This window comes from Athene noctua, chromosome 16, assembly GCF_965140245.1.
Source record: "Athene noctua chromosome 16, bAthNoc1.hap1.1, whole genome shotgun sequence".
NCBI classification, from domain to species: Eukaryota; Metazoa; Chordata; class Aves; order Strigiformes; family Strigidae; genus Athene; species Athene noctua.
Window position 1 is genome coordinate 8,150,737 of NC_134052.1, and position 69,470 is coordinate 8,220,206.

Sequence of the window (69,470 nt, forward strand, 5' to 3'; positions counted from 1 at the left end):
TTGTGCTCACCTGTATCTGAACAAGCTACAAAAAAATCCGTATCTTGTTGCTGAAAACTCTGTGAAAAGACACAAGAACTTGCATCAACCCCTCCTGTGTGTTTCCCAGCTCTGCATGTTTCCTGGCCGCGAGCAGCACCGCTGGGAAGGGCTGTGCGCCCAGAGCCCTGGCACAGAAGCAGCCACCCAGCCCCACACCAGGCAGCAGTGCAGACAGGCTATTTCACACTCTGAATTCCTTTAATTTTTATTTTCTTCTTTTCTAATGTTCGAAGTCTACTTTGAACACATGCAGACTGAGTATCTTATCACATTGTTTTATTTCAGGAAAGCACATGATGGATTAATTTCCATTAGAAATACATCAATTTAAATAGATTTTGAACTGGACTTTCAAGTTGTTACTAATTAACATTCAATTTGAAATCTATCAACTTCCTTTGCTACCACCTAGCTTTTCTGCATTAGAATTAGAGACTTGGCCAGGCTGGAGCGATGGGCTAAGGGCAACTGTATGAGCTTCAGTAAGGCCAAATGCCAGGTTCTGCACTTGGGCCACAACAACCCCCAGCAGCGCTACAGGCCTGGGGAGGAGTGGCTGGAGAGCTGCCAGTCAGAGAGGGACCTGGGGGTGTTGATTGACAGCCGGCTGAACAGGAGCCAGCAGTGTGCCCAGGGGGCCAAGAAGGCCAATGGCATCCTGGCTTGTGTCAGCAGTAGCGTGGCCAGCAGGGACAGGGAAGGGATCTGACCCCTGGACTCGGCACTGGTGAGGCCACACCTCAATTAACTGGGTTCAGTTTTGGGCCCCTCACTACAAAAAGGACATTGAGTGACTCGAGCGTGTCCAGAGAAGGGCAACGGAGCTGGGACAGGGTCTGGAGCACAGGTCATACGAGGAGCGGCTGCGGGAACTGGGGGGGTTTAGTCTGGAGAGGAGGAGGCTGAGGGGAGACCTCATGGCCCTCTACAGCTCCCTGAAAGGAGGGTGCAGAGAGCTGGGGATGAGTCTCTTTAAACAAGTAACAAGCAATAGGACAAGAGGGAATGGCCTCAAGTTGTGCCAGGGAAGGTTTACACTGGATATTAGGAAGCATTTATTTACAGAAGGGGTTGTTGGGTGTTGGAATGGGCTGCCCAGGGAGGTGGTGGCGTCCCCATCCCTGGAGGGGTTTAAGAGTCAAGTTGACATAGTGCTGAGGGATCTGGTGTAGTTGGGAACTGTCAGTGTCAGGTTAATGTTTGGACTAGATGATCTTCATGATCTTTTCCAACCTAGATGATTCTGTGATTCTGTTTTTGAACTGTGGAAAGGCTCCTCACCATCCCACTCTGTCTGTTATGTGTGGGTTTTGCTAGTGTTTGAATTAAAGTGATGTTTTTTTCGTTTCTTCCCCTAATGGACCCATCTTTTGTCCATGACCATAATAGGCAAGCCACCCCTCTCTGTCCTCCTCTCGAGCCTTTTGATTGCTTTTCTCCTTCCCAGCCCTGCGGGGAAGAGGGGAGCGAAGGGCTGCATGGCGCTCAGTTGCCCTCTGGGCTCAAAGCACGAGAGCTGGCTGGCAGCAGGGTGCCAGAAAGAGCAGGACTCCCTGCGAGGGAGTGGGGTTTCCCTTGGGGGTGAGAAGCAGAAACAGCCCCAGCTTAGTCCTGCAGCCACCCTGGGCTGGGAGCGCTCAGGGACAACCTTCGGGCAGCAGAGCTGGGCTGGGGATGGACCCACGGCCGGGCTGAGGCCCCGCCACCCAACCGCTCAGGGATGGGCGCTGGGGCAAGGGGGCACAAGGGATCTGCTCGTGACGCAGCTCTGAGACTCCTCGAAGAACCCGTGATGGCGGCAGGGCTGCGCCCAACGCCCTCTTCAGTCAGTCCTATAGTTCAGCCATTCGCTTCTATATTTCAGCACAGAAGTGTGTCTAATTCATCTCGAGGGCTCACGTAAAAATCCCCCCACATTGCCCGTGAAGCTGCAGCCCCTTAAGGTGTTCTCACCCCCCTGCACAGCTGGCCCTGCAGCTCTGATGTCAGAGCCGTGGGATGTCACGGCCCGTGTTCCAGCTGCGGGTTCCAGTGCCTGGCAACGGGCACAACCCAAGCAGCCCTCTGCCCTGCCAGCAGCCCCTCTGCCCTGCTCCTTGTCCCCTCATCCCAACGCCTCACAGCCACAACCCAGCCCCTGTCCCCTGCTCCCAGAGCCTCATCCCCGCCCGGGTGCTGCCATCTTGGTGGCACCCGAAGAAGAGAAGGAACCTGTGCTGCCGGAGCTGCGGGCGCGCTCCACAGAGGTGGGCACCTTGCCACTGCCCGGGCAGTGCGGGGATGGTGCGGGGTGGGGACCCCTCTCTGGGGAGATCGGGGGGCCGGGAGCTTGGCTCACACTCTGCAGCCAACCCTGCAAGGACCCGGCATGGGAGAAGCCCTTCAGGGCTGCTCATCCCCTGTGGAAATCGAGCCTCCCTGCCTGGGGGGACACATCCTTGGCGCAGTCCAGGGCGCCCGCCCGGGGCTTGTGCCGGAGGGATGCTCGCCAGGCCCAGCTGGGCTCTGCCTGGAGCCTGAGCCGGTGCCTCCTCTGCCCCTTTCCAGGCTACACCATGAGAGCTGTGCCCTGCCCAGAGAGCAGCACAGAGAGCGAGACCTGCATACACAGAGTAAGGAGCTTCTGGGTGCTGAGAGAGGCACGGGGATGGGGTCTGTGCATGGTGGGGACGGGGTCTGTGCCCAGCCCCCCACGGGGCAGGGAGCAGGACCGCTCACCCCTGCCCTCTCTCTTCCTGCAGATCCTCAAGCCACTGCCGCTTCCCAAGCTGCTGAAGCACCAGCAGCACAAGTTCCGCCGGCTGCAGGCACTCATTCATCTAGACATGTGAGTGCTGGTGGCCAAGGAGCCACCCAGCCTCCAGCCAGCTCCTCTGGGGCTGTACCCTGTGCCCCATCGCCCCACGGCTCTCCCCGGGCGGCGAGAGGGGGCAGGAGTGCTGAGCCCCCTGTCCCACAGCTCCGCTGGGCTGGCCGGGGCACCACCAATGGACTTTTCTGCTTGGCTTTCGACTTAGGGTCTGGAACCTTGTGCTGGAGGCTGTGGGAACACCAGCCAGCAGCGGGGAAGCGGAGGAGGAGATGGAGGTGGACTAGAAGACAGGGAGCAAGGAATGGAGATCGACCCTCCAGCAGCAGCCCAGGCACGTGCTCCCCATTCCCTGCTCGCAGTGGGGGGGGGGCTGCCTGCTGCCGGGCTGGGGCGCTCGGTCCCCTCGTTCTGGTGGCACAACCGCTACCGCCGCGCTGCCCTGAGCACCCGTCCGCTTTGGGAAGCGAGCGATTCCTTAGGGCCGGGCAACCCAAGTCTAACCCTAAGCCCAGCCGGGGCTGAGCGCTGGTGGCAGAGTCCCGCTCTCCCCAGCGTGTCCCAGGGCTGTGGCAAATACTATGACCATCAGCAGTCTGCCTGAAATGACCGTGCCGCTTTCTTTTCTTGCAGGGCACTTGGACAGAGTGGCGGGGCTGAAGAGAGCCTGTATATAAGTTTTGTAGTTTTGTTGGTTTTTTCTTGTTCTTCTGTAAATATGTTGTTGTTGTGTTCTTCTGTAAATATGTTGTGTTGTTAGGTTTGTCTTTTCCAACCTAGATGATTCTGTGAATATAAAACTAGTATTTCAAGGAAAAGTCACTTTTGCATGCAGAGTCATTAGATACCACTTCGTTATCGGGTTTAATTTTTAAGCCAATTTTTTCTCCTCCTCTCTGAAGGACTGTCAGGCCAATAACTTTCTACCCTTATCTTCCTACTCATACTGCTCTTTGGTACTGGTATAATTTCTTTCCCACATTTCTTTACTCCATGTCTTGATAGTTTTTAATGAGCCTTTCACACCTGTAGTTTTATCTACTATTAGTTCTGTACATTCACTTCCTTACCCTGTTGTACATATCAGGCTTAACCACATTGTAATCACTGGTCCTCCACTAGCATAAAACTGGCACACAGATTATGGTGCCAGGCTTTGTTTTCAATATAAAACTGTGTCAGTCATGATTAAAAGACAGTACCTTGGCGACTGGTGCATAAGCTAGTTCAGTGTCTCTTGTAGACAATTTTCCCTAATCACAAACCCACTTAAAAACCTCTTTATTTGCTGGCGATGAGAGAGCTGTTGACTGAACAGAGCTGGAAAACAGGCTCCCCTTCATGAAGCTGCTTCTGGAGAAAAGCTGCTGGGTGTCATGACATCAGTGCATGAGGGAAAAAACTCTTCAGCTCTGGCCCACTGGGGAGGTGGGTAAAGGTCAGACTTCCCCAGCAGCCAAGCTGGTGCTTTTCATAAGCACCACATTCCAAGGAGTACAAAATGAGAAACTGGGACATTACTTTCAGTTTGACAGAGAAGGTGTCTGCTGACAATGAATGAACCTCCCTGTGACTTCAAGCTTTGTTGGGGAAAAAAAGACAAATTTTAAGTACCATTGAAATAAAAATACCCCATCACTTCATTTTATCCTGTCACTCTGAACAAATGCAGTGTTTGTTTTTAAGACTACTTTTCAGAAGGCCATATGATTTCTGAACAGAAAATCCACAGCGCCAAGCATTGACAGAAAAATCACTGCCTTTAGCTACTATCTAGTCATGTGGAAATTATTTGTCTGAGGAAATAAAGTCCTTCACTAGAGAGCTTGAGTGATAAGCTGCAGGCAGAAAAAGCAGAATCAAATCAGTGTGAAACCTACATTCACTCCTAAGACATGTGAGCATCCTACTTGAGCTCAGTAAAAGTCATCTTGCCAACAGGCTTTGAGCCTGTTGAAAAGAAGTATGAAGTACAATGAAAAAGAGGACTTTTAAATCAAGCACTGAAAAATACCAGGATACCTACAACCTGCCCTAAGACTACAAACTCAGGAACAGCCAAGAAGCAAAATCCAGTAATTATACCCTAGGCTTGTACTACAACAAGAAACATTTGACATTGATCATTCCTAGCAGGTAGAGTTCTCAGTGGCAAAGTCCTGTAGGATTTGCACTTCTGCAGCTATACGCTGCTTCCTGAGATCTCTCATCTTTCTTTTCCCCAAATCACGTTTATAGACCTCACAGTGTTTTAAGACGCCTCAAAAATGACTTTACAGGAAACAAATTGTTTTCTTACTCAGCTTTCCACTGTACTGCAGCCAAACGCAAGTAGAATGATGGTTACACACATCTTTGTGTCTCAATCCTCCTTCTGTTTACCAAATTCCCTGCAGAGCAAGATCAGGCAGACACTTGGTTTCAAAGGTACTTACACCATTGCAAATTTACCAGGCTGTATGTCAAGCAGTGAGTTCTGAACCAGGAAGAAAGAATTAACTCCAGCTGCAGGCAGTAGAACTAAAGACAAATTTGTGCCAAAAGTTTTAGGTGTGAGTTACTAGTATCTGAATACTGCACCTTCCCTCTCCCATTATGAAAACAAGTTCTTGGACAGGAACATCATTTTATTAAGCAACACATAACGCTTACTGTAGTACATACAGCAGCACAAATATCATGCTCTATTTCACAGCATTAACTACTCTTCAAGAAGGAGAAATCTTCATATCGAAGAATCAAACACCATAGGCTTCGATGCTGGCAGAAGATATTCTTTTAATTTTTGATATGCCTCTAAATAGTCCAAGACTTTCCACATCACAATGGAAAGTGAATCAGACTGATTCCTGAAACAGGCAGAAGTCACTGAAATGGTCCAAGCAAAAGGTAGTTTTGAAAACCTAAACATGGCAGACTTTTCATAAAGCCTGGCAGTGATCTGTGGAGTAGAGTGCATTTCAAATGAATCAATGCTTCTCTACTTGAATATTGAAATGCAGGTGTAAGAAAAGGGAAGAAAGGGATCCCTGAGACTGACTGTGCACATAAAGCACCTTTCAAGTTTGAACAAACTCAGAAGATCTAAGACCCTCTGCAGCAGGACAAGGGCCACACACAGAGCAAACACTCCCTTCTACCCTCAAGTACTCACCCATTCTAAATCTTATTTCTATTACTGATTTACACAAAGAGGTTTTGTGCTCTTAGGCTGAAATTCTCCACTGGAGACCTAGGAGCAGGAGATGGAGCGTAACAGCATCCTCTGCTCAACTAACGTCTCCCCACTTCTGTCCTGGAGCAGCACCAGGACAGTCAAACCCCCTGAGCATCACAGGCACTGCATCCCATCCCTTTGGTACTGCATGGCACCAGGTTCTTAGGGCATGGAAAGTTTGGTCAAACACTGAAAAAAACATCCCCTTAAGCCAGGCACAAAGTTTCCTTAAATCCTTATCAAGGATCAAGACCCAAAATGCCAGATCACCTACATGGAAGCAGTCTATAAAAATCTGTATGGCAGGAAACAGTATTCCTATAATATGATGCTGTTCTGCCACTAGGCTTCATCTTATCCCTTAAACTTAATTTCTAGCCTTCCTATCCGTAACTACCCTTGCTCGCACTGCACGTTTGCTGCAGAAGCTATACATAGATCTTCTCTCAGAAGCTTGCCAAATTGATATTACTCTCTCCCAAGACAGAGTCTCATTGTGCTCTGTCCTCTCAGCACGAAAACAGCTAGGCACAATCAGTAACCAATACCAGAGTGCCATCTATAGCTATTTCATATGACTTCACAGTAGAGTAGAAAATGCACACGCATGCTCATTTCCCTTCCTGGCATTAGGAATGCCTCTCTGAGAAACTTCTGTCATTAAGGTCTGAAGAATAAGATAATTAATAATAGAAATAGATGTAACAGTAGCTGCTGTAAGAGGGGCTTCACTTCTCCCAGAGTGAGATGCGGAGCATGGGGAATAAAGCCCCTCTCCCCACTCTCCCCTAAAAAGGAGAGGCAGAGCATATGCATACAGCCCACTGATTTCTGCTGAGGTGGCCCAAAGCCAGCTTATAGAACAGGCTTGTTACAGCTATAAGAATACATCTTCTCATTTAATACTGTGCGAAAAGATGCTAGAACAGGTTTGTATTTTTAGGGCCAGGAACCAAGCATAAAGCAAAAAGATATGGAAATGGCATTCTCCCTTCAGTGCACATCCCAGGACTGATAAATGAGACACCTCCACCAGCTCTTTCCAAGGGAAAGTGAGTTCCTGGAGGAACACAGCAGTGCTGAGCTGACCCCTCCAGACAGAAAGGCTTATTGCTAACCCCAGCAACGCACCCTGAGGAAACACGTTTTGAACAGGTGATGTCGCAGATGGCATCCTTGTCCCCTTCTGCTTCTGCCACCAAATCAGCCTGTGCTAGCCATGGCCAGTAAATCCATACAGCCACCCTCCTCCCTGGGCACACACCCAAGTACTGGTGCTGCCAGGCACAGAGAGAGCCGTCAGTGGCACCCTGCCGATCCCCTCCACCATCCCTTTGGGGTCATAACACAACCCTCTTCATGCGAGTAATTACTGGCTCCAATGCATGCTTGGCTGTAATGGAGAATATGTCCCCAAAACCTAGCCAGACAAAAACACCATCACTTCAGAGCTAGACAACGCCACCTACATGTCCCAGCCAAGCCAGCAAAGCGCTGTCAGGTGTCTGCTGGCTTCTAGTGTCAGAAACTGCCAAGGAAGAGTTATGCAGCTATTTCCAGGGGTTGCATTCAGTACTGACACCCAGCCATGCTCCGCCTAGGAACGCGGAGGGCATCTTCATGCCAGGACTCAGCTCTTCAGGAGATCCTCTGACCCTGTGCTAATGTGGGTATCTAACAGGGTTCCTCTGTACCATTTAAGGGACCACACAGACTCTTGTTATCATCCAGCGAGCTTCTACCAGCCTTTAGCCTTGCTGTGGGACCACACGCACACCCACTGCTGCCGGTGGCACGAGGGACACACACAGACCACACAGGAGAGGAAGAGGCCTCTCCTCTCCATCACAGAGCTGCCTTGTGGGAAGGCTCACCATGAATATACTAGTTCACATAAACGCACTAAGACATGTAAACAGGCTGCTCCTTTTTAGACTTGCTGGTTGGTAGCATCTATTTTGATTAACAGTTCATTTGGTTTGGGGTTTACACATGCCACTGGCAAAGATCCACAACTGGGTCACTACAGGAGCTCAGTCTTGCTTAACTGGAAGGTAAAGTGCAGAGCAGAGTTCACACGTGTGCAATGATGGAGACACATACAGAGACCCCTAACTCTGGTGAAGACAGTTCACCAGTACTGGATATGCTTTAGAAAGTTGGTCTGTGAAAATTTCAGGTAAGGCAGTTAAATTAGAGCATGTTGCACATAAGGCTACAGAAGAGATTTCACTTACTCTGGGGGAAAGCAACATTTTTCACTAAGGAGATGATAAGCAGTTGTGGGTTGATTTTTCTTTTTCTTTTTTTAAAGCAGGTTGATGATGAAAAAAATCTCAGAACAGTATGACTATCATGAGAACGATTTCTAAAGCAGGAAGCATGACAGCCCCACACCCACAACAGCAGAAGCAGCTGCCACATGCAAGTTGTCAGCCACACACTGCAGGTCTGATCCTGCACTACTTAAAAGCTACTTGGAGCTTTGACATGGTCTTCAACACAGTGAACTGCATGATGCAGAACTAACTAAAAGCCCAGTATAAGAGAGGAAAAAAAATGAGTGATATTACCCAAGTCAGAAGGTATTTCACATCCTCATCTCAAAGCAGGATCTGCTATGACAGAGCCCAGCCTGAACAGATGTACCAGGACCACCACCACTTACACTCGGGATCTGCAGCACTGAAAGGATCCCATCAGTAAGAAATACCAGTAATTAAAACAATCTGTAACCTCATCTGAAGTCCCCTGCAACGTGACTTCAGTGCCTCCCAGATTCTGAATGCTGGAAGAAAAATTTCTTCTTGATGCTAAGTAAAAAAAAAAAAAAAAAAGAAAAAAAAACAGAGCAGGTTGTTTCATTTTTATCTGGAACATTTCCACCTGCCCACCTCTTTTCTGCACAAAAGCCCTTCCAAGTTCAGTGGAAGTCCATGCTTGGCTTTAAGTATGAGCAACATAGGAAGCTGCTGGGTGTCAGGAAGACTTCCATAGACCCTTTGCCTCTCTTACCACAGTGGAAAGCCAGACCTGCTGCTGCCAGAGAGGATCAGGAGTAGGGGCAGCTGATTGTAACAACGGACCAACAGCAACCATAGCCTCTGACCCTGCTGCTCCTCAAGGGAAGGAAACTGCAAAACCAGCTCTGTGGGAAGGCATCCACGGCAGCAGGGCCCACACAGGGGAAGCATTTTGCCTGCACTTGAAAAAGCTTGGAGCACCTCTGCCTTCCAAAATGGCAGAAACGATCTGGCATCACCCCACTGTCCCTGAGCAAGGCAGTGTCTCCCCTTCCTGCAGGGACTCCTAAGGAGACAAGATCCTTTTTGCAGAGGTCAGGGCAGCAAAGCAGCTGGTCCCAAAACCACAACTCAGAGCAATGCCAGAGCTCCCATACCCTGTCTCACACTGTGAAAGCAGCAAAAGCAGTACAGGATGGGAAAAAAGGGAATTAAGGATTGCTCCACTTTTGGCACTGCCACATACCCATGAATTCCTGGTTACAGGTCAATCATCCCCACAGCTCTACACAGACAGCCAGGTATTACAACTGCCTCTTCTGACTTTGGCACAGAGTGTGGCTGCAGGCAGCTGCCCACCTCTAGTGTCACACGTGTTACGCTGTCACAGGGCTCCAAATTCCAGTCTGAACCAAGGACTCACTGCACAGTATAAAATATGCTAAGATATTTTCAATGCAGAGAGCTTTCAATGCTGTAAGGAACAGCCTTGCTTTCCACACGTTAGCACATTGAAATCTGTACAGCAAGCCTGTCAAACAAAGCAGCTGCTCTCTGGCTCTCCTACACCTCTCCTCAGATAGAAGAGCTTCAATTATGTGGCACGTCTGCAGCATTTTAGAATTACGAGCTGCTGCCATATCACATACTTTAACCTTTTGCCTTCCCCTAGGCACTGCATAAGAAGATCTGATACACTAGTCTGTTCATTTCCATATGGTGGCTCAATGCAAAAGGTTGCCCTCAGAGTTTGTTTTTCACAGCAGGGGTGTAGGAGTACAAAACCAGAAAGCTACTTAATTACCCGTTCTCTGCCCCTACATTTTCAGGCTGGCAAGACACGTTATAGAAAATACTTTCTAGTGAAGTATCATCAACCCTAGAAAAAAAGTAAAAGTAACTGCAATGTCCAATTTTACTTAATTTTATACAAGAGCTCTAAAACATTTACATACTTACAATCTTTAGACAAACATGACCACATCCCATGATTTTCAGAAGGAAGCATGGTGGAATATCCTTCACAAATAAGAGTCAGGAATATTTGTAGCCCAACTTAGTTGCTACTTAGATACCACAGTAACAGCCATGCTAAAAGGCCTAATAAACTCCCATAGATTTCAGAGAAGTAACTAAATTAGAGCCAAAACAGGTACATTAACATGTTACCTTAAACTGCAGTCACCTCCTGCTTTTCTCTCAGACACTCTGGCAACGTATCATTTATCACCATGCTCAGGTTAGCTCCTGTTTCTAAACAAATACTGGAAAGGTGAATCTTTTACCCTCAAAAGATTCTACAGCATAATTAACAACATGTATTAAATGCTTCTAATCCACAGTCATCTTCCAGAAAAAAATATATTTAAAGAGCTGTCAGTTCAAACCATCAGATCTAAACTACTTGATAGCGTACTGAACCTTTAAACTTCTGTTGAGAGCAAAAGACACAGCAGACACACATATAGGCCTGTAATCAGAAATGTCAGACAGTAAAACTGCATAAAGTCTTGCTTTATATGCAGAAATACATCCGTACAAGAAGCACAGTGGTGTAAAATAAGATTTCCTGAAAGAATATTTTAGTTACCTTGGGCGTGATTTTTATAATCACCCCTGATACTTCCAGTAAGCTCAACAGATCGTAAGATTAGAGGACTTGTAGAAATGGCACTTCAGGCATTTAAGCATTCACTTGACATGCTTTAACACAAAGAACAAACGGAAAAAAAAAATCTAGTTTGGAACTTGAGAAATTATCCTGCTCCAGAGCTAGCAGGATGAAAAAGGAGCCAGAAGGCCTAACTCAAGTGCCAAAAAGTACATCAGTAGTATCACACATCTTCTGCGAGATGCAGCGTACATCAGGAAGCTAGTTAGAGAAAGTGCGTATAACATCGAGAGTCAAGGCTGGAAATCAACGTAGGTTAGCTTCCCATCGCACATGAAACCTGCTCTCTACCCCACGTTAGTCTGTCTGCTGCAGACTGCTGACATATTGGCTTACATGCTCTTATGGAACAAACTGAGTCATGCTGCTAAGACTTGAAAATAAACGTTTTTTTAAAAGGCTCTGCATTCTGCAGGCAGTACATTCAATTTCATAAAGCTGAGGCTCAGATACATACACTCTTGCCCATTTTGCCCCCGAGATTACCTTTGTGCCCCAACTCATTTCTGCATGCAAAACGCAGTTGTGAAACAGACAGCTACATGCACTCAACTTTAAGAAAAGAGTTTAAGCCTTTTCTTAAAGGCCTCTTTATTTTTAAATTCCTTCAAAACATAAATTTAAACAAATCAGATGCAAAACACCTGCATTTTAAATTAGCATATATTTTACTGTATCAATCACAGCAACCTCATACAGTAAGATACACAAAAATAGAGCATGGTATCACTTCAATTCAACACAGTTTTGTACTACAGTATTCCATGACATATATACACAGGACTTTTCTTTTTCAAAGCAAGTGTAGTCCCTGCTATGTTCACCGTAAAAATTACGTGGCATCACAGTTTTAGTTATTCACTGTAGTGTGAGTAGCCATATGGAAATTGAACTAGTGAACTAGAAGATACACTGTAGAGCAGCCAAACAGGCATGACACTTCAGAAGATGAACCAAAACAAAATAACCACCGAAATGAAAACCACCCTTAGACTGTATTTTAATAGTAAAATTGTTTTTAAATTCTTCACTATATACATAATGTATCTACATTTGTGTCATATTTATATATATATATTTATAAAAAACCATACAAGATTTTGAAAACCTTAAAATCATTCACCTAAACAATATTCACCCCAACCTTCAGGGTCAGCAAGGCATTATGCCTATAACATTATGTTCAGTTGCAGTCACTTGATTCAGAAATTTCCCTGATTGCTAAACACACCATTCGCTTTGTTTCTTAGTGCAAACTGTACAGTAACTTATTGTTCTCAGCCCTCTGTAAGACTCAGGTTTCATCTTATTTCCATAATACTTCTGACACCCATTTATGGCTAAAATTATTTTAGCTATTTTACAACGTTAGCCTATATAGTTTCCCCCTCTACCTACCTCAAGCCCTCCCCCCACCCAAAAAAATGTAAGACAAACAATCATTCATGCATATTTCTGTCACACAGGGATCAATGGACATTTAAGTTTAGAAGTCTAGACTCTAACAGTGTTTAAAAAAACCCCTAAGTGAATAATTTTAGTGCAAAGTGGACTACATAGTTTACATCTCAGCTAGAGTTCTTTACAGATATTTTAAACACATTTAATTCTGCACATCAGATTAGGTTGCCTCATACTTTGTTCTAACTAGATAGTTGGAATAAGGAAGTTAGAAGGATTCTTGTGGGTTTCCTTTTAATAAAAAACTAAAGCCTATTCATAATCAGGTGGTGTTTGGGGGTGAAACTGTACAGAGCCTAGCACAACGGAGTCCTGGTTCTCGGCTAGGGTTCCTATGTGCTACAGGAATACAGATAAGTATTATTATCTGATTCACATCCATAAGTGATGGGTTTACTTTAACAGGAGACACAAATGAGCTCTGATTTTTAACCAGGCCCGTGCTTTACTTACTGGACTACACTACAGACTTTGCAGTGAATTTGGAAGCAAGCAAAACATTTATACTTACAATTTCCATAACCACAAAGGAAAAGCGTGCACCGAGAACCAAAATCCTGCAACTCTTAGACAAGACTCCACTTAGGCTAGCGGTAGCCTTATCAGAGGGAAAAAAGTTGTCAGATTAAAACCCAAAAATTGATCAGAGCCAAGAACATCAGTCTGCCACAGTGACTATAAGAAGCTATGAAATACAGTACAAAGAAAAACAAAAAGTCACCTGAACAAATAACCCAGAGAGACTTCATAGTTATAATGATTCTACCACTTTTAAGAACTCAACATATTAAATATTTATTAAAAATAAACTGTTTCCAAATTACCTATTTACAGTACAAAGAACAGTACTTAATACATGTGCAACAATAGTAAAGAAAAATCAGTACTCATCTGGAAGGACAACACTCTAGGCATAATTTAAGTGACATGAATACAGATCCACCTTTTTAAAATACCATACAGTAACAACCAGTAGGATGATATTGGCAACACCAGAAAATAAAGCACGTATCGTCCAGATTCAGATTATACAAGCTTGAGATAAACAACCGGAAGATAAGGGGAGAAGGAAGAAACATAAGGACAAAAGGAAGAGATGTTGTGGTGTTTGCATTTTGGAGATCAAAAAATGCAGACACACTTCAAAAAATAGTCCTTGTTGGCAAAACAAGCCATTCACATATTTCTTACACATTTTGAAGTCTTACTTTATCAAAAACCGGCAGTAGATTCATCACTCATAAAAAATAAGAATCTTAATTTTTAGACTTTATTTTCAAGCCTTGCATGGTTTTATTTGGGCAAGGAGATGACTGCAATGTAATAGGTGTGATGTCACTTTTCTAAAATACAACAGCTGCCAAGTTTTAAAGAAAAATATGCTCTTCTCCCCCATTTAAATTGAAAAATAATGATCATTTAGGAGTTACCTAAATTATAGCAGCATGAAATCTAATGTATCTGCAGCATCTGTGAAGCCACAAAAATCAAGAACTGGCACCTGATCACTGAACCATGGTTCCAAATATTTGGACATGTCATTTTGGTAAGAGGTCAGTGTATTTTCTTATCAGTGGAGTCAGAACATTAGTTAGGATAGCCCTTTCCCCTCCCCCTTTCCTTCCCCTCCAAAACAGACTAATCAAGTCTATCTATAAACTACATGGGACAGCTGGGATGATTTATAGTTTAACTGATTGTTAGGCATGAATCTGTGAAGCTCGCTTTTTCTACAGCAGGGATCATAATAGTAAGCATTGAGGCAAGTGTCACATGAGACTTTTGAGCAAAACGTGCAAGTGTTCGCAGCTCCAGATCGGTTACAAAAGCCACAGCGCGAGGTGCCTGAAGGTTTGGATTTTGAACTGAATTGAGCAGCTCTCTCTTGACTTTGAGTCTGTGACGTGTACTGAGATTTCTCCCTCAAAGCAGATGCAGGAGACAAGCCTTCATTTGGAAGTGGTTTGATTGAATAGGTACTCTGTTTCACTGCTGGATATTCCTGCCTAGAGTTGAACAGATTGTCACACTTTTGGCAAACAGAAGTGCCACAAGGTACACCACAGTTTTGGCACTTGAGGGAAGCTGTCTCTTTGGCTAGGTGGGTGCGTTTGTGGTAAACAGGGTTGGCATCATTTTTTAACACCCATACATCAGGCTTAATAGCTTCTTGTCTTTTAAAATTCAACATACTTCTAGAATCAGGATCAGTATATAAATCTAAGTCCTCTTGAGCAGAAAAATAGGAGCTGTAAGGGACATTTGTTCTTAGCATACCATTGTGATGAGATGAACTTGGCAAGAATTCATCTGAACACCCATGTGGGGAGCTTGACATTGTCAGAAGAGAGGGTGATGGACGGATAATTTCATCTTTAATGTCATCTTCTGCATCAACTAAGATGGGTTCTTTCCTGAGACTCAGTGAGCTCATCAGAGGTGGTTTCTTACTTTCCCAATAATTATCGTATGTGTCCACTGATTTAGAAGGCTTGCTCACCTTTGGCTTGAAATAATCTTTAGAGGCCCGTTCACTCGCTGATTTCTGGAGTACCATTCGTGCCATGGAAGTGTTTAAGTTTTCTTTGCACTCTACACGCCGTTTCATGGCTTCTGAGCAGCCTCTAACATCTTCATTGCTATTTTTGCGTTCATTTATGACATCAATCTCTGAATAACCTTTATCCTTCACTTGCAAGTGAATTTCAAGAAGCTGCTCACATTCCACTTTGGCCAAAAAGAGTTCAAATGAAACCATTTTCACTTGAATGGCATCAACCTGCTCTTTGAGCTTATACATCGTTCCCAGTTCTTGGACATAGCCCATGTAGTTCAAAATCTGCCTTACATCATCTTCAGTTAGAGCAGACTTTACATAATAAACAAAGGGTCCAGTGTAGGTCTAAGGGGGATGGGAGGGGGAAATAAAAGGAAAACTAGGTTATAAATTCAGTGGTGGAGTAGATGTTCAGATAATTCAGTGACAGATACTATATAACTAACTAGAATAATAATGACAGTGAACACATGCAACTCCCATGGCAAGATGAACTCCATTTCTGCATCCCTCCTGTTCAGCAGATGGAAATTCCACACGAGGCAAATACAAAGTAGGAGAGTTTTCATTCAAATTGAATCCTGATTAGCATAATGTCCTCCTTGTTGATTTAAATCACTATGCTATACACTGACATTAACTTTTATGCATACCGGACATGTTTGCATTTTAAACAAGTCTACTTCGAAAGGTAAAAAGGCAGAGATTTCACGTATTGCCCCTGGACACGGGCTAGCTAGAAACAACAGGAACTCAGAATTACTGTGGGAGTAACAAAGCCGTCTTCAATTCAGCTTTAAATATACTTGAGGTGCATGCTTTTTTGGGTACTATTACTATGCAGTTTTAAATGTCTGTTTTATTTAATTTTAAATTACGTCAAGAACTTCACTAAAAAGACCTAAAACCAAAGATGAGAGTTTGTGCAAGTTGAACTATCCTTAGCATCTGGCATACCCGAGGTATGTTCTTAACCCAGTTCAAAATGGTTTGGATTGCAGGCAAGAGTAGCCTGCCCATCACATCTTTGTGTAGAACAGGTACTGGATCCACAGTGCACAACCCAAGTCAGTATTGGCAGTGCATCAAGAGATATCCTCAATGGACCAGCCAACATTTCAAAGGCCAGAACTGAAACATAATGATGAAGAATATTTATGGAGAGTTCTTGAAGAAAGGCAGTTTCCCCTTAGCGAAACAGAGAACTCTCAAATGTTCTAATAATGTTCAAATTCTCCGCTGAAGAGTGAAATAGCATCTCTTTAAGAAAAACAAACAAAACCACCCATCACTAGTGCACAGAACCTGCAGATGACTTTAGACACCTATACCAGCAGTGGTTTTGTACAGCTTTCAAGTCTCAATTGTTCTTGTAAGTCACCTGCAGCATTCAAGACTGAAATGCCGCAGCAGTTTTGAATAAGCATGTAAGAAGAGGTAAAAGACAAAATAGAAAAATCAACAGCAGAGAACTCACTATCTGACTTCCAGCACCCAAGACGAGCAATATACAAGTTCCTAGTTTTCCCTCTGAGATCCTGGCATAGGTACATAATTTGGAAGTACATTAGAATCAAAACTTCATGAATTGAGAACTGACAAGCATATAAAACATATTCTGGAAACAATGCTTCCCGAGAAATTCCTTTATCATTATCATATACCTTGTAGGAACCTCAGCAAAGCATTCACTCAAAGCATGCACTGGTTGTTAGTACTTGTGCTCCATTAATAGCTGTTGCCAGACAAAAAAAAAAAAAAAAAAATCAAACTTTGAGTGAGCTTAAACACAACTTGACTGCTCACACTAGTGAAAGCATCTCCAAGTAGAAATTAAGAGGCTGTAGCAGGGTAGGCTGAATAAAAATCTTAAATAATCTCTTCCTCTATTTTATGGTTATATTATAAATGCAGACAGTACTTGTACTTCTGCTCTTGGGATACTCTCACTATCACAAACTTCACTTATTTTTACACAGGAACTTTCCTATGACTTCTGTTTACCAATTGTATAAATACATACATCATGCTAATAGTTGAAAAAAATAAGTCTGTAAAGGAAACGCATAAAATGTATTAAACAAAAGAAAACCAAATCACATTCTCACTACGGCCACACAAAATGTCTTACCTTAATATTTTTGAACTCCTTTTTCCAGGGGTAAAGAAAGAGATTAATTCCAACTGTCTCAAGCATGCCGAATGCATTATGGAGAGAATGTAAACTTGAGGATTTCACAGATCTCAGTGAGTTTTCAGCCATGTCGTAAAATTTTATCAGCCGGAATCTATAAAAGGGATCAATTTTAGGAAGGCAAAGTAGGGCTGCCGCTGCCACTCGCAAATACTCATCATTAATAGGACGCTGCTTGTGGTCAGATGCATTCAGTTTGCATTCATGGAACTGTACATACTTCCTAAATAAATCGTCTTTATATTTTGTATCCATTGAAATCAGTTTTTATCTCACACTTGGGCAGCTACCTCGTCTCTTTCATGGTTATTCAGCAGTAGGTTGATTATCTGGCATTAAGAATCTTCAGTAACAGCAACTCTTCTGGAATAAAAATTCAAAACAAAGACAAGTCATCACAGTTGCATAAATCCCAGATGTCCACAGCATCTATCTGCTTCAGAGGATTCTATAAAATGGTTCACAAAGCAGCAGCTCCCAGAACAGACTCTTTAGGTTTCTGAAAAAGCACAAGAGTCTACAGAAATGCTGCTGTCCTGCTTTTCACTGTCATTCTCTACTCCTCTTCCAGTTGTCCGCCTAAAACAGCACAACAAACCTACACCAAAGCAAGGCACTGAGAATCTGATACAATAAAGCTAGTGTAGGCTCAAGCCCAGACTGAGGGTTCCTTGGCTTAGGGAACACCAAGGCAAAGTAAATCACAGCAAAAAAAAGAGAAGCATGAGTTTTTAGGGTCTCTTCTCTGCATCTGATTTTGTCCTCTCAGTTCAAACAACTTACACAAACATTACTTTAATCAGTCACTGTTGGGTTGGGGTTTTTTTCTCTGTACAGTGATATAAAGGTTAAAAAAAATCCCCAAGAGGTTTAATTTTGCTCAACCTGGGAAAGCTTTTTTTTTTCCTCTCCTCTCTAGTGGCACAGGACTGTCCCTAGACTGAGCAGATTAATTAACTTTGCCTTTATATTTCTAACATTTTCTAGGCTCTTGAATGCCACTCACATTCCACCTGATGGCACACCCAGGCCATCATTGTGCTAGGAGAGCTCTGCAGCCATCTACAGAGAAGATGCTCCCCTGATTGCTGCAAACTACAGCCAAAGTTTCAGCTGAATCCTGGCAGCTGCAAAGAAGATTGTGATCTTTTCAGCAAAAAAAGCTACACCTGCCATTTTTTAGCTGCTTTATTAAACAGGGCAAAATAACTTCTGTTTTTACATCATGTACATTTTTATTTGCAGGGATAGCTGCTTTTATGTATATACTGATCTGCATTTTCACCTCACTGAGCTCACACGCTGCACAGAAAAAGCTAGTGACAAAAGAAGCTTCCTAATGCTACTTTACCAAATCCAAGGTAATTAACAGGCCAACAGACTCTATCCCAACTGCCTGAGGAACTTGCAATCAAAAAGCAGACCACAGGCCTCATTTTTTAAATAAAAACACAATCCAACCCTTATGGACTTCCCAACTGTGAACCAAGGGGAGGGGAGACAGGCAAAATCAATGCTTCAGTTGTAGTCAGTCTTAAACAGCACTTTAGAAAAGACTTTCCACCCAATATTAATTGCAGCTGCTAGAATACTGATCAATGCCCCCACACACTCCTGTTAAAATGAAAATCACTGTTAAGAGCAAAGTTAACTGAATGAAAGGAGCCATAACATAAAATACATGGTAGGGGGAACTACAAACCAACACCCAAGAGGCCAGGAAAACAAACAAACAAAACCATCAATAGCCTAGCAGTTAATATTACTTGATGAAAGGCTGTGCTTAACGACAACACCATGTGGGAAAAGTTAACTAGCAGTTCAATTTCTGCTCAAAGACACACTCAGAAATTGCACTGATGTCAAGAGACAAGCTGTGAATCACAGGAAATGTGGAGTTCTAAATTAACATCCGAGCATAAGGGACAGGAGTAAACCCTTCTCTCCCCAAGATCTTTCCTCCTTAAGTTGTGCAAGATGAAGTCTGTGGACAAAGACAACAAAATGTCTGTTCCTTAGCAAGAAGAGCTCCACAAGAGAATTTCAGAGAATAATCTTTGTCTGGCACATCAGTAACACACCCCCAGGACAGGGCATAATTACGTGCTGACAAGGAGCTGGATTAAGTGTTACCGTTCTTCAACCTCCACTGTTAATAACTACTAAACAAAAGCACTTGGTTAGAAGTACAGAATATCAGGATTACTAAAGTCCCCAAGTGAAACCAAAGTCCTTCATCAAGGTCCTGCAGACTGTGACACTCAAAGTCACTGCCAGCTCCGATTTTGACTTGCACTTTGTATGCAGGTCAGAATTTGCACAGCCAAAAAGCAAAACACAACGAACCAAAGACCCCAGCAAGCCTTTGCAGAGCTGCTCCTCTGCACAGAGCCTCCAGAAGCAAAACACCCTTGTCCCAGGCAACCCACCCAGTGCCAGGCAGGCTCTGAACAGCTAACAACCATGGTTACAAGGCTCGATAGAAACCTCAGTGTGAGCAGGCACAGATAAATATAGTTTTAACAAGCACACTAGCTGATGGAACAGATAAGGTAACAAGGCTGTTTTACTGCAAATTATTGACCTAAAACCTCAAGATTTCATGGAGATACATGAATAATAAGTTCAGATCAGAGTCTAGTTTCTACTGGCAAAACAAAACGTTTCTATCTATCTCCTGGGTCAAAACTTCAGCCGAGGGAACCAAACACTTTGCTTGCACTGGACTGCTAGGCAGGGCACAGTCACACAAAAACCTTTACAGCAGCAGGGGAGAAACACAGGACAGGTACAGCCTTCTCCCAACCCACGCTATGGGAGACCAGAAACGCCAGGGTCTTCATCGAACATTTGAAAATTATCTCGAATACAAAGGCTATTTAATAGCACAAGAGCACACCGCATCGCTAAGGAATTTCAGGCCTTAAAACACTGCAGAAAGAGGGAACACACAAATTAGCACTCGCTTGAAGCCGCTTCGCTCCTTGATTCCCACAGAGACACTTGTTGCTGAGACGCCAGCCCAGCCAGGAGAGCGAGACAGAGCTGGCGACGGTGAGGAGCCGCGGGCGAGGCCCCGGGACACCGACACTGCCCCCGCCTGCCCTGCGTGAGCGGCACTCGCTGACCGCCGAGCCCCAGGGCCGGCCCCACGGAGGCTTCCTCCCACCTCTCGCCGGTGAAGGGGCGCAGTGCCCGCCGGGCCGCCGCAGCCCGCCCCGCCGCCCACATCAAACCCGCCACCCCCTCCCCTCGGCAGCCAGCCCCGCGCCGAGGGCCCGCAGCCCGCGCGGGCAGAGCCCCCCACTCCGCGGAGCTGGGCCCGTCCCTCACCGCTCCGCGCCGGGCCGCACCTGCCGCCCAGGACCCGCCGCCACTCAGCCGGAAGCGCCCGGTGACCCGGATGCGGACTGCAGACCCCTCGGCCCCTCACACACTCCCGCGCAGTCCCCGTAGAGGCCGCCCCCCTGGAAGGGCTGCCGGCTGGCCAGCGGCGGACACGCCCAACCCGACGGCTCGACCGCCCGGCACCGGCCCGGGGGCTGCCGGCGGCCAGCGGGAGGCGGCGGCTGACAGCGGCGCCCCGGAAGTGGATGGCGGGAAGGGGCGGGGCACCGCCTCCTGCCCGAGGAGCACTTCCGGTGCGTGACGTCAGCGGGCGAGGAGCGAGGGGGCGGGGCGACCGCCTCCGGGCCCGCGGGGCAGCCGGGCTGGGGAACCGCGGGGGCTGGGGGGGGCGAGGCCGGTCGGGCCGGCGGGGAGGAGGCGCAGGCCAGGGCCGGCCCGGGGCGAGGGCAAGCAGGGCGGGCAGAGCCCGCGGGCCCTCTCGCCCCTGCGCTGGGCTGCCGGGCGGTTCTGCGTGAGAACGCGGGAGTGAATTTGGTCGGTGTGAAATTCGGCCGGGTTTTGCGCGGTGCTGGCCGCGGGCAGCCGCGCACACACGGGGCCGGGGCCTGGGCTGGGCCTGGTCTCGGCCCCAGCGCAGGGAAGGCGCCGCCACCTGCTGTAGTGCGCGGGAGCACGATGCACGGACAGCCGCACCCCCGGCCCTCGGGACTGCCCCCGGGCTAAGGCGGAGAGAGGGAACGCCATCAGGAAATGAAACTGCTGTGGGGTGCGTTTGCGCGCTCTCGGTAACGAAGCTCGGTTGTTAAGTCGTTCTTTTAGAAACGGTTTGTGTGTTGCCTCGGCTTGGGGATCTCGGAGAAGAGCTGCGCCGCCCTTCCCTTGAGAGATCCCTGCTTACTGCAGAGCCAGAACAGCCTTAACGGTGAAGGCTGGAGGCAAGGCCACCACACCCTGCTGCTCGCCGATGCGTACACCCGCGCGCAGCTGCCGGTGTAACGGATAAACACGGAGCGGGCGTAGCCGCCAGCCCGCGGTGAGACAACGCCCCTCCTGCCGCTGTCCACGGCCTCTCCGCCGTGGCGATGGGCTGCTGTTGAAATCGTTCGCTTCCCAGGCGTAGTGCAGGCGCGCTGCCCGCTCTCCCCGCCGAGAGCAGCCCCTCCCGCCGGCACCGAGCCGCATCCCCGCCGGCACAGACACGCGGAAGCGCCGCCGGGCAGGGACCGGGGCCCCGGGGGCGGGGTAGCGCAGGGCCACGCCCCCGCTTTGGCCGCGCCCCCGGAGGGCGGTGCCTCGGCGGCAGGGGGCGGTGCTGCGCCTGCTCGCGGGCCGCGCCGCCGTTGGCTGGCGGGGCGGGGCGCGGTGACGGGAAGATGGCGGTGGCCGGTGGCGGCGGCTCCTCCCGTTCCCCGGAGCGGCGGCACGACCTGCTGTCGCGTTTCACCTGCCCCGTGTGCCTGGAGGTGTACGAGAGCCCGGTGCGCGTGCCCTGCGGACACGTGTGAGCGGCTGCCGGCGGCGTGGCGCGGGGGCCTGAGGCGGCGGCGGCTGGGCCCTCTCAGCCCTCGGTGGGAGGGCGAGCTGGCGCTGGCTGTGGGCCCGCCGGCGCTCTCCTCGGCCGGGGGCTGTGAGGCCTTGGGAGGGAGCCGCGGCTCGGTTGCTCGTAGCCCTTCCCTTTCGCTCCCTCGGGAGCGGGGCGGGCCGGGGTGGGCAAGGCCGCCGCCTGCGCGGCGGGGGCTGCACCCGCTCGGGGGGTGACGGGGTCAGGCAGCGCAGCTGAGGACGAGGGGGGTCTGCAGGCACCTCCGCTCTTCAGCAGCGTCTTAGGGGGGGCTTGGGGCTTCCGTGAAAGGGGGGGAAATAACCTAGCAGAGAAAAAAGCTAATCTTTCACTTTCGATTTCTTTTCCTCCTAAAGATGCGATAAATTGGGGAAGCAGGGCACTGTCCAAACGTCAGTAACGCTGAGCATGACGAACTAAACTCATGCTCCTCCTTTTGTACACAAATATCAACAGGCTGTTGTTTTATTAGATATAATTTCTTCAAACTCTTTTATCACTTAGGGCAAAAGACCTGGAAGAGCTCTGGATATTTATGCTGCATGTCCAGGAGGGCTGTTCTCACCACCTGCTGTTTTTCTCCTACCCTAGCTTTTGTACTCCGTGCCTGCAGGAATGTCTTAAGCCGAAAAAGCCACTTTGTGGTGTCTGCCGCAGCACCCTGTCGCCTGGTAGCAGAGCTCTGGACTTGGAAAAGCAAATTGAAACGACAGAAACCACTTGTAATGGCTGCAATAAAAAAGTATGAGAGTATTTGCAAATTAAGTGCATGAGGTGTGCTTGCTCAGCCATACTGCTTAGAGGGGAATAAAGTGCTTCCTCTTCAGTTTTCTGCAAAATCAGGTCAAAATGTTTGTTCTGATAAGTGCTAAAGATGTTTTATATAGGCAGCACCCAAATGTTAACATTTTTTCCACAGTTTTTTATTGTTACCTCTTCAGGAAGTGAATTTCAAATGAAAGGTACTGATTTTAAAATTATAGTAAAGTATTGCTTCTGAAGTTGCTTCTCTCAGTATGTCTCTGTGGGAGGAATGCTGTAATGAAACTGGCTGTGGGTTTTAGATAGTGATCTCTTTGGCTCTTAAGCATAATTTTTTTTTTTGCTTCATTTGAATTAGTTATGAGTCAGAGTCGTCTTATATGGGTGATGTATTCCATAGAGTTATTGTTAGTTAATGTCCTGTATGTTAGCATCCTTCCTCTTTGTAAAGTTAGGCTTCTTGGTGTTAATTGAATGTATAAGAAGATGTTTTAGCAGATGGCAAAACAACGAGAAAAGGACAGTTAGACACAGTGAGGTAAAAGTAACAGTTAATTTCACTTATTGCTTTATGGTGTCTTCATTCCAGCTGACAGAAAACTGTAGTGCCTTGAATAGATTTCCTTATTGTAAATTTAAATTTTCATTAATGGGATTGAACAATTAGCAATCAAGCTACACCAAGATCTAAAAGCCAAATTATTTTCCATACTCTCTCAGTGATCAGGTAAACTGGCTTTATATGAAGCGTATTTTTTATACTGTAGCATAGGTTAAGAAAAGTTAACTGTCCTGAATAGTGTTGTATTTGTAAAATATTACAGGCAGCAGAGTTACAGGTTAGCTAATCTGTAATCTCAAAGTTTTCTGCCTCACCAGCTGAAGTGTTTGGGTTTTCCTGATTTAACACTGTCTGCAGAAAGCTGCTTTGTTTTATATGTTTACTGCTTCTGCTTCAAAGTGTAAAAGTAGCTGCAGGTAGTTTAAATTAACCTTGCTCTGCAATTCTTGCCTGCACAGATGTATCTCTCAAAGATGCGTAGCCATGCAGCTTCTTGTTCAAAGTACCAGAATTATATAATGGAAGGTGTGAAGGCAGTAACTAAGGAACCACTTCACAACACCAGGTAACTAGTTCTTCGCTGGAAATATTTGTCTTTTTTGTCCCAAAACAAATTTTGAAGTAAAAGCAGACTTTGTCTTTGGTCAGTTTGGGTGTTAATTGTTTTAATCCTTTCACATAGTTAAAAGCTAAACCTTAATCCTGCAACTGACTGTGGCAAGCTGTTCTGCTTTCTACTTAGTCTATGCACAAAAGATCTTTAAGATCAGATTACTCAGTAATAAGTAGCTATTTTTTAAATAAAGGTTTTATCTTCCTGTCTCTTGATTGTTGTAACTTATAATGAAGGGAAGTCAGAATTAACTGCAATGCACTCATCTGCATTGTAGCATACTGGGTACCCTGTGCATTTAAAAAAAAAAAAAGTTGATAAATAACATTTAAGCATTTATAACATTTGTAGAAGAACTATTCTCTGTGTAAGTATGGATGATATTAAGAGTTCCTTGAGCTATTGTTAGGAATTTACAAACTGATTGTTTAAAATTAGCTTGTCTTCATTGCATAGAATAAGATTACTGCTTTGACTAATTTATATTCTTAAGAGCTGGTAAGACATCTTTTGAGTATTGAATCCAAAGTTTTTACTTTTAACTTTCTTAGAATAATAAATAATCTCTTTTTCTCCCCTCAACCAGGAACTTCCCAAATCGCTTTACGTTTCCTTGTCCATATTGCAGCGAGAAAAACTTTGATCAAGAAGGACTAGTTGAACACTGCAAAACATTGCACAGCATGGATGCAAAACAAGTGGTAATAAAAAGTCTTGGTGCAAGAATTGCAATGAAGTCTAGTCTTAAATCTCTTTGAAACAATGAATTAGAGACTTACTCTTGAAGTTAAGTACATATTTATAATTATTCCTGTTCAAGTCAAATGTGGGTATGCTGTTCATGCATTTAACTTTTACATAATTTTGATGTTGGTTTTCAGTACATTCTCTGGAGGTGACTAGTCTCTGTTCCTGTTGCAGCTAGGTCACATCCTCCTTTCCTATTTGAAAAATGGCAGACATTCAAAGTTAATTAGGCACAGTACCAAACATCAAATTAATAAAATGTAATTTCAAAAAGAGTCAGACATTGAACTTTCCCCTCTGCTATTTTCAGCAAGAAGATATTATAAACTATTGGGAAAAATGCTTGCAAAAATTAGTATATCATTCTAGTAATCTTTATCTGCTGATACTCGCTCTCATATAAGAGGAATTGCAAAATGTGGAACTGAATTTGAAACTTTCATTTTTCTGGAAAGTTTTTTTTAAATTCCAAATTATTTAGAAAAAGGGTCCTCTTTCTCTCTTGGAGAGAAGTGATCTTTACAAAGGAGATCAAGGAAACTTTTCTGTTACTGAGAAATAAAGGCTGAAATCTTCTAAAGCAAACAGCAGTAGTGAATTCCAGTTTTCAGAATACAGGGAGAAGAGTAAGCCATTCCATTTCAGGGACCCAAGTCATGAATTAAAATTATTCAGGCTTATCTGAGGCTTTTGTACTAAATGTCCCAACAAACTATTTGACATCACTTTGCATATAGAATAGCGATTGTCACAAACGTGGAACCTCAGTCTTTGTGCTGTGTCTGTCCTGCCCTTCCTATTGTAAATGTTAAAGCACTTAACCTTTGGGCCTTAATTGGCTTTTTTGGGTTTTTCTTGAAGGTTTGCCCAATTTGTGCATCAATGCCATGGGGAGATCCAAATTACAGGAGTGCTAACTTCATGGAGCATCTTCAAAGACGACACCGCTTTTCGTATGATACTTTTGTGGTATGTGTTTCCTCACCCTTGGAATACAGCCTGATGACTCTAAAACCCCAGATTTTTTACATAGCCCCTACTGTGAAATCTCATCCATGCAGGTGGTATCATTAGAGAAATTGGATTACTGGCAGGTCAAAGGAAAAGACAGCTTTTTTCCTGTTCTCATTTGATGTTGTATCAACCAGCATGGCTGTTGCAGTAAAAGAATTTCTGTACCCTTTGTTCATAGGATTATGATGCTGATGAAGATGATATGATGGCACAGGTTTTGATGCGTTCTTTGCGGGATAAATGAACCAACTAGAAGACTTAACTGTAAAACCAAGCTTCCATGAGGGGGAAATGCCCAGCATCTTCGCACTTCTCCCTGTACATCCCAAGATGAACTCAGGCATCCAGAAATACGGAAGACTTTAATCTCTACCTTGGTTTCAAACTCTGGTTTGATATTTCTGTACCACTCAGTCCCTTGTTAACAGTCTATGCCATTCAACCCTGTCAGCCTAATTTTCTTACTTGTTTCGTACTAAGCTTAATTACATGTAGGTCAACATGGAGGAGACAAATCTGCTTTCCTTTACCAATGCCTATTTCTTGGTTTCTTTTGCAGCTGGTTCATTTGACTGTCTAAAACCAAAAACATTCCAAATGGAATGGCCTGAACTAGTTAATAAACATCTCTTCCCAATCTCATTTACATATCTTAAATGGTAGTATGAGAGGTGTATTTGTAGCTCTTTTTTCCTTTAGTGAGACCTCTAGGTGCTAACTGTACTTGTCAGACCAGCGCTCATTTAAAGTGACCTATGATGCCTGTGATTTCATAATGTTTCCCGGTGTTTAAATTCTTATAGGCAGCCTCTCACCTATATGGAAAACGTCTTCAGTATGAGTCTTCAAACTACAAACTTCCTTATCAAATCTTTGCACCTGTATAAACAACTAGTTCAAAATATTTTAGTTCTATGCATGATGATTACTTTCTCCCATACTTCGACCATAAGAAAATAAAATTTACTGTTGGTCTTAGTTAAAATGCATCATTTTTTTTAACTGTCTTAGCAAATATTAATCGTATTTGCTGGCTTTATGATTAAAATTGGTGGTTTTGAAACTGGTTTTCTAGTGATTTTAAGCATTATGATGATAGGGGAATTCAAAAGGGTTTTTTCAATACCTCTGCTTTCTATTTAAACTCAAGGTCTCGTATATATTCCTAGTTTTTCCATCTCTCAAGGCAAGCTGGTGGCAAAACTTACCAGTAATTCATAGCACTACCTTTCTGCATTACAGATTTTTAACAGGTATTTTGAATTCCTGTTCTTCATGTTGCTAAAGTAGCTGAAGCTGTACATAGATTGTTTTCCATATAATATTACATGTATAGTATGCAGGTATAGCTTTCAAAGAAAAAAGTATAACCCAGAAAGCAAGATGGCAATTCCAGCACATGGTAAATGGACTCTGTGTCCAAGTCTACACTTTTACTATAGAGATTCCTTTTTAGTTTAATGTTTTCATTAACTGCAAGGTCAAGATGCTGAGATATAATGATTTAAGACACCTGCCCAGAACTTGTAAATCACACTAGTGTTGAGATGTCTAGTCTAATTTAAGCATGCATAATTGGAGCAGTGGACCTGCACCGCCACAGAATTGAGTACTAATTAATTTATTTGCCCAGTAAACTTAGTATCATCACACTCTGCAGACTGCAGCATAGCCTCACCCTTGAAACAATGAAACACACCACAGCTAGAACCTTGATTCAAGCATTGTGCCTAGCCAGACCTCTAACATTTACGTTAAACTTGGTTTTAGTAGGTTTTCCCCAACTTGGTATGGGCTATTATAGACTCATCCTTAAGTATCTGCTTGGTGACTGGAAGCTCAGTCGTGGCAGGAGGGAAATATTAATCTCATGGTACTGTGGGAAAAGTACTGTGTTTGGTGTTGGTTATTTTTAATGCTTGATCTGCAAAGAGATTACGATATATTAGTGGTTGGATGGGGATTTCTGGGTTCTGGCTAGAATGCAGTTTGGTGATACCCATTGACCAGAATCTAGATTTCTGCTACTGTTCTAAGTGCACTTCCACGCAATTCTGATAAAATGTTTAAGGAGCAGTTAGGAGCTTCCGAGCAATTACTTTATCATGTTACTGACTTTTGAAGACAAGTTACAAATAAAGTTCATTTAATTTATAAAATCCTATCTTCATATCCACTCTTGTCATTTCTTCCTCGTGGTCCATACGTTTCATTTCAGCACCTCCCTAAAAACACTTCTTGCTGGCTGTGTAAGGCTGCAGGGAGCACAGTAGACCTTGAGAAACAGATTTCAGTTTTTGGCTTCTATTAAATATTTTGTACTGATTAGTTGCAACTTTGTTTATAATGTTATGAACAGTAGACCCACATGGGTTACAAGAAATAGTTTGTCTCGAGTTGTACTAGAACTGGCCAGAATGCTGCAGGTGCAGTCTTGCATGGGAATGCTCATATAGGCCATAGGAACAACCCCCCTGATTATCTCGTTTAAGTGGGGAATGTGTGACTCTCCAGCAGGGCTCTAAGCTATAGCTTTAACTCCTCTGGCTGTCAGGTGTGTGATGTTTACCTCCTTGTGTTGCCCTCAAGTTCAGGTAGCTCCAAATGAGGAGGTGAAGGCTGGCTTGTAGCAGGCTGGTCAGAAACTGCTCCTGTGGAGTGATTGTACCCTAACTGCCTGCCAACCCGGTCCTTGACTGTACAACTTAGGTTTGATTTGCATCAATTGATTACTAGGGAATTATTTCACGGAAGGTACAGACCAGAAATGCTGACTGGGGAATGCATGCTAGTTCTGCTTTAACTTTGATTGCGTTTGTGTGTGAATCAGAAGCAATGTCCTGGCACCTGCCAGCCGTGTAACACCAGAATTCCCAGCACTGCTTTCTGTGCTGCCTCGAGCATCCACAGAGGTAGATAAACCTGGCCGTGGACTTCTGCCTACTCCAGCTGCTGAAGAGCTTTGTGTCTCTATGCTGCTTCATCAGCTTCACAAGCGTGTTTACATGAGGTATGTCTTTCTGATATTTGCTGGTCGATTTAAAAAGACATTCTGTTGAGAGGTGCGTGTGTCCTGTGTATAGCCTTAATTCATCTCATTTGTGTGTAGAAACTTGTGATGAAAAAAAAGCCTTGTTAGAATAAACTAGTTCGGGCTTCTAAATCCAGTGGGGTGTTACTGCAGAAGAGTGAAGTAGTCTGCCAGAGCTGCTCTCACCTCATCAGCAGCTGATCTCATAGCTGCAGCAAACCGCAAGTGCCCATTGTTGGTGATAATGCAATCTGGCCACCTCAGACCTGTGAAATTCCCTGTGTCTGGCACAGGAGTCAGCCTTAGGAGGACGATTAGTGCAGAAGGAGAGGGGCAAAATGGGAAGAGACAAGCTTGCAACTGAGCTATTTTTTTTTAAATGAATCTGTCTCCAGTCAAAGACTGGCCTTAATAGGTCTGATAAATCGTTGTCAGCATTAATTGCCTAACACAAAGGCACTGGCTCATCTGGAATTACAGAAATAAATGCCCCTGGTCTCCTTACACTGGGGAGATGAGATCTTGTAAAGGATCCCATCTATAACAAAGCATTAATAGTGTGTTCTGGGTCCTCATGTCACCTGGTTGACACAGGCACAGCACATTTGCTTTGAGGCCTTTGGCCAGCTGTACTGGATGGTCACTGGCAAAACCAGCGTAGGGAGGATTAACCTCTCCCACAATATCAAGGCTCTGTTAAGTCATGGAAAAGCAAATGAGGGATGTGCTCCTGGTCCTAAAGCTTTTCTTTTGTTTAAATATACCTAAAATGACAATGGGGCATTTGCCTATTTTGGGGGTGGGTTTTTGTTTGTTTTTCTAATGCAGAGCTTCATGTCACAGTTGCACTGGTCTGTGCTTTGTTCTTCAGAAGTAACCCATTTTTAATGGGTAAACCACATTATTCTCCAGGTGCTACAAACAAGGACTGTAGAAACCACTTTTGCTTCCCCAAAACTCCAGAAAATACTCAGCACCCAGTGAAAATAAGTAGTGTTGCTACAGGCTTGGGTCTTCTAGTTCTTCTCATATTTGTTCTGCCTTTACCTAGTACTCAGACACTGGGCTTTGAAAAAATATTACAGTGGAGCTTCCCTCCCATAACCCGAGCACAGGGGGAATAAATGCACCCTGGGTGCTGCAGCAATTGGAGTGGTGGCCGGCACGGCGTGTGCCGACAGCAGAGGGAGGTCTTGCATTTTGGAGAGAATGGGGCTCGCACCTCCCGGCCCTGTGCTGGTCCCCATAGTCCTCCAGCCAGCTCAGAGGCCTGTGGTGGGTTTCGTGAAGCTTCACGGGTCTTGCAGTGAGGGTGCACACCTCCTCCCCACACCTCATGGCCAGACCTTCCCTTTTCCCCATCATGCTCTCCCTTGGCAACATGAGCTTTGTTCTGCAGGATATTTGAGATGCTTCATGTAACCATGGGGCCAAAGAAGGTGAAAAGAAGAATTTGCAGCAGACTTGCCACCCTGGAGGTGGTTAGTGTGTGTCTGGGAGCTCCTCGGGTCAGCCCATGTGGGTCTGGGACTGGAGCCATGCCATGGGCTGGTGGCAGGGCTGCTCTGGCCACCCTGGGGCTCAGCAGCTGCCAGAGCCCAGTGCTGTGGTGCAGGGTGGGACGGCTGAGAAACCACTGCCATTTCCAGCCTGTGAATCATTGCAGAGCTTCTCCTCCCCTCTGGTCTCCTGCCCCATAGATTGTTGGCTCATGGGCACAGGCAGGTCAGGTCACTCTCTCCCTTGGTCTCGATTTTTCCTCTAGCACATGCAAGTTTTTCCACGCATAGTGGTTGGAACAAATCTGATTACTAACATTTCAGAAAGAACAGAGGAGCAGGCTTTGCTTCTTGAAAGAAAACCACCTAGTTGGGTTCCTCGTACAAGTGTCCCCAGCGTAACCACATCCGTGGCAGGTGGAGGAGCACGGGGCGGGCACCAGCGAGGTGCCAGGGGAGGCACCTGCAGCAGCACCCGGGCTGCTGCCCCCCCCCCCCCCCCCCCGTGGGGTTCTGCACCTCCGGACCCCTGTGAGAAATGGGGTGGGCCTGGCCTCTGGGATTTGCATCCCCCAAGGCTTTCGGGGGGCACATCTTCCCCTGAAATTCAGGCTGATCCAGGGATGTGTTGTGTGGATAAACATGGGCAATTCTGCAGCAAAGGAGGGACGGATCCAGCTCCAGAGCATGTGGCTGCAGGGGAAGAGTTTGCAAATGCTTCTCATCTCCACAGGACTGCGTGTGGCTGGCCAGACAAGCTTTCCAAGCTGCTCCTGCCCCAAGGAGAGACTGACAGTGAGCTGAGCCCCCTGCACTGCAGCCGTGCCAGCGGAAAGCTTTGCTCTCCACTTCTGCATTTCATATGGGTTGTGGCTAAACAGTAATGTGTGGTCAGTGGGGGCTGGCAGAGTGGTGTGTGATGGGTGAATCATGAGTGGCCCAGCACCACGGGCCCTTTTCTGAGTGGCAGGACTGGGCACCGGCCAGGAGCGAGGAGGCATTCCCAGCAGGTCCCATTTCTCCTTCTCCTGCAGCCACCCGCCACCAGCAGCTGTCTTGGCCTGGAGCTGAGCGCAGCTCCCACAGCAGGTGGCTGGACCCATGCCCTGAGCCCTTCCAGTGGGAAAATCCCCACGTGAGCCAGAGGGATGGGGCAAGCTGGAAGCCAGGGCTGGGCTTTTTAACTGCCAGGTCGGGGGGACCACTCCAGCTCCACTCACCACTGTTCCATCACCTGCTAGCCAGGCCTGGGCACCTTCCCGTGGGCACATGTCCCCTGGGGAGCGGAAAGCCAACGGGACTGGGGCTGTTTGACCCACACTGCCGTGCTCGTGGGGAAGGAGTCAGGAGAAGGTAGAAGGGAAGAAAACCAGAGAGCAGCTTACTAGGGGAGGCTGTGCTGCCTGAAACCTGCCCAGCAGAAGGGAGAAGCATGTTCGGGCAGGTGCTCCTGACCCCTGCCTGGGGGAGGGAGGCAGCAAGGGCTGTGCTCGATCCATCCCGCTCCTCCACAAGCCATTGCCTCTTCTCAGAGGATTTATAACCTGCGGCAAAGTGTGCCCCAACCCGCCCCCCGCCGGGCTGTGTCCCAGCAGCGCTTCGGCGCAGCGGGGCAGGCGGAGGCTTGTCCTAACCTGCACCGCGGTCCCCGGCGGTGGGGCAGGGACAGGGACCGCCCCGCGTGGGGGCCCCGGCCATCACCCTCCCGGACCAGCGCCCTCCTCCAGCCCCGCCGCTGCAGGTGTCCCCGGCCCGGGCGCAGAGGCCGTGGCTCTGTCGCTTGGCTCCTCGCCCTGCTTCCCCCGGAGCATCGGCTGGTCCCCGCGGGGACCGCGACACCGGGAAACACTCCGAAAAGAAGCCACAAATGGCTCGTTCATCGCCAGCGGTGGCGGCGGTTTCCACGCCAGAGCCCGGGCAGGCAGCGCGGCCGTCCCGCGGGAGAGGAGCCCGTGGGCAATCCCCACGGACCGGACCGGCCTGGCCCGGGCCCCGGGGCCGACACCTGCCGGGCGCCCGCCCCGCCGCGCCCCGCCCCGCCCCGGGGCCCGGGGCCGGCCCCGCTCCGCCCTCCCCGCCCCCGCGCCGCCCCCCGGGCCCATATTAACGGGAGCGGCGGCGCGGCGGCCCCGCAGCGGGCGGCGGCCCCGGGACTGCAAGATGCCGCGGTCCTTCCTGGTGAAGAAGCACTTCTCGGCCAGCAAGAAGCCCAACTACAGCGAGCTGGAGAGCCAGGCCGGTGCGTGGACGGGGCGGGCCGGGCCACGCACGTGGGTGGTGCAGGGGCTCCTTGTGTCCCCACATGGGAGCGGGTGGGTGGCTGACTTTTTGCAGGGGTGGGGGTGTGTTTTTTTCTATTTTTCAATTTTCGTGCGTCTCGGGTGGGATGCGGCGCAGGATCCCCCGTGTCCCGAGGGGCGCCCCTTGGTTCCCCGGGGTGGGCGGCGGTGCCGGGGGCTCTCCCATGGGGTGGGCGCGGGGAGCTCCCCATGCTGGGGGTGGGCAGGGGCGCGGGGTCCCCTTCGCCCCATCCTTCGCAGCAGGGCGGGCAGGGGCGCCGAGCCCGCGTGGGGTGGGTCGGATCTCCTTCGCTCCGGGGTGGGCTGGAGCTCTGGGTCCCCGTGGGGTGCGCCGGGGTCCCTTTGCCCCTCCGGCTCTGGGGTGGGGCGCGGGGCTCCCACGGGATAACTGGGGGTCGGGTCCCATTGCCCCGGGGGTGGTGCGGAGCCCCGCCGGGGGAGGGTGGGCTGGGCACCCCGCTCCCCTGGCCGCGGAGCCCCGCGGGGGTGGGTCGGGGCCCCCCGTTCCCACGGGGAGCATCGGGCCCCTGCTGAGCGCTGCCGCCTTCCGCAGTGCTGGCCGCCCCGCTGCTCTACGAGACGTGCCCGCTGCCCGTCATCCCCCCGCCCGAGGTGCTCGGCCCCGGCGCCTACTACCCGCCGCTGGTGTGGGACGCGGGGCTGCTCTCCAGCCTCTTCCCGGGCGGCCCGGGCAGCGAGGCGGCGGGCAGCACGGCCCCCGCCCTGGACCTGACGGCGCTCTCCAGTGAGGAGGATGAAGGCAAGAGCTCGGGGCCCCCCAGCCCAGCTTCAGCCCCCGCTGCCGCCGAGCGCTTCCGCTGCGCCCAGTGTGCCAAGGCTTACTCCACCTTCGCCGGGCTCTCCAAGCACAAGCAATTGCACTGCGACGCCCAGGCCAGGAAATCCTTCAGCTGCAAGTACTGCGAGAAGGAGTACGTGAGCCTGGGGGCTCTCAAGATGCACATCCGGAGCCACACGCTGCCCTGTGTCTGCAAGATGTGCGGCAAGGCCTTCTCCCGGCCCTGGCTGCTGCAGGGCCACATCCGGACGCACACCGGTAACGCCGGCGCTCGCCCCTCTCCCTCCCTCCCTCCCTTATCGCCTCCCGCTTCCCAGCTCCCCGGCCCCCAGCGAATCGACGGGCCAGGTGTTATCTGGGAAGATAAGGGCTTCCCAAACCCCCTTGGCACATCTCTCTCTCAAATGTCCTTTAAATATCCTCTTGGCTGGAACCGAGCGCAGGGTCAAGGCTCGGCTCGTAAATCTGTGTGCTGCTGTTAGTGCCGCGCCTGCCCGCCAACTGGCCCCATCGGCCACGGCGTGATGGCAAACGCTTTTTGGCCCAGTTTCATAAAGGGGGTTATGAGAGTGCTGGAGCGCTCCCGCCCTGTGCATCCCTCCCTGCCCACGCCGCGGGCAGCACCCCACACCCGCTGCCCCGCTCGGCAGCGGCGGGCTCGGCCCAAAGCGCACCCGCTGCCGAGATGCACCTCGGCGGGGCCGCGGGCAGGTGCTGGGGGCACCTGTTGGTGCGGGTCCGGGCGCCGCAGCTGCAGCCCACCCCGCCGCCACGGCCGCCCGCACAATGCGTCTCCCGAGCATCCTTTGTGGGGCTGCGGGGATGGGGTAATTGTTACTTGGCACTGATTTCACACCCTCTTAACGTACTAAAGATGATGGCTGAAGGAAGCTGGGAAGACTTAATTGTGCTTTCCAAATTGAGCACACGCATTTGTTTCCTCCAAAAGAGTCTTTCTGGGAGGAATTCGCCCTGGCCAGGCTTTTCAATGCGAGCCGGGCGGGAGAAGGGGGAGCGCGGGGTTCAGCGGAGGAAATAGCTATACTCGCCCTGGCGCTGGCGCCTTTCAGCCGCTGCCTGCTATGATATAATTAACACATAGTGCTTGGCTTTCCTGCCTCTCTGCAAACGCTTCGCTTGGCTCCAGGCAGGAGATGAATATCGTGTCTTCGTTTGTATGTGCAACTGCCTTGCCGCTTGCAGATGTTTCCAGCATTAATTTTCCGTGGTTCATAGGAGAGGATTTTCTGGGAGTAGGAAATTCCCAAATCCGTGGCTTTCCCTGAAGTGAATGCTGTCCATACCTCGCTCGGCTTTCCCTCTGAACAATAATAGCCAGCACTTCTTTTCACTGTACTCTTCACAAATTTCGGCTAATGAATGGCTCCTTCTTTGATATTCCCTATGTGTTGATGCACTGGTTAATTGGGAGCGTTTCTCTTTGTCCCATAGGTGAAAAGCCCTTTTCCTGTACACACTGCAACCGGGCCTTCGCTGACCGCTCTAATCTCCGAGCCCACCTGCAGACCCATTCAGATGTAAAGAAGTACCAATGCAAAACCTGCTCCCGGACTTTCTCCCGTATGTCGCTGCTCCACAAGCATGAGGAGACGGGCTGCTCCGGCTCTCGCTGAGGACTCCGCTCCCCCAGGCCTCTCACCACGCAAAAACCTATATTATAACTAGTTTCTGTAGGAGTTAGTTTCCTCCGTCGCCATCGCAGTGTGCGCCGGGCCGGACGCAGCTCCTCCGGCCCTCGAGACCCTCACACTCCTCGCTCCGTGCCTCCTGTGCAATGCGAAGCCCTGATCCTTCTCCCATCCCGGTGGCTGAGGGTGCAGGACTGGACTCCGGTGCAAAGCGAGTGTGTGAAACTCGGGGGGCGCAGCCCTGAGCCCGACCCGCTGCTGGCGCAGCCCCTCAGCAGGTGCCCCCGCTTGCCGGAGGCACTCGGCACCTTGCAGGACTGGACCTGCACCCTGGCCCCACCGCCGGTATCAAACAATTGTGACCATGTAGCTTGGGGTTTTTTTTGTGTTCTTTTTTTTTTTTTTTTTAACTGTAACCACTTGGTAACTTTTAAGAACCAATATTTTTTTAATGAAGGACAAAATATTACACCCCCCCCCCCCGCCCTGAGTGTATATATGCCGCCTGTAGAAGGTGTAACTATGCAATAATACAGTATCCCAGTAGTTGTGAAGCAGCTGCTTCTCCCCAGCACAATGACAATTTGCAATGCCTGCGAGATTAACAGTGTCCATAAAAGGCATGGGTAGCCATTTCAAACACCAACCCTGTTTACAGAGCAGCTATGCACTCAAGCACCTGTTAATATGACTCTTAACAACTGCTTTTCAAGAGAACTGTGACTAATAGCAGGCACTTGTCAGCCAATACAATGGTGGCCTGTCCCAGGGCTGCCCATGGACAGGTGTGTGCCAAAAGCCCTATTTATGGGTATTGACAGGTGCCTCCTGAATGCATCTTTCTTTGGACATTGTTTTCACGGAATCATTACAAAGAGGATGTTTACATTTCAAAGGTACACTGGTATTTATATTTTTGTGCCACAATTTTGTACTGATGAAACTTTTTATATAATTATATACAGTTTATTGATATTCAATAAAATGTTTAATTTATAATGGGGTTACATGCAGCAGCCGGTGCTGTGGGGACTGGAGGGCTGGGGTGAGGGTGCTGGACTTGGCTCTCCTGCTCCCACCCTGCACTTGGGGCCTCTGGCTGCAGGTGAATGACAAGTGGCATCACGAGGGGATCTGCCTTGCAGGGGAGGAAAAGACCGGCTGAGTCAGTTCCTGCTAAAGGGCTGGGGCAGCTGTGCTGTGATGCAGGGTCGGGGGGTGTCAGGCTGCTGGGGGTGCAGTGCATGGCCTTGGCTCCTCATGGGAAAGCACAGGGGCTTGCCTGGCCCCTCCCAGCCTGCCCGTGTGGGTGCTGGCTTCCCCACGGGGCTATCGGAGCACCCGTGGCCTGGCTGTGTCCCTCGGTGCGCTGTGTGGAGCAGATCTGTGCTGCAGCATGGGGGATGGCCCTGCTGTGGTGGTGGGGCTGCCTCTGGCTCTTGGCAGGCTCCTGGGGATGGCTAAAGCACCAGGCACCTCACTGAGCTGAGCCTCGGGGTGGGTGACCCGCTGTGGGTGGGTGGCAGCAGAGGTGACACATCCTGTTGTCACGGCAGAGCCTTTCAGCAAGCGCAGGTGGGGCTGTCCCCTGCAGGCCTACAGCCGGGAGGGGACCGAGGCGCAGGTGCTCCAGGACACCCCAGGTACCTGCCTCTATTGATTCCCATAATGAAACTGTCCCAAAGCCTCAAACCACCTGCCTTGCACATTCCCAGCCCCCTCTGAATCTGGGAATTCAGGGACAGTGCAGCCAGTCTTGCTACCTGCCTCCCCCAGGACCCAGGATTTTGTCCTTCTCCCCCTGCATTTCTTCAGTGCCATCTTCAGGACATTGCTTTTAACCAGGGAATAAAAGCGTGTGCTCCCCAGCACTCTTCCCCCCTTCAGTTCGCTGGCGTCTGGCTCCCTGCGCCTCTCCCAGGGGCTGTTACGGAGCAGGAAGATGTGTGTGGCTGTAAAAGGGAGCAGAGCTGCTGCTAGGCCCTTCTTTAATTAAGAGCTCACCCAGTATAAACTGACTTTCCCAGCCGAGTTGGACTCATTACTTGATTATTAAGCAGGGCAGGAAGTTTTGGGTTTGCTCTTGTGTGTGCTTTTTTCTTCCTTTTCCCAACAGGAAGCGGGGGAGGGGCACTAATTACTTTCAGCTTTCCATCCATAAAATCCTGGAGCCGCAAAAGCAGCTAAATAGTTAAAAAAAGACCAATTTTGAGAACGGACCACCTGCAGGAGCTGGAAAGGAGGGTCGAGCAGTGGGTGAGCAGGGAGCAGAAGCCGGCCGAGCCGTGCCCGCCGGGGCGGTGGCGCAGGCTGTCCCGCAGCCCGGGGCGGTGTTGGCTTTGGGGCTCTGACACACAAGAGCCCTCGGTTACTGTTTAGCGTTAGGGCCCTGCAGCGGGCATCCAACCGCACCACACAGGCTGAGCCTTACCCCATCCATGCGTGTCACGGCTGTCACCGATTCGGAAGGGGACCCTTTCCCGCGTCATTCAGGCTGTTGCTTCGTCCCTGCACTGGCACCCACCGGGGAACCCTGCCAGCTCCCTCTCAATGGGCTTCAACTAATATTGGTTAGGCAGGCGATGAGAGTTGTGAGAAACCTCCTCCTTAGCAATCTTTCCTGCTCTCAGTTGTGTTCCTGGCTTTGTCCAGAGCCTGGCTGGGACGCAAGGCTTTTAGAGAGAAGGTATAAAATGGGTGGAGGACAGCCTAGGCTCCGACTGACAAATCCCGCTGGCATTCAAACACAAATGCAGCCTTAAAACACTGGAAAAAAGAAATGCTGCCTGTTCTGAATCACAAAAAGCACTGCCCACTGGCACTTCGGCTACTGCTGCATCTGCTCCCTTCCCTGCCCTGCCCAAGCACCCTCTGTCCTGGGGACCCACAGCCACTCAGATGCTGTCCCGCAGCTTGGGACAGTGCCTCCGACCTCCTCAGGTTATGCTCAGGTCTGGACCAGCTGCTGCCCTGTTGCAGGTTGATGGACACAGCCCAGATCCTTCCTCTTCTGACTGGCTGCTCATTTGCCTACAGCAAAACTATTTCTTAGTTCTACCCTGAGGGCTGTCGGGATGGGCAGAGGGCTGGGGCCCATGACAAGAGCACCCTTGCTTCCAGCTCAAACCTGCTGCAGATGTGGGCAACCCCCTCTGTCCTTTCTCTGGCCCCATACACCTTTGGGTCTCTGTGGTGGAGAATTCCACCCAGGAGCCGGGCCTGAGAATGAGTTGCAATTGCTTTTTCATTTCGTTTGCAGGAGGATATCCCCCAGAGCAGAATCTCTGGCAGCAAGGGCAGCTGGCAGCAGTGCCGTGGTCTCCTGCCCTCAGCCCCCTGAGCTTCTCCAGGTAGCAAGTGCTGCATGGCAAAGCCAGAGGGTTCATGGCGAAACCTCAGCAGTTTTTTTCATTGTTTTTCCCCCCCCCTCTCTGTTTTAATGCCACAGGAACTAAACACACCGTAAAGCCACTGCCCGCAGCCGGGCTGTTTCATCCAGGTAGTGCAGGCTGCAGTTTCAGAGGTGGGGGCAGCGAGGGCGGGAGCCGGTGATTAACGGGAGGAACCATTTGGTGACCACCTTGTGTGACCATCTGTAACAGATTACGGTGTCAGCGCTCGTAAAAGCCGGGATTCAATCAAGCGCCCGGCAGGTAGCGGGGGGGCCCCGCTGGTAGGGGCCGTAGTGCCGGGGTGCAGGCTGTGCCGGCTCCGGGCTGCCGCGCTCCCCGGGCAGCAGCATGGCCACGGCGTCGAGTGTTTGAACTCCGCCGTTTAATTTCCACGGACCTCCACAGGACCTTTAAACAAGCACGTACGTTCCCTCCGCTCCTGGAGCCCTTTCAAAGGCTCAGGGAAACCACAAAGTGCCTTTTCTTCCCAGAGAGGACTAGGTTTTCCCCCCCCCCCCCCTCTCTGATCCAATGCAGAATTAAGGGTGTTTAGAAACCCACCCTGCCGTGGGATGTCCTGAGGGACAGAGAGCTGGGGCAGACCCATGCAGAGATACCACGTTAAAAAGGGCTTTAAGGATTCCACACCACTCTTTGAAATCGTACTGTCTCTGTGGGCATCCAGAGCATCCCAGAGGGGATGAAAAGGGAAGTGGGTGGATTACAACCACCTTTGCAAAGGTTAAGCTTCATCTGCTTGGTCATTTGGGGGCTGCAGTTCCCAAAACTACCTCTTTCACCCCTTTCTGTCCTCATCTCTCTTGGGGATGGGCATGAGGCACACCTGGCCCTGGTGCCGTGAGGGCAAAGAGCAGCTCCGGGGCCACTCTGCACACACAAGTCCTTGGCAAACCCCCCATGGGGCATCCAGGCGTTGGGAAGAGGAATGGGAAAAAGAAGAAGGGCTGGAAAGTGTTTAAACACAAGGAACGTGCCAAGCCTGCCTCACGCTCAGCTGAGCTGGGGGCTCCCTGCAGACCTCACCTCAAGGCAGGGAGCTGGTGGGGGACAGCCCTGCCACTGCCTCCCAAAATGACTCCTACCACCTCCAGGGCAGTAGGAAGGAAAAAATATTCCACTTTCTTCTCCTGTCATTGCAAAACTGTCTGATAGAAATGTTATCTTTGTGATCTCCTGGATCCCCCACAGCCTCCGGAGGAGAGTTCCAGCATCCGAGTGTGCAGCCCTGGGAAAAGGCAGCCAAAGCTCAGCCCATACAAAGTGTAGCAGCCTAATTCGTCTTTTGGCTCTTACCTTACCTAGAAAAAGCTGAATAAACAAATAGAAACCAGGCGGGATCCAAGGGAAGGCCCGTTATTAAAGTCAATCATTGGAGGGCTGTTTCTGATTTGGGGAAGGGAATGACCAGGGCCTGTGGCACAAGCTGGGATGGCTCGTGTGGCGATCAGCAGAGACAACAGATTTCCCACTTGAGATACCTGGGACTGCAGGAGGCCTTGGAAGATATGTGTGTTCATTTTTGGCTGGACAAGAAGGGCAGCAGGTGCCGGTGCAGGGCCCTGTGAGCCCCTGTCAACAGGCAGTCCTGGTGAAAGCCTCCATCCATTAACAGCTCACCATAAGGACCGGGGTTCACAAACAAGCTGCAGGTGTAGCTATTGTTTTTCCAGCTCTGGGCTATTGACATGAGCAATAATCTCAAATTAATCTTTAATCGGATGATGAACTGATAGCGTGGGGCTGGGGAGGTGTGAGTCTTCCCATGGAGACAAAGAACGTGGCAAATGTGGAGAGAGGGAGCCAGGGAGACGTGGGGAAGGGACATGAGGCTGGAGGATTAAAATAAAGATGATTTCTCCCTGTGGATGCAGGTGGTCTGGATTGCAGCATCTCTGTGGTCTTGCACCAGCTGCACTCACCTTTCCGAGGGCACTGCCTCTCCCCAGCCACGCTGCCTGCGAGTCCCTCCCTGCCTGCCCCTGCAGTGGTGGGGTGAGGGCCGATGCTCCCGGGCTGCACCATGCCCCCGAGAAGCATCAGCCACCTGCCAAGACATCCAAAACCAGGCTGTAAATCCTCCTGGCAGAAGCTGGCTTTCTCCAGGGAGAAGTGAGCACAAACTCCTCACCCTGAGGAGGCAGAGCAGCTCCACTCACCCCACAGGGGAGAAACACCCTCCCTGTCTCACTCTCCAAGTATTTATGTCCCCTGCACAAATCTTGTCACTGGTGGGAGGATGGGCAGCGCCTGGCTGATCTCGGGGGGGAGGTGGGGGAGGGGGGTGGGAGACCGCAGAGGGGTGGACAAGCCCGATGTGATTGATTCTTCTCTCTTTCTTCAGCTGGTCCCAATAATAGTGAAAGCTCTGGGGGCTGCCAGCACTGCCCCCCCGGTGGGCACAAGCTTGTGGGGGGTGGGAGTGGGTCTCTGTTCCTGGGCAGGGGCCGGCAGATGGGTAACACTGAGCAAAGAGCCCGGAGCAGCCACGGACCCTCCCTGCAGAGACACCCTCGACAGAGCCCCAAGCACTTTACAACCCGCTCCATTACCAGCAATGGGTTAAAAATGAAAGCCATAAAGCATTATATTTCATTTCTTCACCTGAGGATGAACACTTTGGCACAAGGGACACAAGCACATGCACAGCAGCGACCCATGTCCTCCCCACAATAAGAAGTTCAGGAGTTACCAGCTTGTGCCGACAGCTTTACAATAGCAATGCTGTGCTGTAACTTATTGGAGATCTGCCTAGAAAATCATCAGAAAGTATTTTAAATCCAGCATAACATACATATTTATGGATCACCTTCTGTTTTACTGGGCTCCCTGAAAGCAATGCGAGGCCTGTTTTACTTTCCTCAATAAAAAGGCTCACATTTCACATGTGAGGAGATTGGCGTCTCCTGAGCTAATTAATCCGGGTTCCCCTCCACCTCCGCATTTTCCACGCAGGGTTATGCTGGCGACACTTTGTCTGTGGCCGCTCCGGGGAGGACGGTGCTGCACATTAAGCCTCCTTTGCTGGCGATGCGCTGGAGGCAGAGCGGGGCAAGGCGAGGAAGTGGCGGCGTGTCGCGGCACAGAGTCATGGCCCGTTATAAAGAGCTTCAAGGGCCTGCATTATGTCATTACTCAATTAGCCTGTTGGTAATAGCACTTCATTAGAGAGACAGTTCCTATTCACTGGCCCTAATCCACTTTCTAAAGACAGGGCTGGAGCCATTGATCGCTTTTCCCGCTTTCCCGAACGAGGCAGAAAGCGGGTTTGTTGAGTGGTCCTGCAGAGGGAGGGGTGGGGGGAACAATCCCACCGCCACGGCGGGGGCAGCCCCCCGCCACCCTAAAACCACAACAGGGGTGGCAGCACCCAGCCCCAGCAGCTCGGGGATGTGTGGGGGTGCAGTGCACCTGCCCTTCTCGCTGACCTCAGAAATCAGGCTGTTAACCAGGAAACAAAAGTATTTCAGTGTTAAACCATAGGCAACCACAGCTGGGGATGTGACCCCTCCTCACCCGTCCGGATGTGATGGGTGAGCTGGTGCCAGGGATTCTCCTGGGTGACTGTCTGTGGGGACAGGAGCCACCTGCCCAACCTGCACCTCGCTTCAGTCCATGATGGGAGCAGAAAGAAAAGCTACTCTTTTTTTTCTTTTTTTTTTTTTCTCTTTTTTCCCCCTCCTCCTCCGCTCTGTGACATGCAGTGCTCAGTGGAAACAGAAGTGGGGTAGGAAGTGGCACGAGAGCCGCACGCAGGAAACTGATGTGTGTCAGGAAAGGATGTCAGCGCCGGTGCTGGAACTGAGAGGCCAACAGCCGGTATGGGAGCTGCCCCCGCCTTGCCGGCGACTCACCGATGAGAGGGGCAGGAAGCAAAACAGTGCCCTTCCTCTATAAATAAAGGTATCTGCTTCTCTTTGAGGTGATGATAGAGCAAACCTGGAGGTGCAGGGAGCTCCCAGCCAGTGCAGAGGTGCCCAGCCAGGTCAGCACCACAGGGCTGGGAAGTGTTCCCCATGTCCTGCCCACTCTGTTGGCTTTAAATCCAGTGGCTTCTGCCCCCCAGGGACCTGGTCCCCCAAATCCTCCCACCACAACAGCCAGCACACCCTCAGCTACAGCCCTGTGTGAGGCCGCTGCATGGCTGGTGCTTGGGGCCTCATCCTGTTGCAGCCCCCAGCAGGACACCAGCCTGCAGGCACCTTGCCCACCCCACATCCTCTTTCCCCAGCGTGTCCATCAGTCAGGTGCCCCCTTCATGCTGTGCTGCCATGGGAGGAGCTGGGCTTGGAGGTTTTCACTCCCCCATAAAAAATAACCATTGCTCAGACTTCAGAAAGATGCTGCCTAAGTGCAGAAGTTATTTTAAGTCAAAAGAAGTACTGAGGTAGGAAAGTTTACTGCTCTGGTTACAGCAGCTGCCACCTGTGATCAATATCATCCAAATTTTCCCCCCAAAACCTCACTTTATGGCAATAGCCTTCCATCATCTCTTCCACCATGATAGAGAGCAGCAACATGGGGCCCCCATTTGCTGGAAAAATTAATAGTTGTTAGTACTTGTGACACAGGCGAGGAACATGAGGGCCAGGTTTTAAATGCAGACACCATGGTAGTTGGCAACTAGTTTCCCTCAAACAGTGTTCAGAGCATCCCAGGAGCCAAAAAAACAGCTGGCATGTGCCTGAGGGACAGGGACTGTGGTCCTCACCAGCTGCAAGGGAGGAAGGGAAGGCTGGTGTGTCACACACCAACACCTATCAGAAAGTCCAGATCTTTTGTGATTTAAGCAAACACCTTGTTTTCATTCAAAACCTTTTGCCAGTTCATAATACTGGCTACTTCTTTCTGAAAGGAAATAGCTGTCCCATAAATAAAGGAAGGTGGGAGGGAGCATGGGGGAGGTTGCAAGTGCAGGCGAGGCAGATGCAGAAAGTTTTTTGTGGCTTGCTCCAGCTCATGGCCGGAGGATAACATCAATAAGCGGAAGAGCAGCAGGGGTCCATGGCACACACCCGTGCCAAGGAGCTGCTCACACGTGGCCATGCCTGGGGCACACCCAACCCTCTCCTTGTCACCCTCTGAGCATCCTCCCCATGAGCATCCTCCTGGCCTGCCCAGCATGGCTGGTGTGTGCTGAGAGCAGTCCCCATGGTGAGTCCCACACCCTGAGCCCCAAGCCTGGGCACCTGGGCACCCAGAGCTGTTTCCCCACTGCAGCAGGAGCCTTGGATGGGAAGGACCTGCAAAACCATCTTGTGGCACTGAACAAGAGCAGGTCAACAGCACAGGGAACAGCCGGGCAGGTGCAGGTATCGCATCCTGCCTCCGACACTGGCTCTGTATCCTTGGTCATGGCAGATAATCTCCACATGCACTCTTTTCCATGCACAGTGGGGAATATCACACCGCAGTTGCAGCCATAAGGAGTTCTCTGAGCCCAGTGGCATGCCCAGCAGGCAAGCCAAGACATGAGAAGGGGCACCAGGACCAGCACCTCCCAGGGGATCCTCACCAGCAGTCCCACGTTGAGGGCCAGGACCCAGTGGCCCTGCATACCTGAGGGTGAGGGCTCTGATGCCTGAGGGTTTCTCTTTGCTGGCCTGGCCTCAGCATTGAGCCATTAATAACCAACTCTAGTTGTGTCTCTCCAGCCCGCAGAACCTTATTTTCTTTCAAAACCAAGCTGCGATGGGAATGAATTATCTCTCTTCATTTTCATTTTCCCTCTGTCTCTGCTGCTGGCAAATTAACAGCTTCCCTTGATGCCAAACGGTCTGCAGTTTATCTCCTGAAGCACAAGCTTCACTCCCAATCTGCACTGGGGAAACTTAAAGTAATTGCAGAAAACTATTCTGAAAGTGATCCAGCAGCAAAAAAGTCAAATAAATAGGGACCATATGCACCACGCCGGTCAGAGGCGCCGCACAAAGATGCTCTCATTCGCAGTTCTCAGTCCCACCCCAAGCCAGCGGCGTGGCCCGCCTGCCCTGCACACCAGGCTCTGCTCTGGTATGAACACTTTCTAGGGGGTGGTTTGCAGTGCCCAAAGGTGGCCGGGTTTGCAGACTGAGCCCTGCACACATGCTTGCTGGGTGTGTTTTCACCCAGGGTTTAGCTGGCTCTTGGTGGAGGATGGAGAAGAGAGCTGGTTGGTAACCCAGGGAACTGCCGCCAGCAGGTATTTAAACCAGCCTCTGGGTGCACTGCTGGGGGAGGATTTCCAGTGCACCATAAAGGACTCTTTGCAAGGGCCTGAAGTGCTGTTGGGCTGCGTGGGCTCTTGCCAGCAAGGTCTCATTCTAGCTAAGGCAGAGACTAGAGCTTTCTCAGCTGCAGCAGGCTTGACTGCTTTGCTTCCCGTGCCCCATTTTCCCCCATTAAATGGGGTGCAGACACTGCAAGGTCTGTCAGCCTGCAGCCAGGCTCCTAGTGCTGGTCCTGGGGTCTGCTGTCAAGCAGGATCTGGCCCCAGCCCCATAGCATGAAGGTCTGCCATGGCCCTTGGCCCTCTGTGAGGGAGGGCAGAGACAGATGCAAAGCATCCCCTAAAGCAGACGACACCAGGACCTTTGATCTCTGTACAGCCCAGCCCTGCCCAGCCATGCACACACATTTTGGGGTCCCCCCTCAGTCCCCGCTGGCAAGGGCAGCGCTGCCTCTCTGCTCGGTGCCGCTGGGGCAGCCAGCCCCGCTGCTTCTCCTTCAGGAGAGGCAACAGCCAAAGGCCTCATCCCACAGCCGCCTTCACTCGGTCCCTGCTTTACATCAAGGAGCCCCAGCACAGATCAAAGTGCTCTGAGGTTTCCCTTGTGCAGCCCGAAGTGATCTCAGAGGGTGACATGCTGTTGTCAACAGCCCCTGGCTGTGGGGACGGGGTTATCGCCATCCCATCACAACCACCTCCTTCTCCCTGCTCCTCCCGCAGCAGGCGGGCAGGCCCTTGGCCAGGTCTGCAGAACCTCGGCATCGCTCAGCATCGAGCTCCTGCACTGGCTGCCCGCTGCAGTACCTGGGTTTGCAGCACTGCCCTGCCCCTCACTAAGGCACTGCTGGGTCTCTTGCTCGGCATCGCCTGTGCTTGCCCATGGGTGGAGAGTGATGGCAGTGCTTGGCACAGTAGTGGTGACCATCACAGCATGGGAGCTGGGGACAGTGATGGTGTGCGGCCCCTCCTGGGGGGCATGAAGCTCTTGGACGCCTGTTATCATCGAGTGGCGGGGAGAATACTGTGATTAGACAGAAAGAAGGAAAATAATAATGGCTAATGCTTCCAAAAGTAATTTGGGGAACTTCAATTTAGAAAGCCAAAATTGAGCTCCCTTCAAGAGGCTGTTTTCCAGAGGCTTCTCCAAAACGTCTGGAGGAGTTATCCATCGTTTGGCACCAGCAGCCTTTACCGTTTCTGCAAGCTGTGGCTGAGAACTGCTAGTTAAGATGCCTGCCTGGCTCAGGGGCTGCCCATCACCGAGTAGCAAGGAGTTGTCTCACAAAACCCTCCAGCTTTAGGATGGGTCAGCCTGTGCCAGCGATACTGGGCTTGGGATCTTGCCACGAGAGAGGTTTCTGAAAATAGTCCCTGGCACCCCTCCACGCTGCCGGGCCAGGCCAAGCATCTCTGAGACTTGCTTCCAGCTTCCCAATAGCCCCAGTGGGAAGAGGAGCCTCTCTCCCTCCCCACTGCCTTGACCCCGCTCTGCCCCTCTCCCCCTGCCCAGGTCAGAGCCCCTGTCCCACCGCTGCTGCCCAGCCCCACAGCTCTCCTGACGGCCACGCTGAAGGCAGCCTGCATATATAAAATTAGCACCCTCGCGGGAGGCTGTGAGGGGAAACCTGCCCTGGGCGGCCGCAATAGGAAGCAGATGCTCTATGATTAAGCCCACATGCACAGGGTAGCATTGTCCTGTAGTGCCAGGCCGGGGGATGGAGGGCACACGCTGGACCAAAGGCTGCTTTGGGCAGGGACAGCTTGGACTGGGAGTCAGTGAAGGGCTGGGTGCAGCCTGGCTGCTGCCAGCCTGGGCTGGGGTGGGCTGGCAGGAGGGAGCCAGGGGAACTGCTTCTGTGTCCCCCATGAGTGATGCTCAGGGTGGAAATGGTCCCCTGCAAGTGCAGCTCTCCTGATGGCAATGTGCCATGCCTGTGGGAGCCAAGCTGAACTTTGTGGCTCCATCAGGCCAAGAGGACTGTGTGAGATGATGTCTGGGGAGCTGCACCTTGATGGCTTGTGCTACCAGGAATGAAGCCCTGGAGGCCAGGAGGGCAAGGAGAGCTGTTCCCAGTGCAACTCCAGCACAGCATCCCCAGCACTAACACTATTGGCAGCCTCCTTGGGGGAACAAGCGTCTCCAAAGAGTCCAGCCAGCAGCTCGACTCCCCAGACCTTCCCCCTCCACATGGCCTCAGGTCACCGAAACGCTGTATCTCTTCCCTGCAGAAAGGGATGCAGCGCAGTTTCAAAGTCCAGGGGCCGGTGACCCGAGCCGGGCCTCTCCTGCACAGCCATGTTGGGAGTTGCAGAGGGAAGACACGGGTTTGCTGTCTGCAGTCAAAAGCCCTCACGAACAAGCCATGTAACCTGATAGCAATTTTCTAGATAAGATCTAGGCAAAGGAGGGGGGGAGTTTGCAAGGTCAGGTCGCAGGGGGCTTGCTGACCCCTCTGAACACCAACTCAGGACCCCAGCACCAGTGGGCGAGGGAGGATGCTCATCAGTGTTGCTGGCTTAGTTTCTTCTAGTTTTCTTCCCTTTCATGGTTTTGTCTCTGAAGGGGGGAAGTCCACACTTATCTTCTGCCCTCTCCAGTCTCCCCAGTGCAGTTTCTCCCGCCTAGCAATAAGGGATGGCCACTTCTGTTTCTTCTCAAGGCATTTTTCCACCTACCCTCTGTGTCCCTGTTGGGAATTGTCAGCTTCAAGATAACGAGAAGGATGAATTGTTTGCACAGGATGTTGCATGAAGCCCAAGTGCTATTTGCAGGCAATTTTAATAAGTAATAATAAGGAGAGAGAACTCCAAAGGAAGTAACCTGGTACAGCAGACAAGGCAGATTTATCAAGGCAGGGAGGAAATACTCCCCAGAAATGAATCTGGCATGAGTTCCTGCACACCAGTCCCACGATCCTGTCTGCCACCACAGGCAACTCTTATCTGAAACAGTCCAGTGTTTAAAATAGACTGGAAAATAAATAGTCTTCCAGCACAACTGATCCTCCAGAGCCTGCAGTTCATCCCAGCAGCATTTACAGTTTTCTCTGGAGTGTTTCCGACATGTACTTCAAGGCCTTCCAACTCTTTTCTCCTCCCCTGCTTGTGACATTAATGAACCTTAAGGGATTCTTAAAGCACGTTTTATGTGGATGTATTTTTAAGCAGGAGAAGGAAAGAGCAGTTCCCAGCCCTCTGTGCCTGGGGTGGATGAAGAGTCGCTTTGCAAGGCGCACTCCAAACAGGAATCCATCAAACGCCAGGGCTAAGTGTTGCTGCAGCAGCTCTGCTAGCCGTGAAGTTGTTTAATGTTCATTGTTCACAGCTGTGTCACCCTAATAGAGTATTTTATTGTTTTTCCAGTTGTACTTAAAACCATCATTCATTATCCTGCCCAGCCAGCGAGTGCCTCACCTTTAATTGATGACACCAGACAAAATGCCTGGTCAAAGTTTCCAGTGTCTCCACCACAACTGGGACTGGCTCCCTGCCACCCCAGACGCTGCCAGCATGGTTCAGCCCCAGTGGGTGACTGGGAGGCTGAGGGGGACATGGCCTCTCGTCCACTGTGGTGCAGCTCCCAGGGGAGCAGGGGCTGCTGCAGTGGTCCCTGCACCGAGCAGTGGCTGTACCCGGGCTGGGACACCAGCTCGGCGCAGAAACCCTTAGGAGAGAGCTGACATCTCGAGGTGCCAGTGATGCTGCAAGCCACCCGCCAAACTGCACAAGGACAAGCCTGGGCGGCAGCAAAGCCCATGGAGCCATCCCTGCACACCTGGAGAGCAGGGCACCCGTGGCCATCGCCCTGCCCTGGTCGGATCAGCCCTGACCAGACCTCTTATTGCCGACGGCGGGCAGGCGGAGGCAGAGGAGAGGTCCACACAGCCCCAGTGCTGTGCATCCCACTGCGCCCAGCATCAGCAGCAGTGTCACCTCCTGCAGATACACCTTACTGGGTCTAACAGCCCCAAAACACACCTTTTTGGCCAGCGGAGCCATCTCCCCATGTCCCCACACTCTGGGCTGGCCCATCCCCTGTCCTGTCCCAAGCCACCCCGACGGCCACCCGCCCACAGGCCAGTACATGATGTTATCCTATGACAACTAATTGCAGTGACTAACTTTTTTTGCTGGAAAACAGCCCTTTTCACAGGCAGGGAAGTCTCCCTGCTCTGTGTAAGTCCTGACAGACTCTCTACAGTAGTTAAAAGGGACAGCATTAAAGAAAAAGAACTTAAACAACCCCAAAGTGAAGGGCCTGTAATTTATTTACTCCCCCCAATGAATGCTGGTTGCAAATCACTCTGTATAAAAATAACTCCTTTCTCCAACTTTTGATCTCTGATATTCCTGTATTTCCCTGGGGAAAATGTAAATCTATGAACTTATTACTAATGTTTCCTGTCCCTGACAGTGGAGCCAGTTGATATTTTACTTGAGAAGCTGGAGAGAAAAAAAAAAAGCAGCATAAACTTAATGACTACAGACTGTTTCCAATCTTAGTTTCACTTTTCAGATGGAGAGTTTCCATCTTACAACAGGGAGAGGGAGATTTTTAAATAAAGCATGATTTAACTTTAGCCAAACTTCCTCCTAGTGTTTATGCTTTTGGCTCGAGGCTTGATCCATTTAAAGCTGGTTCCTTTTGAAGCAGCCCCAGCTCATCACCACGCACCGACACGACTGCTTGGAAATTGTCTGTTCCACTTCTGGATCTGAATTCCCCAGCGTCTGCCTGCCTCACTGCCCTCCTGCCTTGTCCTGCCTCAGAGAACGGCTCCTGGCTCAGGCTCACCTATGCGGGCAGCGGGCAGCGGTGGGTGATGGTGGTGTGGTGGCACCTTGCACTCGCTGGGCATCTCCTCGGCACCGCTGCGGGTACCCAGCTTGGCCATATAAAGCGTGACTGTGTAGAGCAGCTCCATGTCACCTCTGTCCCTAACCATGGTCATTTTTTAGCTCCAAAGCCACATCTAGGAGCAGCTGGTGGGGAGGCATGGGGCAGGAGCTCAGGGGTCCAAAAAATGTTTGGAAAGTTTCCCAATTGTCTCATTTTGGCATGTTCTTCTCTAAAACTAAACATGTTTCTAATTCACAACACACTTTGCTTGGAAATGTAAGTTCTTTAGTGGGAGGCTCTTCTCAGTCTGCTGTGCTCCTGTCCAGGTACAGCATGATCTCTGTGAGGTTTTTCAGGTTTTTTTCCTATTTCAGAATAGAAAAAAAAAAAATCCCCCAGAAAATCTCAGAGCACAGGAGGATCATTTCCTGGCAGTGCTGTCACTGGGAAGATGCAGGCAGCCCAACCCTGGCTCACACAAAAATGGCCTCTTTGGCTTCTCCCTCCTGGCTTGGGCTCTTTTCCCTGTCCCGCAGAGCCCTGCCAGAGCCGGGAGTCCTCCGAGTCCTGGGATGGCTGCATCAGAGGAGACCATCGGGTCCTCTCCTGTGTGCTCTGCCTGCACCTGCGGACCCCTGCCCTTTGGAGCTGCCCACCCCGGCCTCGCTAAGCCCCCGCGGCACCCGCTCCCGGCTGGGTGCTGGGGCTGCCTGGTCGTGAGGGGAGATGGGTGAAGCAGTGGCAGCCCAGCCCCACAGCCGCTGGCCGGAGCGAGCAGCAGACCTGACGCCAGGCGTGGAAGCCGGCTCCCGCAGGAGCAATTCAGGCGCTGTTTTAACATCAGCCAAAACACAGGGAATAAAAGGAACTTTAATGGGGTCTAAGTTGAGCTGTGCACCCTGGAGGATTCCTGGCTGCCTCTGTTCTTGTCAGATAAATAGCTCTGTGACTGTAGTAATGTTTAACATCCCCTCTCATTATCTCGCTGGCATCCCTGGGCTCCTGCAGGGATTGCAGCCAGGTCCGGGCCACATCTTCCCCCCAAGTCCTTGTCCTGCTAGCTGGGCTGCAGCAGCACTTAAGAGCATTTTTGAAATGCAGCCTGATCCAGGGCTTAGGAGAAGAGGCTGTGAGCTGAGCTTAGAGCAGGTCCCACTACAGGGTGAGAGCCCTGGGGCTTCTGCTGCCACCAGGAGAGCCCCTGAGCCCTGTCCCTGCAGGCCAGCCCTCTCCTGGTGCTACCGGAGAGGCCCTGCAGGCCAGGCAGACACGGTGTGGGCCTCAGTCCCCTCCTTGCCTCAGCTTCTCCATCTATAGTACAGCCTTAGTGAACCTGACTGTTTTTTTCTAAAGAGCTTTGCAGTTTAAAGCTGGTGAAAAAAAGAGCATCTTACACAAAGGCTGTCAAAGCATTGTTGTTATTAATAATTAACACTTATTAGGCCTAATAAGCATCATCAGCCATTCCAGCATCACAAAGGGTCTGTTGGAAAGAAGGGTCCTTGTGTCCCATGTCCAGTGTCCCACATCCTTGTCTCAGTGGGTGCTGTTGACCATCACCTCTTTGCATGCTTCTGCCCAGCACATCTGTTTCTGCCAGGAAGGTTTTGATTTTTCTAAGAGGGGGGGCTGGAGAGAAATACCACCTTTGGAAATGACCCCAGGTCTGGCGTGGGTGCCTGTTGCCCTGGCAGGTTGTGTGGCTCAGTGCTCCCTGGTTCTGGCCTGCCAGCCCTGAAAGGGCTGCTTGTGCTGGGGACCACTGGCACTGCTGGGGGGGCACCGGCCAGCTGATCCCCACCACCGCTCCCTGGGGGTGCTGAGCATTGCCCTCTGCAAGAGGGACTTGGGGAGGGGACCTGTATGGCTCCCAGGGATGGGGTGGGGCGTCTTTCCCAGGCAGCTGAAGGTGTGAATGCACAAGTGCTTTCTTGGGGTACTGTCTCACTCACTCTCAGCTCAGGGGGACAGAAGCAGTGAAACCATCACCAAACTGGCCCCATTGCCTAGATTGTCCCCATGGGGTATGGATAAGCCACAACATGCCCCTTCCAGGCAGTGTGACCCTTGCACAGATCCTGTGATGTCCCCAGGACAAGGGTGGAGGATCCAGGATGGAATCCTCAGGCTGTGGGTCCAAAGCTCAGCTCCCTCCAATCTCATCCCGCAGAGGGGTTCAGGGAGGAGGCATCTGGGGTTCAGGGCTGTGGCAGCTCATCTTCAACATCTATGCCAGTTGCCAGCATCTCCTGAGCTGCCAAAATATGCCAGTCAGTCTGGGGGAGAGGGATGGCTCTGGGTTACATGGCTGTCCAGGCTCTGGGGTCCCTCTTTGCACCTCCCCATGCCCCAAAATCTTTGAGCTGTTTTTCAGTACTGTGAGCTGCTCATGTTGCACTGGCCACTAACACAAGGCTCCGCAGCTCTGAGACCCCAAACAAGCAGGGCATTTTCCATCATTTCCCCTCATCTCTGAGCTCCATTTTCCTCCCTCTCTGGGCTGGGCTCAGGGAGCAGGGCCGGCTCTGATGTCGGCAGTAGGCGTGCTGATGGAGACAGCTATCCCACCACATTTTTGGACATGTTAGGAGATGGTAGAAATACCACTTTTTTATTTTCATTTCCCTTCATCGTAGCTACAGCTTGACACAAAGCCACTTCCCAGCTGTGAAGCCTCCCCATGTGGGCAGTGCTGCAGTGGGGTCCACAGCACCCACAGCCACCCCCCGCCAGCTGCACTGCTCTGTCCAGACTATTCCATTGCTGGGGGCAATGGAAACCCAGCGCTTCTCCCACCCCTCAACAGCCAAGTGTGTCTCAGAAAACCCTACAGCTCCAGAGACTGCTTTTAAGACAAATAATTCGCTGTGGACACCCACAACAAACGAGCAATTAGGCTGCCAGTGCAAAGTTTCTGGGATCCCACCACCCATGTGTCAATCTGTCACGCCCACAGCTGCAACATCTGTCCTCTAACACCTGGCAGTGGTGGGGGCAGGGGGCACACAGGGCAGTGTGGAGCTCTCACCTGCAGTCCCATCCTTCCGGGAGAAGCCCTTTTTTCTCATCCAAGTGTATCCTTCCTCCATCCAATTTCAGGCCAAGTGTTATCTACCAGCTGCCCAGCTGGGGCTGTGCTGTCAGGATCACTGCGAACGGAGCCAGCCCATCTCCAGCACAGCCAGGGCAGGATGCTGGCATGGCTGATCCCCTGACAGTGATGGAGGTGACAGTGGGTACATCTGAATTGCAGGCTGGTCTGGTGCCCCTCAGTGTCCCCCACATTCAGGGGAGCCCATCGATACTTTTCACCCTCTTGGTGAGTTCCCAGGTGGCTTCCTGACACTGGGGGACAGGATTAGCTCTTAGCACTTGCCAGCTAGAAAATGTCCTTATTGTCTGTCACCTTGGTGGGGATGCAGGGTCAGCCTGGCACTTAGGGTGCAGTACCAGGGGGCTGCCTGACCCCAGATCTGCCTATAGCCTGCCTGCCTGGCTCGCTTCTCCTTTTGGGCATTTAACACCATCTGGAAGCTGCGTCAGGGGGAGAAAAGGAGACAGACAGTCGGATGGGAGCTGCTCTGATGTAAAGCAGAGATGAGGAAGAGAGAGGGGAGCCTGAGAATGCCCCAGTGAGCAGACCAGTGCTGGGGATGGGGTGAGAAGCACGTTTGTGTTATTACTCATGGAGAAGCTGGCAGGGAGGTGCATGGAGAGGGCCAGATCCCCGCTGCTAAAGCACTACTGACTTTGCACAGGCCTATCAGGAGGGAGCACAGCCCGGCCGCCATGGCAGGATCTGGCCTCCTTCTGCCATGGGAAACGTGAAGTGAGCTTGAAGTGCAGAGCCAGGGGTGCTCCACGGCTCCAGGGCTGGTGCAGGGCTGGACCCACTGCAGGGATGCATTGCAGCATCTCTGGCTGAAGGGAAAGAGAGGAGGTTGGGCAGGGTGACCCCACGCATGGAGGACAGCCTTGCCAGTGCCACACCAGGACCCAGGGCTCCGCAGAGCCCCTGCCTCACACCAGCCAAGCTTTCCTCCACTGATCTTTCTAAAGAAAGAGAAAGAAAACCCCAGGGGAGGAAACGGCCCATCCCCAGCAACCCTCAGCACACATTTCCTCTGCTGAGCAGCTGGGAAGGGCTCAGGTGGATGACAGGGTCGTCTCCACATCGAGTCCTAGCACTCTGGCTCCTACTCGTGTTTTCCAGCAGGGAGATGACACCTTGGCACACAGAGGTGCACGAAGCACCACAGCCCCCCAGGGCTGCCAGCAGCCCTTTTACCATCTCTGCCTGGATCTTCAGTGGGAATAACCAGGCAGGACCCTCCTCCAAGGAATTGGGGCTGTGATACAACTGTACATGAGCTCGTCCCCCAGCTCTTTGCAGACTGGAGTTCCCTTTGAGGTCATAAAATGAGCTGGGAGCCTCATTGCATCAGTTTTGGGAAGAGGGTGAGATTTTTCCCAGGCAGCACGTGCCAGCAGCTCAGCGAGCAGGGAGGTGGCTGGCACACTGTGCCCTCGCAGGGGAACGCATGGCTGCTGAGGAACAAGAGCAAAAATTCCCCTCCTGGCTCCCAGAGGGAGGGTGCTGAGGGAAGCAGCACCAGGAAGCAGCACCGGGAAGCAACACCATGGGAGCACATGAGGTGGGATGGAGCCTTAGGAGGCATCCTGCCCTTGGCCGGGACTTTCCCAAATTGCCAAAGGCACTGGCTCCACAGCCAAGGTGTACCTAAAAGGAGCCTGCAAGAAACCTGGAGAGGGACTTTTTACAAGGGCATGTAGAGATAGGACAAGGGGTAATGGCTTTAAACTGAAAGAGGGTAGATTTAGATTAGATATATAATGAAGAAATTCTTTACTATGAGAGCAGTGAGACACTGGCACAGGTTGCCCAGAGAAGCTGTGGCTGCCCCCTCCCTGGCAGTGTTCAAGGCCAGGTTGGACGGGGCTTTGAGAAACCTGGGCTAGTGGAAGGTGTCCCTGCCCAGGGCAGGGGGTTGGAATGAGATGATCTCTAAGGTCCCTTCCAACCCAAACCATTCTATGAGTCTGTGAGGTGGCCCTGGCATGCAGCAGTGGCTCAGGGAGGTGCCAGGGAAGGCTGGGGCCATGGTTGCCAGTGGTGAGGAGGGAAGCCTTGGCACCCACTCCCAGGGATCAGTCCAGCCCGGATGCTCAGTGCCAGGCATTTGGAGACAGCCCAAAGCTTTACTTCTGAGCATGTTTGCATCCCAGGCGGGGCTAAACCTGGAACCAAAACCCAAAAGCTTTGAGGATGCTCATGGATGAATCCTGCATAGACTTTGCAGCCCAACTCCACTTGCCAAGACCACCACAGGCCTGGGGTCAGTTTAGATTAGTTGATGCACAGTGTGAGCAGCCGCAAGCTGCTCTGCCTGCTAAACCCGAGCTGGGTCTTGTCAGACCCTCAAGACAGCCTTGTAGAATGGATCATACTTTGAACTAACACTACCAATCGTCCCAAACAATTCTTGGGCAAATCTGAACCCTCTTTTTTGTGAGAGTACAGAGGTTGCTGCCTCAATTAGCAATCAAAATGACACCTCAGCACCAGCCCAGTGCCATAGCTTGGTGTAAAGAGCATTGCAGGGTAACCCGAGATGGTGTTGCATGAGCCCTGTGTTAGATGGATGTTGTCTACTGCAGATGTTGAAGCACAGAGCAGCATAGTGACAGTGGGGCACTCCTGCAGAGCACCGCAGGTGCCCACACCAATGCTTTACTCCAGAGCAGGGCAGCAGCACAGGTGTGGGTCACAGCTGGTGGCAGGCAGAGGCCAGGGGCACATGGAGAAGCCCCCTCTGTCCAGACATGAAGGGAGAGGATTTGTGAATGAGCCTGAGTTCAAGCAGGTCATGAGGGAGGGAATCATTCCTGAGTCACCCACGAGCTGCACAAAGCAGGGCTGGGCAGGGACATGCAGGTCGCCCTGTGCCAGCACTCTGCTCCATGCCTGCACCCTCTGCCTCTTCACTCTGGTTCTTTCTCACCCTGTGAATAACCCCAGGAGCTTCTGCGGCAGGAGCAGGGGAGACAGGGTTCAGCAGGAGGTGGCTGCACAGCCTGGGCTGGGGGAGCTAATGCAAGCTGAGGCTTTCTGCTGGTGCATTAGTCACTTGGAAAACTCATCACTTCCCAGGCATCCCCTCATCAACCCCCGATGGGGCACAGGGAACCACAAGTTGTTGAAGAGATTTGAATTTCCCCCAAAACAAAATGCCACCCATGCAGGTGGAGCTGGGAACAGTGGGCGAGCAGGGACCCCCACTGAACCCCACGGTCCGGGTGGGGTCCAGCCCTTGCCCCGAGGGGAGCACAGACCCTGCTGACGGGGGTGGGGAGCAGGCGATGGAGCTGTGACGCTGACGTTAGTCCGAGAGCTGGAAAGTTTTCTACATACCAGTGTTAGCAAGAATGTTATTTACTGAGCGAGGGAGAGGTCTGACAGAGGAGAAAGCCTCTCACCCAGCTCTTCCCATGTATGGATGTGGACCGGCGTTACTCAGCAGGATACAGCACAGACAGAGGCACCGGCGCTGCAGGATGGTTCTCCTTGGAGGAAGCTGGATGCGGGATGGGGGGCACCTCCCCACACTCCCGAGCAGCCGGCTGGGCTTTGCAGGGCAGAAAAGCACTGTTCACTCCCCGCGAGCAACAGCTTGCCCTGAGGTGTCCTGGGGTCACTTCTCAGGACCCCCACAGTCACCTACTCTGGCTCAGATGGATTCTGTAGAAGTGGGGGGACACAGGTGGGACACAGCCACCAGCATGTGGCCCTGGGGAGCATCACACTGAAAAGAAACTCAAACCTGCCCTTTCCCTTAATAAGCCTCCTTACAGCTCACAGCAAATATTTTTATAAAAGCAAGATTTCACTTCCCATTTGTATTTCTGACATTTGGTGAAAGCTGACAGTGAACATGTTCAAAAAGAAACACTGCTGCCCAAACCCGTGGACTTTTCCCAGCCCCCCCCCCCAGTGCTGGGGGAAGCCCGTACGTGTCCCTCCTGCCACCCAGGGCTGCCCGTGGGAGGGGGGACACCCGCCGCCCCCCCCGCCTCCTGGCTTCTGCTCGGGATAATTATTGCTCATAGAGGGGGTGGATTTTCCTGAGTCACAGGCACATCCGAAGGCCCTGCTCTTCTCCCCAAGGACTTCAAAGGCTTTGCAAACATAAATAGGTGCAGCCCCGGAGTTATGTCAATAGAGCCTCCTGTGCGGGGCAGGGACACATGGGGAGTGCAGGTCCCAGCTGCCTCAAAAGCACCCAGGGTTGCTGGTGTCCACCATGCACAGCCACGTGATTAAACACAGGTACTATTTTTCTCCCACATCGAAATCCTGTGCTGTTTGCCTGTCTTGGATTGTCTTACTGCTTCCCCTGCACCCTCATCCCTGGGCTGCCGATATTCCCAGGAGCAGCCCCAGCTGGCACCAGGAGCAGGCGGGAAAGGAGAAGCGGTGAGGACTATTCCCAAGCAGGAGGCATTTTGAGGGTGGCTGAGCAGATGCGAGCGTGTTTCCCAGCGGTGACTGGCCGGGGAAGTTCACAGCATGACTCATGTGCTTTCCCAAGTCCCTGAATCGCAGCATTGTGCTGAGAAATCAGAAACACGCCATCACCCTCCCGGCATGGCAACATCCCTCCTCGGTGCCTGTGCCGTGGTAGACTCTCCGGAGCCCTGCAGCTCAGGCCTGAGGGGAGCGATGTGGGGACAGAAGAAGCAGCGTCTCCTGAAGAAAATGCCTCCTCCGAGGGCCAGGCTCGGGGCTGAGCTGATACGCTTTGGCAAATCAGAGGCCCCAGAGCTCTCAACCAGCTACTTTAAAATGCCTTTCTTTTCCTTGGCATCCTGGGAAGCAAACAAATTGCACAGGAGGGCATGCATACATGTGCTCCCTCAGCAAACACGTTGGGAAAAAAAAAAAGAAACCAAGAGATTTTTCCCGGCGCCCCTCTGCCAGCACCACACCTCTCCCCGCATGCCGAGTACACAGTTTATTTTCCTTCCCATTAAAGTCTCCCCACCAGCCTGGCTCTGGGAAACTCAATTTATGCTCAGAGCTCTGGGTATATTATTCCTAGCGGGAACAGAGAAGGGCAGTCAGCGCGGAGGCGGCTCAGGCAGCCGAACAAGCCGGTCTTTGGTTTCGTGCCGGCAGCGCCGTGCGGGGACGGGAAGTCCCCGTGCAGACAGAAAGTCTGCAGCACCGTGGCGGCAGCCGCCCCGTGCCACCGTGGGGCCGGCCAGGGCCAGGGCCAGAGCGACGGCGATGGGAGGGTTGGGGGGTGCAGCGGTGCCGGGGCAGAGGGAGGGAGGAGGGTTGATCCGGGGGAGTCTCAGGTGAGCGCGTGACCCTGGCTGGAGCAATGGGCACCTCCTGCGCATCCCGGGATAACAGCTCCGTTGGGGTCCTCTGTGCCATGGGGCAGGCACCAGGGCACAACATGCCACAGCTAAAAAATTGGGAGGCTCAGAGGGTGGTGGGATGAGGGAAAGGCTCTTGGTTTTGTCCCCAGGAGCCCACTCCAGCCCCTGCCACTGCTCAGAGATGCTCCACAGGCTCCGAGCAGCCTTGTCCCATGGCCTGTCCCCAGAGAATGCCCTGAGGACTGGGAGGATGGAGTTGTACTTGGCAGAGCCGTGCACAGGCATTCCCAGCACTGCACTAGGTGTTTTCCAGCTGTTTCACTGTACCTGAGCTGGCTGCACCAGTACCTGTTGTACTTTCACCCAGCAGGGCTGGTGCAATGGTTGGAAGAGCCTTGCCGGTTCCTCCAACACAGCATCCCACCCAGTCTCGGCCACCTCCTTCTACCTACTCCTCTTCTAGACCCATTTTATGTGACCTCAGACAAGTTAACCCCCCAAATGTCTGGTGTGAGCAGGAGGTGACCTGCCATCCCTGCAGCTGTTTTTTCCCTTGCTTTGCAAGGTTACAATAGCTCCTTGTTTCCCCATATGCTCCACTCCTCTTCTGTATCACATCCTACACGACCGCTTTGCAGTGACCTCATCTTTCTTTTTTCCATGCCTCCTGCTGAAACCAAGACCATGCTGCTGCATCCCAGCCTCTGCCCTGTGCCATATTCTGGGGGTGCGAGAGGGGATGGGGGTCCCCGAGAGCCAGCCAGCCTGCCTCAGCCCAGCTCCTGCAGGGTAGCACTGGCAGGCAGGGACCTGCACAACCAGAGAGTGCAACCTGTGAAGATTTGCAGTTGTGACTAAAGGGCCATCTGTGAAATCCATTTGCAGCTTTTTCCTGGATTTTTAACCCCTTTATCCCCACCTTGCCTCAGTCTGTCCCATGATGCTGAGCAGCCCCTCCCAGCTCCTGCCTTTCTTCTGGGACACGCATCTGTAGGGTGCAACCTCATGAGGGACCTCACTCCAGACCTGTGTTCTGTGTCAGGTGTGCGGTTCACACATCATAAATGTCTCGGAAACCTACACTGAGGCTGCTCAGCAGCCCTGCACACGGGGCATCTCTTGCCTGGGTGGTTTAGGACAACCTGGCATCTCTGGCCAGGCAATTATTTTGGCTTGGTGACACGACCCATTTTCAGGACACAAAGCTTTTTCTTCTTGGGACCTTTCCTGTGCTCTCTCCCCCTCCCAGCTCTTTCATGTGGTGTTCATGAGAGCCCGGCTTGCATAAAGCAGGAGGAAATCACCAAAGGCTTTCCTCCCCTGGAGTCTGAGACCTTCACACATTGCCGGGGCTGTGGTTAGCCAGAAGAAAACATTTGTGGCAGCCAAGGGCTGGTGAGAAACCAAGAGCGCCATCCACTCCTGGCTGCACTCATTCAGCCCAGGGTGCTGGGGGAAGGGACCACCTGGCCGTGGTGAGTGCCAGGAGCGGAGCAGGGCTGGACTTCTGCCTTACACCCAAGTCCAGCCTACACACTGGGCTGAGTGCCTGGGACAGGGACAAGCCTCCCCGTGGGTGCCACCCACCCAATTTCTGCATGCCTAGAGGAGCCCCCATCGGTGACACATGCACCCTGGGGAGCCACACTGCCTGTGGGTGGTGGTTAAGCATGTTTAAGTGTTTAAGTGACCCTTTAGCAGGAGCTCCAGGGCATAATTGCTCACTCCCTGGCACGGGAGCAGCTGAAAGATGTCTGCCTTTTAGCTTCCCACTGAAACAGGACCTTCCTCTGGCTCTGCCCCTGACAGGCATCACCTGGGGAGGGAAGGTCTTGGCTGCCCCACGGGCAGACTGGGGCAGGCAGGAGCACTCTCCCAAGCACTCTCCATCTCTGTGGCAGTCGCACCCCAGGGCAGCAGGACGTCTCTGGGGAGATGCTGCATGAAACCCCCTTGAACCCGTGTGCTGCTGAGTCACAAACTCAGTGATGTTGCAGGGCTTAGGGCTGTCCCCATGTCTGCAGGGGATGCAAACACAGGGTCTCTCCTGTCCCCCCTGGTGAGGAGACACCCACTAACACCTCCATCTTCAAGTGCACCATGAAGATATACTCAGGTGAGCACAAAGGAGGAGCCAGGTCCTTTTAAGGCTTTCCTATTTAAAACCATGAGGCCTCAGGATCCACACGGTCAGTGGGTGGGGGTTCACCTGTGACCCCACCTTTTGCTTTTCATGTGGTGCTAGCCTGGCACCCGCTCATGCAGTGAGGAGCTGGGGGAGATGTTTTGCTGTGGGTGTAAGCCTTGGAGCAGGGCGGCACATGCCTGCGAGCATCAGCATGAGCTCACGTCTGCCGGCAGCGTCGCAGCCTGAAGAGCCTTAAGTAGGTGTTGAAAATTAGGAGTTTCTTTCAAGAAGCTCTCGGGGTGGGAGGCACCACATGGCTCAATGCTGATTGATAACATGCGGCTAGCTCGCAGCCCGGCACCTCCACTCCTGGACATGGAGACCCCAATGCCGACAGCACAGGGGAAATGGAGGCTGGGGGGCATGGCCAAGCCCTGCTTCCCCCCATGTGTGGGGCTGGGCATGTGACATTGAAATGCTGCTCTGGCCTTTGCCACCCAGACAAAGGGCTGGGGAGGAGCAGGGAGAGGTGCCTCTGCACCAGACCGTGGTTGATGGGGACACACGGCTGGCTTCTCCTCTCTGTACACCCCATGGGAGGTGGGCACACTGCTCTGTCCTGCCCCGTGTGCTCCAGAGCCCAGGAGCTGCCATAAAACCCCTGGATATAGGTACTCCTCCATTACCTGTGACAGTGAGTCCTCTGGAGGCTCTGTAACAAGATCTGCCTCACTTTCCTCAGCTGTTGTAGTTACTCAGGGTCCATAGGTGATGCTTAGAAACTAAACCGCCCGCCTTATTTCACAGCCAGTTCCCCAGTATGGTGACCACATTTGAGGAGCGCCGGGCTGGGCTGGCTCTGTGCCTGGGGCAGGCATGGGGGTCCCTGCTCTGACAGCCTGGACAGCTTCTGCTGCCTCAAAAATAACCTCTGTTTGCTCTCATTTCAGTGTCTGTCTTTCCTGCAAATAGTCCTGTTCTTGAATTACTCCCAAGAGGTCCAGGTGTGATGGCAGGGCGGGCTGTACCTTGCATAGCTCTCCCATGGGTGCTGTGAGGCTGTGTGCATGTGTGCCGTGGCAGAGCACCAGGGCCTTCCTGTAGCGTTGTCCTGAAACCACGGTAAACAATTGTGATTTACCCTGATAAAGTTAATAGCAGAGCAAGGGGAAGCATGCCAGTTGCTTCACAGCCCCTTGGTCAGGCCAGAGCTCGTCCTCCGGATGCACGTGGTGTTGCAGGTCCCTGTGGCACTGGTGCAGCTGCTCCCGGAGGGTTCCCCCAAATATTTAATGAAGCACAACTGGACCCTTCCTTTGTGATGCTGTCTCGGCAAGTGTCTGTCCGAGATGACAACCAGGTTTCCTTGTGGGGAAGGGTTTGGGTTGGTCAGGGATGTTGTGGTTAACACGCTGCCTGGGGAGGTGGCAGGGACCCCTGCTCAGCCCAGCCAGCTGCAGACCCTCACCCGGGGCTTGGGTCACAGCCAGGTGCAGGGGAGAGCAAAGGGTGAGGACTGTATGGTGCAGAGCCTGTGTGAGACTTGGTGCACAGCAGGATCAGACCTTCCCCTGGGTTTTTACACAGCAGTTTCCACACCCAGCTGACAGCTGTGGGTCCTGCCACACTGGGATCATGGTTTGGAGGGTGGTGGGATCCCCAGCCCTTGCAGGCTGCTGGGAAGGAGGTGATGTGCTGGGGGGAGAATGCCAAGGGCGAGTCATTCCCTGCACCGGGCCAAGCCTTGGGATTTCTGGGCTCTTTTCCATGTGTCTCCGTATGCTGGAGCTGTTGGCTTGTAGCACGACAGTGCAGGCTGTTCCCCCAGCCTCGGCGCCTGGCTGCAGCCCGCAGCGCTCGACAGCCAAGAGCAATCCCCATCCCCGTCTCTCGCTGCACGCCACCACTAAGCCCAAAAATATGCTGATAACAGCCACTTGTGCAAGACGCTGCTTGCATTAGCCTGCCCAGAGATTAGGTAACCCTGTCCCAAGACCTTGGAGCAGGTGCTCTGGCAGAGCTCATGCCCCGCAGGCAGGAGTCCCTGTTCCCCCCAGGCACACCAGCCCAGGGTCGTGACTTTGAGCCCCTTCCCCGGAGTCCCAGCTCTGGGGGCTGATAAGCATCACGTGCCTCTGACAGTGAGCGGTGGGGCTGTGCTCGTTTCCCACTGCTCTCTCATGCCTGACCTCAGAAATCTCTTGTGGCAAGGAGTCCCCCCGCTATGCCTGTGTATCAGCTTTAAACGGGAGTTTCAAGTGTTACCGACCGTCTCCTTTATGTGCAGTAAGAGGTATGAATAAGTGCTGCTACTGGAGCCAGCTGAGAATGTTTTAACAAAATGCTGTTAACTGGAAACTATCAATGACCTTCAATCAATACGGTGGAAAAGGATTGACTTTGATTAATTTCTCTACTTGAAAATATGCCCCCACTTTTGCAGGTCTGTCAAATCTCACTTTTTCCAATCCCAAATTATTTTTTTCCCTCCATGAAATATAAGCTAATTAAATGCACTTAAAAATGTTCTGTGTGTTCAAAGTGAAAACAAAATATTTTAGAAGTGTCTGAAAGAGGATGGAAGAACTGACTGAAGCTAATTCAAGACTTTCTGTTGGGAACAAGCCTTGAAATTTCTTTTTTTTCCCCACCTTTTGGAGAGGAGATTTCCAAAGTCTTGACTACCGTTCTGTGTTGTCAGCTGATCTGGGCACCGTGGTTGGCGTTTGCTGTCACCTGTTCTGCTCTGGAGGTGCCAGGCTGTGCAGAGGGGATGTAGACAGAGACCCGTGGGATGCAGTGGTGGGGGGACAGCGGCTGGTGTGTCAGACTCGTGAGGGGTCACTGCCGAAACGTGGCTCTTGGGGCCACCTTTGCACCCCTGGGGTCAGGGCAGCAGTTGCCTGGGAGCAGTGGAGGAGCTGGGGGTGGGAAGCAGGGAGATATCGGGGTCTCATGGGGCAGCCAGGATGCTCAGACAGGGCTGTGCAAACCCCTGGCCCCCCGGTCCCCGCTGGTGCAGTGAGGCAGCCCAGCCGAGCGGCGCGGGGCCAGGCCTCGCAGGGGACTTGCCTGGATCGGCTGCTGGGTACGTACGTGCCGCTGACTCATTACCAGCAGAGATGTCCTGTTGGCAAATGTTTTGAAGGCAAGCCTGGATAAAAGATGATTGTAAGCACAGCCCAGACTTGACGTTGTTTATTAACAGACTCATTTTATTGCAACATCTCGGGCCCTTTCCAGGGCGCTGTAGTACAGCAGAAAGCTCCATGAAACAGGCTCCAGAGAAAGTACCTGCACTCCCTCTGTCACTGGAAAAGCCATTGCCCTGGCCCTGGAGAAGCAGATCTGCTTGGCAGCTGCCCTGCAGAGGAGATGTGGTGTGCAGCACCCAGGGATGGGGTTGACCCAGCTGTTCCTGGTGTCACCGCTATGCCACAGCAGAGCAGCAGGACCAACGCTGCATGGCAAAGCTCCTATCCAAAATTTTGGATTTGCAGTGAGCTGAAGCAAATTGCCCTGTACCCCCTAGCACCCCTCTATGCGGTGACAACTCTGCTGGGAAGCTGGGTGCTACGGTTCTGACCCCAGCCAGGCTGTGGTGACTGCATGGACTCCCAGACCAGGTGGGTGACACCTGCTTCAATAAACACTTCAGCAGGTCAAAATAATCCCAATTCAGACACTTTGGAAGGAGAGCCACCCTGCAGGAAGACCTGCTTAGGCTGGGAGAGTGGGCTAACAAGAACCTTATGAAGTTCAGCAAGGACAAGTGTAAGGTCTTTCACCTGGGAAAACATAATCAAGGAGTGCAGCACAGGCTGGGATCTACCCGGCTGGGGAGCAGCTCTGTGGAAAGGGACATGGGGGTCCTGGTGGACAACAAACTCAATAGGAGAGAACAGTGGGCGGCAGCAGCAAAGAAAGTCAATGGGATGGTGGGTTGCATCAACAAGGGCATTGCCAGCAGAGATAAAGTCGTTATCCCACTACTCAGCACTTGTCAGGCCGCTCCTGGAATATAGTGTTCAGTTTTGTTCCCCGCTATACAAGAAGATATGGACAGGCTGGAGAGGGTCCAGAGAAAAGCCACAAAGATGATCAAGGGACTGGGCAGTCGGCCATGTGAGGAAAGACCGAGAGAACTGGATTTGTTCACCCTTGAGAAGAGAAGGCTTAGGGGAGACCTTATCACCGTGTTCCAGTATTTAAAGGGTGGCTACAGAGAAGGTGGAGAGTCCCTTTTTACAAGGGGTCACATGGAAAGGACAAGGGGTAATGGGTACAAGTTACTCCTGAGGAGATTCCAATTGGACACAAGAGGAAAATTTATCACAACAAAAACAATCAGCCACTGGAATAATGTCCGCAGGGAAGTGGTGGATTCCCCAACTTTGGACAATTTAAGATTCAGCTGGACCATCAGCTGCTTGGGCCATCTTGTCTAGACTGTGCTTTTGCCAAGAACAGTTGGGCCAGATGATCCTTGAGATCCCTTCCAACCTGGTATTCTATGACTGAAATCTGGGGCTTTCCAGGCTTTTCTTGCCCCCTCCTTCCCAAATGCATATATCTGCCAGGTCAGGAGGAAGGCACAGGAATCTGATGCTGTTCCAGGCTCTGCTGAAAGCACAGGTCAAAAAGCTAATTCCTGTGGGGAAGGGATGGATCTGGCCTCTGAGGACCCTCCCATCATTGCTAGTCTAGATAAACATCCCAATAAACATGGGCTGATGCAATTAGCACATGCAGAGGGACACCAGCCTGTCTCCCTCCTGCCTGGGTGGGGGGAGCAGCCAGGGAGAGCAGTGGGGTGCTGGGAGGGCTGGGGGCCTTGGGGACCTCCAGATCACCCTCCCCTCCGGCCTGTTAATATCCAAAGTGGCTGTGATAAGAAGCAGTTGCTGGGGCCGCAGGTGGGAAGGTGTCAAGTCGTACGCACGGAGCTATAAACAGTGCGTGCCCATAAACCAGATCAAAGCAGAAAGAGTTTATTTTCAGAAGGTCTGCTTCCTCCGCAGAGCCCGGAGACAAAGAGCTTTTGGGGGAAGGGGGGAAGGAGAGGGAGGAAAAAAGGGAGAGAGCTAGAGGAGGGGAAAGGATCGCATCGTCCGTGCTGATTTCTGGTGGGTGGATTTCAGACTCCCCAGCTATGTAAGCAGCTGCCCTGCGGGATGCTGAGCAGCTTTGCTGTGGTTGGATCTAGTATGTCCAGTGTGCATGAGTAGCTGGTACTGAGGGGGACAATGGTAGGTCCCCGACCCCTCCCGCTGAATCCCCAGTGCAGCTGTGCCCTCAGGGGGGTGCAGAGCCCTGATCCCCCCAGAGCAGCATGAGCTGGGCTCCAGTGGGCAGCCAGGACAGGGCTGCTCCCTGCCCGCCTGGAGCACCTGAGCATGAGCCTGCAAGTCACAAGTCCTTAAGCAAACTATTGTGAAACCCATATTGGTTTGCAGAGTCTGTCCCCACCCTCCAGCCCCCAAACCACAGGGCTCAGCTACCAGAGTGCTCTGGGGGGGAAGCAGGCTCCCACAGCTCCCACCTGCCCCTCAGCCAGGGAGCTCCTGGTCTCCGCAGGCAGGAGGAGGAGGAGGAGGAGGAAATCCAAGAGGGGGAAGGCAGCCACAGCAGGTTTGTTGGCAATCAGAGCTCAAGAGGTCAGAGAGCAGATGTCGGGGTTGTAATGAGTGCGTGTTAGCTCAGAGACGCCTGTATCCTGTGCTGCCTGGGCTCCTCTCGCCCACTTATTTAGATACAAAATTCCCACTCCTTTCCCACTGCCTGGCTCTGAAATGAGCCAGATGAAGCTGTTTGAATCTCAGGCTTGTTCAATTTTAATTCTAGTTGAAGACAGCCCTCTGAATTTACTCATATGCCACTGGTGCTACAGCTGCAGGCTCCCACCATAGTGTATTCCTGGGAAGAAGGAGCAGCATTGCAGCAGCACATTTTCTGCGCCTTCCTCTTATTGATGCTGGTGGGCTCAGAGGGTCAAATCCTGACACTGTTTTCCAAGGGGAGGGCAAGAGTTTCTGGATCTGTCCCAACCCCACTAGCACATCCTTTCCAGCAACACCTTGGTTTCAGAGGGCACCAGGCCCACATGGCCCCTCGTGCTCTCACACCCCAGCAGGCGGGGGTACATCTGCAGGGGAACAGCCCACACCACGAAATAGGCAACATCTGGCCCAAAATCGCCATCACCCACTTCCACACACCCAGTCTGCTGCCGACAGGCCCTGGTGTGGTGCCACTGCATCCACCCGCTCAGGCTGTGAGCCGGGCACCGGCTGTGCCGGGCTGTGCCTGCAGCCCTGCGGGGGGATGCGGCCCTCAGTGCTTTTTCTCATCCAGCCTCTCAAAGGGAAGGCACAGCTCTTTAGGAACTTTGTGCACGGACTTTAACAGCTTTTGCCCTGTCCCAGCAGCATTGGGTACGATGTGTCAGTCCCACAGTCCCCACAGCTCTCCTGGGGTGGATGTGCTGGCCCCTACAGTGCAGGCCTCCCATGGGCCTTGGGTTTGAGCCACAGCAAATAAACGCCTCGATTTTTCCAGAATTGCTTTTCCTGCAGCCCCCAGCAGCTTTCTGAGCCTGCCTTCTTGGTGAAGTAAGAGTAACGGGCTCACTTTCCCCAGGAAAGCAGCAGCACCGGTCCCACACCACCCTGGCAGCACCTGCTGCTGTGCCGGCCGTTACCTTCCCATTCATAACCACCGTGAGGGAAACACATTGCATGGCCTTCAAGGGAAATTTCACTCTGGTTTGCACAAATATTTATCCCACCTGTTTCCTGCCTGTGCCGGCTCTGGGCCCGGAGGACGCGGTGGGTCACAGGCAGCAGGGCAGAGGAAGCAGTGGGGAACCAGCTTCTTCTCACACAAAGACCTTTGGTCTACAGGGCTGCGCGGTTTGCAGTGGCTGTGTTTCTCTCTGGTGTGTTTTTATGAGTGGCTGGGTATGGATGTAGTATCTGGTGTGGCATCCCAGTGTTTTTAGGGGGAAGGCAGGGTGTGGGTGAGGGCACAGAGGACTGCGTCTCTCAGCTGGAGGAGTAAAAGCCATTTACAACTCATCTTCTCTTTCACCCACACTGGAGCATCTCTGGGGGGAAGCGAACTGGCTAGGAAGCCAGTACATGTTCCTGCCGGGGTGTTTCTGATGGCTGTCACCAGCCTGGTTTTAAATGTCACCATTTCTTCACCCCTAAGGGGGCCTTCTTTGAGCTGAAAAGGCTCAGAGCTGGAATGCTCCCGGCAGCTCAGGCTGGATCCTCTTCCCCCTCATGCTCCCTGGCTACCCTGCGAGCCACTGGCACTGCCTCCTGACACACCTGCAGCTGGTCACCACCAGCTCTTGTTTTTGGATGGGACAGAAGGGGAAGCAGCTCCCTGGCACCGGGCTGCACGGGACGGTGTGTGCCAGGAGCCAGCCGGTGTGTGGCCAGGCACAGCCATGGCGCCGCATCACCGGCAGCCGTGGGGGCACCGCCCTGCTCAGGAAATCCCTGGCCCCCGGCTCAGCGCCGGGGCCGGGACGCCGGGAAGGACAGCCGTGCTATTCTTACCCTCGCCCCTCGCCTCCCTCCCTGCTGCCCACAGGGGATAGGATACAGGCTGGGTGACTCCGACTCAGCACACCACACTACATGCCACCAAGAAGGCGTGAAGAGCTTGGCCCTGGGGTGTCCTCCCAATCCCACCCCTAAGATCAGCCCTAACTGTCCCCCAGGCAGCACAGGCTGCGTGGGCACAGCCCCAGCTCCCTCAGGGGGGGCTGCTGCAGCCCCCCCGACCTCCCAGCCTTCCGCCGTCATCGCTGCATCTCTCCCCTCTTCCCAGCCAGCCCGTGATTCATGCACACAGCTCATCAGGGCCTCCCTGGAAAGCCCCCGAGGAGGTGCAGCTCACGGACACATCTGTGCGGGCGGCACAATTGCCAGCGGCACGCTGGGCCAGCCAGCACCTGCGCCGGGGGCCGCCGGCCACATTGTTCTGCCTTCCTGCGCCCACCCCATTGCGCAGCTTCCACCCGCCAAGAAAAGAAGCGCCTGCAAAGCGGCCGTGCCAGCCGGAGGCACCATGCCGGGTGAAACTCTGGCAGGAAGGGTTTGACTCACGCTGGAGTTAATGAAAACAAAACTCTGCAAATAAATAGCATTCGCACTGTTTCCTCACCGGAACGGGCTCCTGTTTCCTACGCAGGGTGTCTTCTACTGCATGCATGCCGGTGCTCCTCCCGGTATTTCACCTCTGGGAACTGATCCTGCTGCCATCGAACTGCCTCCTCCTCCCGTTGCAGTTAACAGCAGCGGTGCAGCACTAACCAAAACCCTTTCCAAGTTTATCCTTGGCTGAAGGCAAGCAGAGGCAGCAGCGGTGGAGTCCCTGTACTCAGTCACTGTGAGCAGCCCCCAGACCCGTAGGTTTCATCACAGACCTGAACCCCAGTCCAGCTTGAACTTCTGGCAACCTCCAGCCACGCTCAGCGGAAACCTGGATCCCATTATGGACTCACCTGGGCTGAGTTTTGAGTGAGCACAGGCAGTTTCTTGAGCAAGCGTTTTGTTTTGTAGTTAGAGGGGAGCACACAAGTTTTACAGAGTGATTCCCATCCCTGCACCACAGCTGGAGCTGAGCTTTAGTCTGCAGTGTTCGAGTCCAGGATCTCCCCCTGCCCACACTGGGCTCTGCCAGCCAAGCCAGGCTCTCTGTCCTTCTGACAACCCTGTATTTCATGCCCACTTCTAACTCAGGAGCAGGCAGGGGCTGGGTGATGCAGAGCAGCCCCGTGGGCTGCCCAGGTACCTGCAGCAGGACCAGCAGCTCCACACCCTGAGCAGGATGCTGCTCTTCCCCAGAAACACGTCATAGTGTGGATAGAGAACAGAAACCAGGATTTGATGTCACCTTTTCCTATCCTTTGCCCCAATTTCCAAGATAACTTCCTTACCACTTGAAAAAGACTAAATGTTAGTTATCAGGACTTGGAAGCCAAAAAACCCCGCTGCGGGATGTGAGAGCTAGCCTGACCTACAGGGTGGGTTGTTCTGCACCGAGACTTGCTCCAGATCCCTTTTCTTTTACTCATATGAGAAATCAAATGACTCAGTGTATGGCTGCTGCAGCTGCTGTGGGTGAGGGGCTGTGCAGCTAAGTCATCCTTCTCCAAAGCCCCTGTAGAGGATGCCCTTGGCCAGGGCTTCTCCAAACCTCTTCCCTGGACACCCCAGACTCCCAAGGCCTCAGCCATTGTGGGGAGCAGCAGCCCATGGCCGGGAGAGCCCCAAGCATTTCCTGATGAGGCAGCACATTCCCAGAGGGAGGAAAGGTCGTGGTGCTGGGGCTGCCCCAGCTTCCTCTCTCACTCCCGGGGATGCTATCGGCCGCCGCGATTTC

At 51.6% G+C, this 69,470-nt stretch overlaps 3 protein-coding genes across 5 annotated transcripts; 2 read left to right on the forward strand and 1 right to left on the reverse strand.

Annotated features, from left to right (window-relative positions):
- Window positions 1–11,546: 11,546 nt before the first annotated feature.
- SPATA2 (spermatogenesis associated 2) lies at window positions 11,547–20,775 on the reverse strand. Of its 2 annotated transcripts, none has more exons than XM_074920427.1 (3): window positions 20,548–20,775; window positions 17,132–17,557; window positions 11,547–15,345 (listed from the first exon to the last, which is right to left on the reverse strand). In XM_074920427.1, the coding sequence occupies exons 2-3, from the start codon at window positions 17,447–17,449 to the stop codon at window positions 14,092–14,094; spliced, it is 1,572 nt and encodes a 523-aa protein (XP_074776528.1). In that variant the 5' UTR covers window positions 17,450–17,557; window positions 20,548–20,775; the 3' UTR covers window positions 11,547–14,091. The 2 variants fall into 2 exon arrangements, with proteins under 2 accessions (XP_074776528.1, XP_074776529.1); XM_074920428.1 differs by having other exon boundaries at window positions 20,528–20,775.
- Window positions 20,776–21,894: 1,119 nt separating this feature from the next.
- On the forward strand, window positions 21,895–27,965 carry RNF114 (ring finger protein 114). Its single transcript, XM_074920403.1, has 6 exons — window positions 21,895–22,043; window positions 22,695–22,845; window positions 23,886–23,992; window positions 24,627–24,741; window positions 25,649–25,756; window positions 25,980–27,965. The coding sequence occupies exons 1-6, from the start codon at window positions 21,916–21,918 to the stop codon at window positions 26,043–26,045; spliced, it is 675 nt and encodes a 224-aa protein (XP_074776504.1). The 5' UTR covers window positions 21,895–21,915; the 3' UTR covers window positions 26,046–27,965.
- Window positions 27,966–32,472: 4,507 nt separating this feature from the next.
- Window positions 32,473–36,063, forward strand: SNAI1 (snail family transcriptional repressor 1). 2 transcript variants are annotated; one of them, XM_074920204.1, is made up of 3 exons: window positions 32,473–32,570; window positions 33,185–33,688; window positions 34,883–36,063. In XM_074920204.1, exons 1-3 carry the CDS (start codon window positions 32,492–32,494, stop codon window positions 35,062–35,064), a joined length of 765 nt encoding a protein of 254 aa, XP_074776305.1. In that variant the 5' UTR covers window positions 32,473–32,491; the 3' UTR covers window positions 35,065–36,063. The 2 variants fall into 2 exon arrangements, with proteins under 2 accessions (XP_074776305.1, XP_074776304.1); XM_074920203.1 differs by lacking the exon at window positions 34,883–36,063 and having other exon boundaries at window positions 33,185–33,938.
- The last annotated feature ends 33,407 nt before the right edge of the window (window positions 36,064–69,470 follow it).

Excerpts from the sequence above, each read along its gene's own strand:
- SPATA2 (XM_074920427.1), bottom strand. The coding sequence starts at position 17,449 with ATGGATACAAAATATAAAGACGATTTATTTAGGAAGTATGTACAGTTC. Across the intron at positions 15,346-17,131 it reads AGGAGTTCAAAAATATTAAG|ACCTACACTGGACCCTTTGT; the intron begins GTAAGACATTTT and ends CATCCCCCTTAG.
- RNF114 (XM_074920403.1), top strand. The coding sequence starts at position 21,916 with ATGGCGGTGGCCGGTGGCGGCGGCTCCTCCCGTTCCCCGGAGCGGCGG. Across the intron at positions 22,044-22,694 it reads CGCGTGCCCTGCGGACACGT|CTTTTGTACTCCGTGCCTGC; the intron begins GTGAGCGGCTGC and ends CTCCTACCCTAG. Across the intron at positions 23,993-24,626 it reads GAACCACTTCACAACACCAG|GAACTTCCCAAATCGCTTTA; the intron begins GTAACTAGTTCT and ends CCCCTCAACCAG.
- SNAI1 (XM_074920203.1), top strand. The coding sequence starts at position 32,492 with ATGCCGCGGTCCTTCCTGGTGAAGAAGCACTTCTCGGCCAGCAAGAAG. Across the intron at positions 32,571-33,184 it reads CGAGCTGGAGAGCCAGGCCG|TGCTGGCCGCCCCGCTGCTC; the intron begins GTGCGTGGACGG and ends CGCCTTCCGCAG.